General features: G+C 35.0%; 1 protein-coding gene across 1 annotated transcript; it reads left to right on the top strand.

Moving 5' to 3' along the window:
* The first annotated feature begins 19,880 nt into the window (after window positions 1-19,880).
* Window positions 19,881-67,579, top strand: LOC129146024 (secretory phospholipase A2 receptor-like). Its single transcript, XM_054696775.1, has 11 exons — window positions 19,881-19,896; window positions 20,172-20,264; window positions 20,404-20,466; window positions 21,434-21,585; window positions 22,280-22,383; window positions 22,975-23,091; window positions 46,514-46,637; window positions 49,124-49,251; window positions 62,017-62,118; window positions 62,396-62,488; window positions 67,480-67,579. Exons 1-11 carry the CDS (start codon window positions 19,890-19,892, stop codon window positions 67,577-67,579), a joined length of 1,083 nt encoding a protein of 360 aa, XP_054552750.1. The 5' UTR covers window positions 19,881-19,889.
* Window positions 67,580-72,089: the final 4,510 nt, after the last annotated feature.

The raw sequence follows: 72,089 nt of genomic DNA, 5'->3' as shown, positions 1-72,089 counted from the left end.
AAATATGCAAGATTGTGCATTATCATGCTCCTACATGAACACACACAACATTTAAGTGTTTATCTTTTAAAAAGCAGAGAGCATGACTAATAAGGAAGCATCTTCTAATTTTACCTGTTTTATTTTTTAACAATTTTTTAAAAAACTCTACACTAGAAACTGCCTATTATGATTCAGAAATCATTGCATTTTTTTTCATTCCTAATGAACAGTTCATCTGACAGTGTATGTAGTTACCATCAGACTTATATAGGAAAACCTTATGAATAAAATTATGTGTGGATATGTGCATGAATATACATACTTCACCATTATTTATTTTTACATAATAATGCCTTTAAGTTTTTCTCAGTTCATAAGTACTTTCTTATATGTAAATCAATACTAAAGAACACTACAAGCTAAATTATTTATTTTGTAAGAATTTTTAAAATTTATATTTGCATAGAAGAACTGGGGTGTAGGCCAGAAGTGCAGTGAGTGAGAGGATTCACCAGGACAGAGTGGAGAGCAAAACTGGCAGATTGACTGAAATGCACTGCTGAGGGGAGCAGTGGGCCAGACAAGAAAGGTTTGATGCGCCATGTGGGTCAGCTCCCTGGCTGGGGATCGAACTCAGGCCACTTTGCCCAGGACTGCTTGCTAGTGGTAGCACTGAACAATCTCATAGTATAGGCACTATTACCACTATTTTACAGATGATGCAACTATGACAAGAAGAATTTAAGTAAATTGTCCAGTCCATGCAGCTAGTATGTGACCTTAACTCCAGTCCTTTGCTTTCTACCTCAGTGCTGTGTTGATCACTAATTCATGCCCACATGGCATTCACATTCTGTCTCTCAAGACCTTTTTTAAAAACATTTACTCCATCATTTTCTTCTCTCATGTTCTATCTCTTTGTGTATATGTTTTAATTTATTTATTGATTTTTAATAAAACTTCAAGACAGAAGAATGTTCAACTACCCAAATGACTATCATTCCTTAATAAAGGAGCGTTGTGGAAACTAGAATGAATTTCATATCATAGTTCCCATTTCATGAGGGAGATCTCAAGTTTATTGCAATTAAGTGAACTCATGTAATATCAAACATCTGCCCAATGTTTCCTACACAAGTCTGAAATAGCAAAATCAAGCAAGCTAAAGAATTTGCAAAGGACTCAGCTTTATATTTGGTATAATGGAGGTTTTATATATAAATCATAGTAATCTTTTTCAAATTGTCCTCATTTTCCATTGTCTAATTCTTTTACAAGATAAATGTTTTCTCAAAACTTTCATTCTGGATCTCTCATTAATGTAAATAACATGTATCTTATTCTTTGCTATGCAGTAGTTCAACTAACCTCTTTATTATGTAGATTAGCATTTATTTTTTTGCTTTCTTTTGAGTTTTAAAAATATTTACTGACTACTTAAAGTGAAAATGATAGAAAAATCACAGGTCAAACATGGGCAGGGGAAAGCTGTCTTTAGATACAGGATAAGAGTGAAAAGTAATCTGAGTGAAGATGATATCCCCTTGGTGTTGGGGTTGAAGAGGCAAAGGGGGGGAATAGTCATAAATATAAAAATATGCTTGCCATTGTGATTACACATCTTTACAAATTTGATGTTTGAAATGCAATAAATGACAGTAAGATAAATTCAAGTTGGAACAAACCTACTGCTTTTGCTGATCCAACATGCAATTGATTTTAGTGATATTGCTGAAGTCATTGAAAAATAAAAATTAAAAAAAATCCAAATTTGACAAACGTTTAATCAGATGTCACAAACTGTATTCATCCTTTTCTCTAGATCATCCTGCCCTATCTTCTTCATGGAAAATCATTGCAGTGATTCTGGGGATCATTTGCCTGGCACTGCTTGCGTTTATTGGATTCTTAGTTACAAAGTGTAAGTACTAAGTAAAAAAGAAATATGTTTTCTCTACTCACATCATGGAATCTGTTGATATACATTTTTAATCCATGCTATTCCTTGACCAAGCATAACATTCTATCACAAAAAACTGAAAATTATTTCAAATTATTGTTCACTTTAAAGTATTTCATTATTCTTACTGCCTATTCTCATGTTTACTTTGTCAAAATTGTTGTCTTTTGTTCCATTTAAAATATTTTTTATGAATGTGAAAAGCTTGCTTAACAATATTATAACAGAATTTGCTTCTTCTGTGATCAATTGCTGTATGAACTTGTCATAATTATATTGTAGTTTGCTATTTATGTTTATGTCTCTATTACATTGAATTCTTTAATGCAAGTGATATTTCAATAATCACTTGTATTTTATATATAGTATAATGTTTGGCTGTCCAAATATTTTTTCATTTGAGTTAAAAAAATCATCTTTCTGAGTTCTTTTCAGTGACTCAGAACTCATTTAACGCTGAAGGACACCCACAAAATATCTCTTGCAACAAGGATACAAATAAAACAGGTAATTTTGGAAGGCTTCAATAGTTATATTGGCAGGAGAGAGAGGAAAGAATTCACTTGCTATCCACTATTTTGCTTGATATTCCAGCTGTATACATGTAAGCAGATGTGAGTGAAAGTTACCTGTAACACTAGTGCTTGTCAGTAGTCATATGAATTGATAAATACAAAATTAACATATATAAATATCTAATTGTTTTTATTATGTGACTCATGTCCTGGGCAGTGTTCTGTCTAGCAAGTAAAAAGAATCTCAAGGGCTGACACAAAATTGAAAATTTTAAAGACAAAGTGTGGGTCAATGTTACTGGCAAACGGAAAGAAAGGTTATTTCAGCAAAGCCACTTTGTATTCGAGGAAGTTCCATCATTATAGAATGATGAGATGACCTCAATAGACATCCCTGAGATGGACTGGCTCAGAATTCCCCCTTTGGCAGAGGATAAAACTGTAATTGATTAGTTATGATGTCTTGGTGGGATCTTGAATCTACAGCTCCATGGGAGCCTATGTTGTTTTTTCTTTCAGACTTTTTTTAAACAACTGTATGTTTATATTTGGGGTTTGTTTTCTGATACATTTCTAACTTTGTGATTAAAAAAAAGTCTCCCTTATGTATTGTTATGAATCTGAAAGACCAAAATATTTTCAATGAGATGAATTAGTAATGCAAGATAAATCTAACATTAAATAAAAGTGCTTACAAATGTAGTATAAAACAAATGTGTTTTGTTTGTAGAGCATAGATTTCGTATGACTTACTGATGTGACTTGCATGGAAGGAAGGGATTCATGAATATTCTATCTTTTATAATATTCTGTCTTTTATAATTCTATCTATCTTTTATAATAGTTTGGAAACACTCTACTTGTTCAACTAGCTGGTATCAGCATGGAGGAAACTGCTACTTTTTCTCAAGAATGATGCTTCCTTGGGATAAATGTCCTGGTTATTGCAGTGATTTAAATTCAGGCTTTGCTAAAGTGGATACTGAAGAAGCAATGGTAAGAATAAGATTTTGTTTCTTAAATTTTAGTGAAAAAAAATTTTTTTAATTAATTACTGTCCTAATGAGGACAGTAAATTATTTTTTTAAGATTTATTTATTTATTTATACAAGCATTGGGTACAGTCAGAAGCTCAGGAGGGTGAGAGAATTCACCAGAGCCAGAGCGGGGAACAGAACAGGCAGATGGACGAAATACACTGCTGAGGGGAGCAGCGGGCAGCAGGAGAGGTCTGCGCACCATGTGGGACCCTCGTTGGCAGCCGGGGATCGAACCAGCACTGCAGAGGCTGCGAGCATCGTCGCAGCCCAGGGCTCAACCGCTGCACCACACTGGGGAGGCCCAACTTTAGTGAATTTTTTAATGGTAAATTAAAAATGAAGCAGTCACACAAGATACATATTCCTCTAAAACAGATTTTATATGACAGTCACAGGAATCTTTGCAAAATGGCTATTGGTTTTTTTTTTTTTTTTTAATAGAGGCATGTTTTATTTTATTTATTTGTTTGTTTGTTTGTTTTGTTTATACATGCACTGGGTACAGTCAGAAGCACGGGAGGGTGAGAGAATTCACCAGAGCCAGAGAGGGGAGCAGAGCAGACAGAAGGACTGAAGTACCCTGCTGAGGGGAGCAGCGGGTGTCAGGAGAGGTCTGCGCGCCATGTGGGACCCGCCTCCGGTGGCCGGGGAGCAGCCGGGGATCGAACCGGTGCTGCAGAGGCTGCGGGCAGCTTCGCAACCCAGCGCTCAACCGCTGCGCCACCGGGGAGGCCCCCAAAATGGCTATTGGTTTTAATAAATGCTTTTAACTTTTGCCAGCACTTGGGATAAAATACAAGTAATGTATTTAAGTTAATTTTAAATCTGACTCCTACCTGTATCCCAGCCTCCTCTGCCACTAAGGACTCCCCATCACCTGCTCTAGAGCAGCCTGCCCTAAGCTGACCGCCATGCACTTCTTTACATGCATAAATGTCCCTGTGCTCCTTCATGTCTTTGTTTCTCAAATTGCTGTTTCATGTGCCTGTGACACATTTTATTTCCTACATTTCTCACTCCAAAATCTCTTCTCTTGGTTAATGCACCCCTTTTTTTAATTTAAGATTTTAGCTTAGTAGATAATCCCTTGAAAAACATCCTAGGCTCAAAACAACCAGATAAAACCTCTGCTATTTCTTCCCCTTTCATTCCCTATTCCCACTGTGACATATGTCACTACGTATTACCTAAGTTAATGAATGTTGTTCTATTTTTTGAGTGTCTAATTGAAGTGACTACACCATGAGTTATTGATCATTTTTACAACACCAAATAAAATACAGTGTAGACCAAAAAAATTCCTCAGGAATAAATAGCTGACAATCCAACTCTTGTGTAAAGAAACTAAGGTTTATCCATCCACATTCTTTGCATATAATACAGCAGATTTTAAAAGGAAGTTGAAAAATGAAATAAATGTATTTAATCAATTATACTATTCTTCCTCAGGGAAAGTTCTATTTTCAGATTTATTTTCCTCTCTCTGCAGGATTTTGTAATGCAGTTGTCTAAGTTGCAATGTGAATTGCGTCAAGAAAAATTTTTCCTCAGTTTATCCTACAAGAGCCAGCGGAAAAAATGGGTTTGGTTCGATGGCACAGATTATACTCTGAGCAAGTAAGTCTTTTGCTTTTTTAAAATTCCAGACCAGAATCCTCATATTTTCTTCCAATCCTAAATATTTACTGGGCATCTGTAAACAGAAGTTAGATTATATATAGATGTAGCCATAACAAATCAACCAAGAAAAGAAAGGATAAATGTCAAAAAATAAGTGAAAGATGATTGTACTAGGCTAAATGTTTAGCTCATAACTTATTTGAGTTACTCATCAGTTTTATGATTGAAGTTTACCATTCTTCTATGTATTATTAGGTAATTAAATAGATAATCTTGCACAAGATTTCAAGATTATATCAGAGTTGTCATTTTAACATTAATGTAGTTTTTTTTACTCCAAGACATGGACTTCCAAGGAAATTTTCTTGAAACATCTTTCTTCCTCTTGTGGTCTCATCCACTGTTCTTTGTATTTGTTGTCAAACACTGTTACTTATTTTGTCTTAAGTCACAAACTGCATGGCTTAAAGCAATGAAGTTTGTTTAGTTGAGAAGGCAGAATTCAGCACATTTATTCCTTTAGAAGTTCATTTATCTTCACGGAGTTAGCTGAAATTTTCTATGGAAATATTTGTAACTGATGTTGAACAATAATTTGCTGTACTGTATATGCTATAGAAATTATTAATCGAAATATTAACATAAAGGAAATAAAGTAAAACTCAGTGAAAATGGAAGATATTTCATGACCTGAGCCACAGAGATGCTGCCTGGTGACCCTTGGTGTCACCCAAACTTACACCTTCCATTTCATGATACATCTAGGCTGCTTCTTGCTCTGCTGATTACTTTCCTATAAGGATGATATATAAGGAATTAAGCTCAATCCAATAAGATTTCATCTCAGTCCTTACCTCAAGTACATCTACAAAGAATCTAGTTCTAGGTAACATCATATTCTGAGTCTCTGGTGGGGGACATGCATTTCAAGGAACATTATTCAACACACTACATACTTTTTCATAAATATTACTGACCATATCTCTTTTGATTTCATTAGGCTACCTAGAGTGAGAGGCAGAGAATTGTATTCTGAAAAATATTTCTCTTTTTTTTTAAGATTTATTTATTTATTTATTTATACAAGCACTAGGTATAGTCAGAAGTGCAGGAGGGTGAGAGAATTCACCAGAGCCAGAGCAGGGAACAGAACAGGCAGACTGATGAAATACACTACTGAGGGGAGCAGCGGGTGGCAGAAGAGGTCTGCACGCCCTGTGGGACCCTCGCCAGGCGGCTTTGCAACCCAGCGCTCAACCGCTGTGCCACCTGGGAGGCCCGAAATTTCTGACTTTTAGTCACAAAATTAGCCAAATAAATGGTTTGGATATTAAAAATAATATCTTACTGTGATGTCAGAAAAAAACAAAAATCCCTACCAAGCTTTTTGGAATGTGTCAACATTTGTCTACACTTAATTATGTATGAAGTTGACTATCTTATTATGAGATCATGCATGTAGTTATGGCTGAAGATTTTAATGATGCAATCACAGAATTATCCCCACCCAATATCTTAATATCAGATGCCTGTATACATACACACTCCATGTTGTGATCTATTTCAGAAAGTTCATGACTTACAATGATTTTCCTTAAGATTTTTCCTTAAGAATTTTATTATGGTCTGAAAAATCATAGCCATTTGGTAGAAACTGTGCTTTGAATTTTGATCATTTCCTGGCTGATGAGATGTGATATAATGCTCATTATGTAGGCAGCAGCCTACTAGGTCAGCTCAAGCATCAACATTCATACCCCTCAGACTCTTTTTTTTTAAATTTGTATTAATTTTTTTAAAAATATTTTATTTTATATAATTCTTACATCATTTTTTATTTCTGCACAATGTATGCATTATCATTTTGGTTATATTCCCCCCACAATTGCACCCCATCCTTATTTTGACCCTAGTAGTTCCTCTCTCCTTCCCTCCCCCCCGCAGTGTGTCTCTGGTTTATAGTTGCTTGTTGATTTTGATTTTTACTTTGTATTAATTAGTCTTTTTCCTGGTCCCTTATTGAGGTTTTCTAAATTCCTGCTTATGAGTGAGACCATTCTGTATTTTTCTTTTTCTTTCTGACTTATTTTGCTGAGCATGATCCCTTCTAGCTCCATCCATGTTGCTGCAAACTGCATGTTAATCATTTTTAGTACAGTAGTCAGCAAATTGCATGAGAAAGTCAACACTTTATATAAAATAGGCTGCGTTTGATGATTTGCAAAACTGTAGGCTAATGTAAGTGCTCTGGCTTATTTAATGGAGGTGAGGCTATGATATCATGTTTTGGAGTTAGGGGTATTAAATAGGTTTTCAACTGATAATATTTCCTATCATGAATACTTTGCTTTGGCATGAAAAGCTGAGAATGATTTGTATTGTTAATACGTTTATGAAACTTAGTGACAATTGTGCAGCAAAATAGAATTGATTTTGAATAAATAGATGCTGCTTTGATGAGTTATGTTTTTCAAGATTATGTCTCCAATCAACAACTCCAATTTACATGTTCATTTTAAACCCCTGTTGCAATGTATACATATATGCATGCCAAATATGTTACAAAAACATGTTTTTTAGCAGTCAATATAGCAGTCATTCTATCATTTACAACTGTAATTCTGATTCACTGATTCACATGATAGTTATCATTTAAAGTTCACCTTTGTGTTTAAGTTTTATGTTTTATAATTGATAGTTTCTCTTTCTAAACCCAATTTCTTTGTATGAAATTTCATATCATTTACTGAAAATACATCCATATATATATGTGATTCCTGATGTGATCAAGTAGATCACAATGTTTCTAGAGTTCAGTTCTGAGACTCTGGAAAAACTGCTGAAATATTAATACTTGCTTCCTGCCTTCACTTCCACAATTTAATGTGGTGAGTAATTGATGGTGACGGAGTTCAGATGATGGGGTTTTGTGCGTGGGTTTCTTGGGTTCCTCTGAGAAAGTACTCAACAGACATTCCAATTCTTCAGCACATGACAAATTTATGGAGGAAAGAAGAAAAAGGAAAGAGAGAGGCCTACATTGACACTGGTGGACAGTCTTAAAAGGCAATAGCTGCATTTTTCCAGGATAAAGGATGCTCTTCTATAATGTTTTTTGATGGCATGATTGTAGAAAGTATTGCTTTATGGCCATACTAGGTTGGTCTTCTAAGTTGATAATCTCTGTGCCCACCTCTGGCTGATAGTGGTTTCTGACACTACCTTAGATTCCTGGAAACTCCCATAGCCAGGTTTAGTACAAGATTCATTAATTATCCCTGCCCCACATCTCTAGTGTTTGTCCTTGTGAAACCTTTCATCCTAAAATTTTCTACTCTATGATTGTATCAATAGCCTAGGGTGAGAAGTGAAGCTATTTGGATCGATCTCTTAAATCTGCCACTTGTATGATATTAGTCTTGCCTTTTTTTTTTTTTTAAAGATTTATTTATTATCTATGCATAGAAAACTGGGGTGTAGGCCAGAGGTTGGGAGGTGAGAGGATTCACCAGAGATGGTGTGGGGAGCAGAACACGCCAATCTACTGAAATACACTGCTAAGACAGCAACCAGTAAGACAGGAAAGGTCTGCTGCAACAATATATGTATTAGCTCAATGATCAGGGATCAATCTCAGGCCATAGCAATGATAGCACAGAGACTTTACTCCTAGGCCACCAGAGAGGCTCTGATGTTAGTCTTGTTATTCAAACAATTTGTATATCAGTCTATCCGCTATCCATAAAATAAGGTGAATAAAAGAACCTACTTCAAAGAGTAGTTGCAAAAAATATCTTCAAGATATTTTTCAGCAAGTAGAAGGTGTCTGCTGCATAGACAAACTCCATGAAGATATTATCTCACATTCGTCCCTTCTTCTTCTGCCCTTATCAAATCTTAACAATGAATTAATGTCAAGTCTTCTAGTATAGAAATCTAATCAAAATATACATTATCCTATGAGATCTTATGAATATAATCTGCACATTACCTTCCAATAATCCCAAGTAAAAGGAGTGATTTTCCAACACAAATTCTGTGTTCAGTTAATACTTACGATTTACCTACAATTCTAGGTGACTGCCTCTTTATTTCTAATGCTGCACTCTCCTAGTCATCACATGATCTCCTCAGGAATTATAGTGCACTTTTCAGAAGAGAGTTAATTATTATTGATGTTTAACAATAATTTTACTGTACTATATCAATAGTGGAATGTGTTTCATATTTATCAAAGGGTTAATGGATAAAAGCCACCTGTAAATTCCAGTGAAAATAGAAGACAATGAAATTGTTGAGGTTGTGGAGATTATCTTAGAATTCAAGACATTGGCATCATACACATTTCAGAGTTAATATTAAATTTTGAAATACATAAATCATTTATTTGTTTAATTGTGAAGAACTGGGAAAATTGCTTTTTCCTCTTTATAAGGTATTAAAATACTACCAATCTTAAAAATACAAATACTATTTAAAGCAAATTCAGCACTTAATAAACATTATTTTCTCTTCTAGGCTTCTTCCTGCAGCTAAAAATGCTGATAATAAATGCATACATGTGACAAATGGCCTGATAAATGCTGTAGATTGCCGAACTGATGGCTATTGTATCTGTAAGAAGAAAATCTTTTAAGATCTGAAAAATCCATAAGAATGAAAAGAAACTGAACATTTAAGATTTCCCAAGGTGATGACTTCAACTATGTGAACTATTGATTTAGCTAAAAATCTATGTCTTTGTACATTGATTGATGTCCATGTAGTATTCCTTAATTTTACTTCATAATAATTATTATGTGATTACTATAATAAGTACATGGACTTATTATTAATAATAAGTACTTATTATTGTGATTACTATAATAAGTACACAATGCAAATAAAAATAATTCTTTTTTTAAAGATTATTTATGCATACAAGAACTGGGGTACAGGCCAGATGTGTGTGAGGATGAGAGTTTTCACCAGAGACAGAGTGGGGAACAGAACAGGCACACTGATTGAAATACACTGCTGAGGGGAGCAGCAGGTAAGACAGGAGAGGTCTGTTGCCACACCATGTGGGTATCTCCCCCAGCAGGATTGAACCTGCACTGCAGAGGCGCCGGACAGCTTCACAGCGCTGTGCTCAACCACCTGCACCACCAGGAAGGACCCAAAAATAATTCTTACAAAGAGTAGCAGTTATCATATTTGAACACAAAAATCAGTGAAATTTTCCTGGTATGGTTATATTTATGAACAGATCTGAGAAATGAATAGCAAAAGACAGCAGGGATTCAGAACAGTATTTTGAAACAAGCAACAAGAGGAAAGGCCTTGTGTTGGAGTGAAGATCACTGGACAGGATCCTGGAGTTGGGTAGAAGGGGTGAAAATAGTGTGATATAATCCTGGGGGAAGGAAAGACAGAAAATATGGAGATTAAACACTGTAAGACAGACTGACTTCTTCAAGTTACTCTCAACACTTAAAGTTCCCAAACTGACCCAGGCCAGAAAGAAGCCCCTGCTCCTCCCCCTTCATAGTCACACATGGGGCTGCCAGACACCTGGTGACCTGGGGCTACATACCATTGCTGTAAAGACTGAAGAAGCAATGGACCTCTAAAATAAATATGACAAAATAGAATTTGTTTTTATTTTTATTTTTTTTAAAGATTTATTTATTTATGCACACAAGAGCTGGGGTAAAGGCCAGAGATGTGGGGGCAGGGGGATAGAGGATTCACCAAAGACAGAGATGGGAACAGAACAGGCAGATTGACCAAAGTACACTGCTGAGGGGAGCAGCGGGCGAGACAGGAGAGGTCTGCTGCGTCATGTGGGTTGCTCTCTGGCCGGGCGGGGATCCAAGTCGTGCTGCAGAGGCTGCGGATTGCTTCATAGTGAGGTGCTCAACCCCTTGCGCCACCAAGGAGGCCCTAGAATTTTGTTTTTAGATGGAATCTTAATAGCACACATTTACAACTTCAAGCATTTAAGAAAATTAAGCCTTTACAGTTTTTCAAAGTTGTAGGCCTGATAGTAATGGGGGCAATAAGAAATGATGACTAAGATACACATGTGCACACATACATACTTATGTAAATTCCAAAATACATACAAATCATATTTAATGATATATTAGATGTAGTATGTCAGAAAAAAGGTTTCTAGTGTGACTATAGCTTTTGTTTGCTTAAGTTTTGGGTATACTTTTAGATTGAACATACCTGAAAAAGTAGCAGAAAAGATTGATGTATACATTTTACCCAGATTACTAAGTGTCAAAATTGTTAAAAACTATCATATTTTAATATCTTCCTCTATCTGTCTGTCTGTCTATCTATCTATCTTTCTATCTATCTATCAGCTACCTATCTACTACCTAGCTATCTGAATATCTATCTATCAACCTCCTTACCTGTTTGGTGATAGTATGGGAATGTGTAAATTCATTGCCCTTCAATGAATGAGACTTTAGTACAAAAGTTAGGTGAGCTCCCTAGACTGATGAATTTTTACTGAACTGAATAATAGTATCCTGTTTGGGTACCGATGTATCTTAGTAATCTTGAGATCTTTTACTCCCTGGTCTTGGCTTTATGCCTAGATTTTATCAACAGCTACTGGCAACAAACTTTGGTGGTTGACGCTGCGCTGTGAGGCTGTCCACAGCCTCTGCAGCATGAGCTAGATGCCCGGTTGGCCGGCGAGAATCCCACATGGTGCAGCAGACCTCTCCTGCCTTGCCCACTGCTCCCCTCAGTGGTGTATTTCAGTCAGTCTGCCTGTTCTGTTCCCTGCTCTGTCTCTGGTGAATCCTCTCGCCCTCTCGCATCTGGCCTGTGCCCGGATTCTTATATGTATAAATAAATAAATCTTAAAAAAACCTAAAAAACAAAATTTTACAATGTAAGGGTTTTGTCTAAAGGTCAAGAAAGAGGCTCAGTACCATTTGGGTGATAGTAAAAAAAAAAAAAACCTGAGCTTTAGAGGTCAAGTGACCAACTTGTCACCTTGGTGTGTCAGATAAGTTTGAGAACCCAAGGTGCACACACAGTTCACCCGAGAGAGACTCATTGGACTTGAGAAGTGCATGATATGGTCAGGGTACATCAGACCAGCTCCAAGATGAGGTTCTTGCTTCAGTCCAGGTGATGGGCTTATTAGTGAGAAGAGATGTACAGTAAGGGCTGACATTACAATTTTTGATACAAGACATGTTTTCTCCTTAGCTTTATATTCCTTGCCCTAGCAAACACAACTGGAGAATGCCAATTTTCATCCAAAATATATGTTACCAACTACGTCACCATTATATGGATGTTTTTCTTTCTGTGCAGACATCTCACTTTATAAAATAGCTATAAAGATATGTCAAGGATGAGAAAGATCTAAACTGACACATTGTTCTCTATCTTTCTCTGAAACAGAATTGACTGTCCCATTGGTTTTAATATTTATCTGTTTGTATTTCTTGATGGAAAGCAATTCTCTTGGTGCTTTTAACTTCATGAAAAAAGGAAACTTTCTTGTGTCTGTCTCTGTTCAATATCCCTGATTGAAATTGTAACATCCCCTTAATATTGCAATTGTAAAATGTTAGCATATTTGTTAAACAATGTAGTATCCTAAATTTGTAATATAATCTCAACTATAATTGATAACAGAGATCAAGTATAAATAATGTGTTGAAAAGGTACTGAAAATCAGCCTGTCAGCCAATGACAAATACTGCCTCATTTGTTTGGTGCTACAAGTGATCACCTCTATCCCTCAGAAGGGCAGGGGAAAACCTGCAAGCATCAATCCTGGTAAACTCTCAGAAAAGTTATTTGGGGAACTGAATGAACTTTAGAAGTTGGCTACTGGATTTATAATAACGTCAGGAGCTTTAACACTGGGACAAGGTTGTTCAGAGTCAGGCAAAATTGGAGTCATTTCCTAGAACATGCATGTTTTGGATCTTTACATTAAGGAAAAGTATTGCATTGAGCAGAGTTTCTGGTCTATTATAAAATTCTACATCAGTAAAATAGTGAAAGTCAAAATTCTTCACTGGGATTATAAAACATACACATTTAGTATAATAGAGGCTGTAACGTATGCTCAGTAATATTAAAATTCTCTTCTAAAGGACTAAATTATTAACATGAAATCTGGTAAACAAAGGAAAGGATTTAAATCATTTATCTTGTCTTTTCTTTAGCAAACAACTTCAGTGACAAAATAAATGTTGTTAATGTTTTTTCTAAAATATGAAAAAATGTGATGATAGTTACATGATTTTACATGTGATAAAATTTCTTAAACTGTAAGCATACATGTATACACTCAAGCAAATTAATGTATGTAAAACTGGTGAAATCTGAGTATACTAATATCAAATAGCATTGTGCTCCAGTTATGTAAAATATTTCTGTTGGAGAAATCGAATACATGATGCAAGGGAGCTCCCTATATGGTATTTTGGTTTTACTTTCTACAGTCTATTTTGACATCAAAATAAAGAGTGAAAGAAAAAATGGGAAGATGACAGAGACAGTGTGTTTACTCTGTGATAATGGTTCAACTTTATGCTTCAATTATTTTTCAATATGGGTCAAATATTTTATTTAAAAGGGTTAGAAGAAAGGACATGATTGTCGAATTTTTATTTATTTATTTATTTTATTATTTTTTAAAAAAGATTTATTTATTTTATACAAGAACCGGGGTACAGGCCAGATATGGGGGGAGGTGAGAGGATTCACCAGAGACAGAGTGGGGAACAGAATAGGCAGACCGACTGAAATGCACTGCTGAGGGGAGCAGCAGGAGAGACAGGAGAGGTCTGCTGCGCCATGTGGAATCCTCACCCGCCAGCTGGTATTGAACTGGTGTTACAGGGGCTGCAGGCAGTTTCACAGCGCAGCGCTCAACCGCCTGCACCACCAGGAAAGGTCCGAATTTTTTTTTTTTTTTAGGCTTTTGTATACATATGTCTGTTACATGTTTCTCACTTTCTTATTCCAAGTGCTATTTATCTTGCAAGATCATGCTAAAATTTCAGTTTTATGATGAGGTCTTTTTTCATTTCTTCCAAACATGTCCTTCCTTTCTCTGTGACGCTGTTCTGGTCCTGAGTGAATTGGAAGGAAAGTCATCTTTACTAATGAAGCAAAAATGTCCATGCAGAACTAGAATATCTGTGGTTAAAACTTTCAGGGTATTTCAGCTGTGGAGTAGAGATAAATCAACATACTTTCAGAAGAGGAAGTGATTGTTTCCTTTGGGAGACATTGAAAAGCACTTTAAAATGAATGTAAACATTTGTTTTATTCCCACTTTTAACCTTAAATTTTATTGAGGTAATATTAGTTTGCAACACTGTGTATGCTGGGTGAGTACAGTTTAACACATTTTATATACCAAATACATTTTATCACCAAAACCACCAAAGATTTCTAATAATTGGACTGCCCATTCAATTGACCCCTCCACCTAAACCTCCTACCCCCAAACTCCTGTCCCTCTGGAAACACCATGGTGTTGTCAGGGTCTAACGTTTTATTTTTATATTATTTATTTATGTATTTATATTTTATTTTAATTATTTTTTTAACATGGCTGGTTTTTATTTACAAACAGAGAAAATGTCTGCTTAACTCCACCCTTAGGTCCTCGCCACTTCCCTTTGGGGATCCTGGGATTTGTAGATCCTGGTGTCTTGATGGAGTGGGGGTGGCATCCACAAAGCCTGTATGGAATTAGCTTCACTTTTTGGCATCATTTCCATGGTGTTGAAGATCAAATGTATGGATGCTGGGGTACAGTCTCAGATGAAAATTTTTCTCAGGGTTCCCACTGGAAAGCTTGCAAAATTGTATAGTACAGAAATTGTTTCTGGAGAAAATAGGGAGTAAAGCTCTCAACAGATTCCTGTTGATGGAACTGTTGAGAGTAAAAATTTCCTACAAAGAACTGAATAGACCTGGAAATACACCTGATTTTTACTAAGTTTTCTTTGACAAAATACTGGTAATTTTTTTTTTTTTTGTATTTTGTTCTGAATCCGCGAAGTTTTCCTGTTTTGAGTGACCAGGACCTGCAGCAGTGTTGTATATTTTTTTCCAGCAAAGCTAACTTGTGTTCACATTTTCTCTCCCCTTGATACCAACATAGCATGAAAATAGTGGTAGTAATTTTTTTACTACTTATTTCAGAGTCTATTTTTGCATAACTTCCATAGGGATTTTGTCTGCTTAAACTAAAGCAATTGGACATGAGTTTCATTGTGTGGCTTTGAGTGGAATCTTTCAGGAAGTTGAAGCAGAGCTGGACCAAGAAGAGGAGAACCTGTGGCTTTGTTGGTAGGTTCCAGAGACGCCCAAGAGAGGTGGGGAAGCTGCCTCCATGGACAGGACTGGACAACCCGGAAAAAGAAAAAGCCCTCGTATCCCCGAGAAGAGGAAGCTCAGGTGGAGGCTGATGAGATCAACTTTGTTCTTGAAGCCTATGTGGACAGGATGTCAAGAGTTTGCTCTGATCCTTTATGGAGTATTCCAACAAAGCAGCTAAAATTGCTATTCAGTTATTCTGCCCTGTGATTTTATGCAAAAATAGGTAATATGGTTTAAAAGTAGATTTGGATTGCAAACTTTTGCTACGCTGTTGAAACAATTTGGGATCATGTTTGAGAGAAAACTGTGTTTGCATAAGTTGAATCAATTTTAATATTTTTCCTGTGATTTGATATCTCTTCTGTTTTGTTTTGGCTAATGCCTCCAGATTTTTTTTTTTCTGGCTTGGACTAATAAACTATTTCCCAGAATGGAGGACTTTTGCTTTCCACAGTGGACAATACCTGGAGAGACTGGTTTGCTTTCCAGTGAATGTAAACATTTAATATGACCGCTAGATATTGAAGTTTTGAACACATGTAATTCTTTCTAGTGCTCTAGACTCACACTAGAACAAGTTTTATGTAAAATGAAAATATAGAAATTTTATAAAATTCAAGTTTTTAGGAAATATATATATAGCATTTAGGAAAATTTATAATAAAATAGATCAATAATAATTATATCGGTGTAGATACCCATGTTCCTGCAAAAATGTATCAAATTGTGAATATATGTCTAATATATATGTATTCAGTGCTCTTACCCTGTGACACTGCACTTAAGAAGCTTAATAAGTTCATATTTTATTCCTTAGGTGACTAGAGAGAAATAAAAACATTATAATCTAATATTGATTTGAACATAGAGTAAAATGTCATCCATTGTTTTATTTAACAGCTACTTGGAGCTCCATGAATCTAGTAATTTTAAACATCTTTATCATTTGTTTTAAAATGATGTAGTTTTTTTTTTTTCCTGAACTATCAAATGGAACTGTCTTAGAGGTCTAAATATCTAAAATAGTCCCATCCTTTTAAGAAAGAAGATTCTGTTGTGACTTCATTCGACCTGCCCTGACACTCCAGCTACAGGAAAAGCCAGAGCTTTCCCACAGTGTTTCACTAGATTCAGGTGTCAGGAGGTGGGATCTTTAATAACTTAGGAAGGAAAACTGCTCATCACATCTCTGTTCTCAACTTTCCTTACAGGAATGCAGGTGAGGGTGATTTACATTCTATAAATGAATGGCCAAAAAAAAAAAGTTGAAAAAATATAAAAAAATGAATCACAGTATAATTTTCTTATTAAAAGAGAAAAAAATCATTTTAGAGTGCAAGATTCGATGGCTACATTTGACGGCAGGTATTTAGTTTACAAATCTAAGGTGACCTGAGTTGCAGGAGCAAAAGTGAATACATGAATCTTTGTGTCTCTGAGCTGCAGGGTTGGAATTCATTTTGTTAATTGACTCTCTTTATAGCAGGGCTTTATAAACTTCCTCCCAGCATTTGACAGGGTCACATTTACTCAACACCTGGTGATGGAGGTGCTATTTTCCTTTCTATAATGTGTTAAGTGTCTGAGCGTTTTTGTGGGTGTTTTTTCTCTGCGTTTAACCTTAGATATGACGTCAGTCATCCACATTTCATAGTGAAGTCAAGCTCCGGATGTGAAATGTGAGAGAAAGAAAGAAAACAGAATAATAATTATTCTTCTCCATCCAGTTTACCCCACTTGGCCCAAGGGATGAAAGTGTCTGTGTGTCCATACAGATGTGATGTGAGTGTGCACACACACACACACACACACTCTCTCTCTCTCTCTCTCCCTCCCCTTTTTTCACATTATCATCATCAGTCTCACAATGTAGGGAAAGGGGATGGTTTAAAATGAAAGCCTTTATATTTAAAGAAACTTTCCACTTCACAGTTTTCTTAGGGAGAATTCAAGTCCATTCTGACAAAAAAGGAACCACTTACATTGAAACACCTCAGCATCATTTCTCACCTCCCTAATCTTATTGTAAAAGGTATTATATAAATTTTAAACCAAAATATTATTTTTTATATAATTTAAGTCTCTGCTTGAAGCATAAATATAAAAAAAATTATAAAACACCTGATTTGAATGTATTTTATAAACCAATTTGAGCCTCTCATTTTGAAGTCATGGATCACAGTGATTGCTTCCAGATTTTGCCAAAAGAAAACTTACTGCACCTGAGAGGAGAGAGCATGCACTGTACAAAAAGGAAGAATGATGTAATATATGTATATATAATAAAATTATAAGAAAGAAGTAATTCCCTCTTCATTAATAGAAATAAGGCAAAAAGTATCATTAAAAATAAAATGATGTGGGGACTAGACTCCGGACTTTTTTTTCTTTGATGTTCTTGCTCCTACTACAGGAGCTTTTGCTCTTTTTTCACTGATCAACCCAGAGAGAACACCTTTCCTAAATGTCATTTGTTTCATATGTTATAAAACTCTTAATGATAAAGTCACTAACATTTCTTAGTAAACTTGGGCTGGTGATTTTATTTTGATCCTAATTGTATGTTACAAGCACTAAGAATACAGATAGGCTGCACATGATTTGGTTTCACATTTTCACCAAACAATGTGCGCATGTAAAGAAAACTTCATTTCTTTCTTAAGGTATTAGGACAATATGTGTCAAACTAAAATGATTTTATTTTTCAATAAGGTGAGAATTAGGAGTAGCAACACTATTTATATGATGATAGATGCAGATTGCAAAATGCTATCTTTCAAAATATGTAAGTGTGTTATATGAATTAGTCTTTTGGGGGATTTATGCTATTTGCTCAAAAGTCTATTTTGTTTCCAAAGCTAAACTTGCATATTCATTAAAAATTCACAGTATAAAAGAGGTTGGCAGTAAAATCAATGATTCTTCTTCTGTTTGTTCTTTGCTACTTTACTAAGGAGCTACTGATACTATTCCTGATTTCTATATTTATTGTTTTTTGCTGTAAAGGTATAAAGAGGTGTTATTATTTTCCGGCCCAGGATGAAATCTTGGAAGTCCTTTATCTCAGGAATTCAAGGTTCCAAAATCTTTTTCACCTCATCATTTGGTCCATCAGATTATTTAATTAGCTTAGTATTATTATTATTGATCTGTCTTCCTGTATGAACTATAGCCACTTTCAAAGCCCTGAAGGGAAGGGAACACTGGGGAGACAACTGTTGAAGGAAGGTTTGAAGGTCAGTGTGAATGAAACACTGAGTGTTGGCTCAGGCCAGCTGAGGCTGTGCTAGAGCACATGTCTGTGTCTGTGTGTGTGTGCATGGAGCAATAGCGGGAGATCACAGTGTTTATAAATTGTTTTATCCCTTACGTCCCCAGTTGAGTTACAGAGACAGGGATCACAGCACAGAATAAGACATGGAAATGCCAAACACTCTGTGCTAAGAAAATGAAAATTCACAAAATATACAAATGTGGAGAAAGGCTTGATTTAAAATTAACTGCATGAGTTCATGGAGATTTACTACCAAGTTTCAAGTTAAGTCTTTTTGACAATTTTCATAGTTTTTCATGTCTTTGGTTTTTCACCAATAATGAGTTTATTTATATATCTTCATTATTAAGTCAGTTTCAGAAATAAATCTAAACTATGTTTAAGTGCTTTAACCATGTAAGAAATGACTGTTTCTTATTAAATAAGGAAATTTTTATGATGTGGAACTTTATTACACTAATTACGTATTTAGATTTCCCTATGTTTCTCCTGTTACCCAAATATTTTTTTAAGACTTATTTATTGATGCATACAAGAACTGGGGTACAGGCCAGAGGTGTAGGAGTGAGAGGATTCACCATGGACAGAGTGGGGAGCAGAACAGGCAGATAGACAGAAATACACTGCTGAGGGGAGCAGCGGGTTAGACAGGAGAGGTTTCCTGTGCCCTGTGGGTAGCTCCATGGCTGGCCAGGGCTCACACTTGTGCTGCAGAGGCTGGAGATAGCTTCTCTGTGCAGTACTTAACTACTTGCATCACCAGGGTGGCCCCAAAATATTTTTTAAACATTATTTTGATCTTTGGTCATTAAAAAAAAGAAACTGATGCTGAGCTTTTACCATAAACAAAGGGAGGCGTTGGCAGTTACAGTGACAGCTTCCTGTATTGTGGTGCCAGAACATTCAGATGCTCGTGATTTTGCTGCGTCTGGTTCACACTGTCCGTCCATTCTCACCAGTACATAGTTATATAAGAACATTGTTTGAATGCACAATTTCTCTTTTTCTTTTACATTTTTCCTTCACAAACTCAAGATTGCTCAGCCTCCAGATCAGTCCATGACGTGACCCGGATCTTCTGGAACAAGCACATGTGAGTCTTCCCTGCATGGAGTGGGGCATCTCTCCTCATGGCAGGTATGTGTAATACAAAATAAAAAATAATAATTGGTAAATCATATTAATGACATGCATTTGGCAAAAAGAAAGTGTGTATACTCTCACAGAAGAATAGATTTTTGTTTTCAGTTTCCTATGCATTGTCTTCATATTTCTAGTGTTTCATTGGGAAGATGATGGGGTTTCCAAACTAAAACCTTTTTTTCAATTCGCTTGTGCTAGTTTCTGTCTTTGAGATCTTCGACTCCTATGTCTTTCCTTGAAGTCATTACCCTACCTCTCTTTCTTTATAGGTTTTTGTACCACTCCATGGAGGTGGATTTCTGGGATTTTAGCAGTATTGTGTCTTATGTTGATGGCTATTTTGGGAATTGTGTTGAAAAACTGTAAGTTTTCCTGGTCAAGTTTATAAAAAGTTCAGAGCACTGATGAAATCATTTAATAAAGCTTTCATTTACTAATGTGAAGTTTTTTATTGTTTCACAAACTTGTGTCTAATAGTTAATTTCTTATCATTTCTGATAGCTTTTCATAAATTAGATATTGAACCAACACTCTCTCCAGGAACCACCCTCATATCCCAGGAAGGTAAATTCCATATTTTGTAAATTGGGGTTGGTAGAGGATGAAATATGCAGTTTCCTGTTTTTCTCACACAGAATCATGATGGAATATTGTGATCTAGTTTTGCAAGTTGATATATTAATTGCAGGATAGTCTTATTTCCTTGTCTTCCATTGTAAGAATTATTAAATTACTTGAAGATGCATCATTTGTGTATTTAAATAAGGAAAATATTAAGGTGAAATAACCTAGTTTTTCCTACATGAGCAATCATACTCAAGTAATAAATAAATAATAAGTTCTATTGTATATCCCAGCTAATTCTAATCGCCTAATTGTGTTTGCTCATAACCGATGAATTTATATCTATACCTTTGCTTCTGCATCTCCCTTGACTCAGAATGTAGTACACAAATTTCAGCAGTTCAATGCACAATTTTTAATGTATTTTACCTAGTGAGATTTCAAAGTTGTCTCAATATCATCTGTGATTATTTCTCACTTTATTTTATTCTTTTTTTCCTTCAATTTGTTTCTACTTGGGGATATAATTGAAACAGAACATTATGTACATTTAAGACTCAACAGAAAAAACTTTTTAACTACCTCTTGACCATCCAAGTTTATGTTCTGATTGATGTTCAAAGAATTTCCTCTTTTTTTTTTTAACAACAGTTTATTTAGGGACTTCTTGGGGCTGAAGTGGGCAATGAGGGGATACCTTAAGAATGGTATTACAATTATGTACTTCTAGAATTTGTAAAATGTTTCTAATTGTGTCGGATCAATTGAAATGTTTAAAATTGATGAATTTGTGCACTTACACTTGACATTATGAAGCATCAAGATAAATATTATAATGGTTGTTCAACACTGAATTTACTTTTCTAGAAAATTTTAGGAAAAAGCACAATATTTTTATAGGAGTAGAGAGTATTAAAGAATCAGAATCTCCAATATCAAGAGTTATGCTTTTTTTTTTTTTTCTTAGACTCTGACTGCTGTTCTTGCCAGGAAAGATGGATCCTGTACAGCTGCAACTGTTACTTCATTTCCAGTGAAAAAAAAACTTGGAATGAAATTCTCAGTTTCTGTGTTTCTCAGAACTCCACACTTCTTCAGATGCACAGCAGAAATGAATTGGCATGTATTCAATTCTGGTTTCCTACGTATTTTTTGACCTAGGAATGTATACTAGTTAAGTAAGCTGAATTAGATTCAGTCTTTAATCAGATAATGAAGAATTCAAAGAGAATCTAATATATGAGTATTTTTCTAAAAAACTAAATAGCTGAATCTCAGTGCTTTCATTAATTTTATAATTTATTTTGTCATTCTGTATTTTTTTCATCATTATGGGATATGCAATGAAAATGAAATGTATGATCATAAAAATTACCCAGTTCTTAAGAAAAGTGAAATGTTTCTCTAGCTGTATGCAGAATCTGTACTGAATATAGATTGAGAAGATTTTACCCACAAAATCTATTCCCTAAGCCTCTGATGTAGAGTCAAATTTGGATGTTGGATTCCTGTGAAGTAAAATTCTAACTCCCTTTATAATATACTATATAATACATAGTAATATTTTGATAAAGTCTTCATTCTGTGAAGACCTGAGATTTTTATGTTATTTTCCCCCATAGGTAGATAGGCTTGATATTTGAGGAAAAATATACTTGTGACCACTACCTAAACAAGCATTAAAAATGTTTTTATGTGTGTATGATGGAAGGGCTGAATCAATGTTGGATACTAAGTTTTTTAAAAAATATATTATTCCAAAGTAGATTTAAATTATGCTAATTGTCTTTTTTTTTTTCCTGTCTCTGAGCAGCACTTTATGAAATTCAGTAGAAAATTTTTCTGGATTGGAGCCACCTACAGTGAAAAACAACAAACCTGGGTGTGGCTGAATGGCTCTGCTCTCTCTCAAGATCTGTAAGTTTCATTGGGGGTTGGTGGGAAGGGGTGAGGAACAACTAGGGTCCAAATAAAGGGGAGTGCAATTGTATGGGGAATATAACCAAAATGATAATGCATACATTGTGCAAAAACAAAAAATGATGTAAGAATTATATAAAATAAAATATTAATCAAAAAAAAAGATCTGTAAGTTTCTATCAGTCCAGAGTTTTTCTGTTCTTTGTGAACTTATTTCATCTTTCCAGAGACAGTAGCTAAGATAGTTTCCCTAAAGTATGAGGATACAGAAAAAATTGATTCAACAGAATAATAATTTTGGTGCAATTGGAAAACCCAGTCAATTAACATGGAATTTGTGTACTTGTGGCCATGAAAGAACTTGTGAGATAGGCTTTTTTGCTTTGATGGGTGTGGGTGGAGGCACAAATGTTATATTCACTGGAACGATCCAGTGAAAATAGTGTCCATGATAACTTTTTATTTTGCTGGCTGTCAATAGGCTTAGCCTACACTCTCCTTTGAAAAGTTCTATTATTTAATAAAAACCCATCAATGAACATTCTCATTTCCATTTCCCATATGTTAATATTTTATTTTTCATTATAGATCACCATCCCATAAAATTTCAAGTTCAAAGAACTGCATAGTATACAATCCAAACCTTGGTATTCAGGATCAAACTTGCATATGGATAAACTTATATATCTGTAAGCAAGAACTTATGTAGGTGTTTCTTGGGGAAGAAGTGGACTATGAAGGTTCATCTTAAGAATGGTATTCCAATTATGTACTTCTAAAATCTGTAAAATTTTTCTAATTGTGTCTGATTGTATGTATGATTTTGACATATTTGAAATGTTTTAAAATTGATAAATTTGTGCTCTTATACTTGAAATTATAAAGCATCAAGATTAATATTGTAATGGATATTTCCATAAATGCATGTTAAACATTGAATTGAGTATGATTTATGCATATAATTTTGTACAATCTCCCTGTAGAAATTTAAATAAAACAAAGATTCACATTAAATGATATATGTCGCCATCACCAGTCTTTTGTATCCATACAAAATTTGGAAGAGACATTTTGTTTCATATTTCTTGAAATGAGGTCTTTCTGGATTTCTGTATATTTATGTTGATAATTGACAATTTTTTATTATGTGTCTTGGTGTATGACCTTTGCATTTAGATTGCTAGGTATTCTATTGTTTTCATGAAATTGTGTAGTCAGTTCTTTCTTAGTTGTTATAGGAATGGTAGGAGTCAAGTGAGCCTGTGATTGCAATGCTAAATGAACTTCACCCGCTAACATCTTTATAGACTACACACCCATCTCCAAGCCACTGAGATCAGACACTTAGGACTACAACTCCCAGCATTCCTTGAATCTGGCTTCCTTTACAGTGTCCACCAGGAACTTGGGGAGAGTTAAACAGCCATATTTGCCTTAAAACCTAAACAAATACATGCTGTCACTCTTTTGCTTTTCCAGATTTGACTTGCACCCTGGCGTCTCACCTCAGTTGATACTTTTGGTAGGAAATATCCAGTTGATCTCTCTCTCTCCCTCTCCCTTTTCCTATCCCCTTGTAAACAAAACATTTTAAAATTTATCTGTGGTTTCTGCTTTTCAGTCTCATCCCATGTCCTAAAACATAAGGGTGAAGACACATGCAGGTCATCCCCATAGCCCTGGGGTTGTCCACCTCTAACAACTTGGTGCTCAATAGTAGGGACATCATACATGGCACAGTAGAGCCCCTCCTTGTGTTGGTCATCATAAGTTCATTAGGATTGTGTGACTTGCAGTGAAATTTTTCTGTCTCTGATTTGAAGAACTTGTTTTTATTTCAGTAAATTTCTCTCTGTGTTGATCTAGAGGTGGGTTCAATCATTAGTTTAAGCAATTCTTCATACTTCTCCTTAAATATTGATGTATGTAATCTTGTCAGGTTTGGTACACAGAAGAATATTTTGGTTTTGTGGAAAGTCCTGTGGGCATATGTTGGGACTGAGTTTCAAACTTCAGTTAGGATTCAATACTTCATTTTCAAAGTCCTTGGATATTGAATTTAAAGAAGGACTTTTGATTCTTGATAAAATAACCAAGGATTTAATTCACAGATTGCAGGACATGTAATCCTTTTCTATTCTTCCTAATATTTAGCTCTTAGTTTCTCTTTTAATGTGATATAACTTTTATAATAAAGATAGTTATTTTGCAGATGGACTGAGAGTTCATGCTTATATCCGGAGATGCTTCAATATCAGTTTTTGGCTGTTGGCAAAAATAAGGACAGTGACCTAAGTAACTAAGAAGTTGTGGTCAGTTGATTACAGTTCAAAATTCCAAGTGGTACCTAGGGACAATTTAATATTTGAATGTCAGCTTGCAATTTAGAGAGTTATTTCTGTGCCTGTTTCTGTTTGATGGGACTCTGGATGAAACTTCTCATGGAGGGCCTCCCCCTTGGCGCGCTGGGCTGCGAAGCTGCCCACAGCCTCTGCAGTGCCAGTTCGATCCCTGGCCGCCAGGCGAAGGTCCCACAGGGCGCGCAGACCTCTAATGCCACGCCCGCTGTTTCTCTCAGTGTGCTTCGTCGGTCTGCCTGTTCTGCTCCCTGCTCTGGCTCTGGTAAATTCTCTCACCCTCCCACGCTTCTGACTGTACCCAGTGCTTTTATAAATAAATAAACCTTTAAAAAGAAAAAAATAAATAAACTTAAAAAAAAAATAGGGAACTTTTCATTGAGCTCTCCTGAAACCACTTTTAGGACACAAATAGCAGCTTCACCAGAGTTGAAAATAAATAAATACATACATACATACATAATAACAATACATAATACATATATATATATATACATATTTCACCAGAGTTGACATATACATATCTATGTCTCCATGTACATATGAATGTTGGGGAGCTCGTTCCTGGAGGTTTCATGGCTCCGACTGCTAAAATGAATTCTCTTTCTCCTGCTGGCTCATATTATTTGCCTTTATTTAAACACATTTTTTGCCTTTATTTAAACACATTATTACTTGAAATAATCTTTGGAAACGTACAGTTTCATTCCATTACATAAATTTGGAAATCATTTTAATATTTAAATACCCTTTTTAATTTCATAATTTTTTTACCTTTTGAACTTTGAAAATATAAATTTTAGTGAGTATTTGGAAATCTCTCTGTAAAGAAAGTAGATAGAAATTTTTTTCTACCTTTGGGTCAATCTGTTTAAACTCTTTAGCTCTGGCATTGTAATTAAAAAGAAATCTTGGATATAGATAAATGGTTTGTTTTACAAATAACTTATTTACAAAAACAGATGTGACACAAATTTGGGAACTTTCTGGTTTCTTCTGCTGTGGATTTCTACTTTCATGCCATTGGATAAAAAAGAAAAAAAATTACTTGTTTGATATCAGTATCTTTAATGTGTTAAGAGTAGTTTTGGGACTCCCTGGTGGCGCATGCCGTTGAGCACCGCACTTTGAAGCTGTTTACATCCTCTGCAGTGTGGGGTCTATGCTGGGCCACTGGCTAGAATCCCACATGGCGCGGTAGAGTGATCCTGTTTTTCCTGCTGCTCCCCTCAGTAGGGTATTTTGTCAGTCTGCCTGTTCTGTTCCCCCGCTCTCTCTCTGGTGAATCCTCTCACCCTCCCCGCGCATCTGGCCTGTACCCCGGTTCTTGTACAAAATAAATAAATCTTCAAAAAAAAGAGTAGTTTTATTACATATCTTACCTTCAATCTAAAAATTTAAAAAATCAAAGAAAACCACACAAATCCTGTTCTCTCAGTATCTCTAGAGATACAGCTGTAACAACACACAAATCATATGCAAGACATAATACATGAAAAACCTTATTTGCAATGGTGAAAAACTGAAGTGTTTGGAAATATACTTAAAAAGGCTGTTCATAATGTATATGAAAAATATGTGAAAGATTTCAGAAAGACAAAACAGTTGAAGTTAGAAAGGTAAACACATCTGTTTTTGGATAAGACCTTGCTTAAGTGAATTTGAAGTGATCCCAACAAACATCCAATGACTGATGGGACTGAACAAATTGACACTGAAGTTCATGTGAAAGACAGTCAATGGACTATGTAGACTACACAAGCTGAGCTCTGAGGAATGACTTTGTCTACTAATATTAAAACAAATTTCAAATTTCCCCATTTATAACACTTTGCTGGCTAGTAACAAAGAATACACAGACTAACAGAATAGAATGAAAAGGCCAAAAGTAGTCTCAACTACATAAAGAAACTCATACATGAAAAGACACTACTGTCAAACATGGGCTTCTTATTAGATGTTCTGTCACACATCTGTATAGTCATTTGTAAAGGTTAAAATTGGATATATTCCTCATATGTAGGAAATAACTTCAAATGGCTCATGGATCTTATAATATTAAAGGAATATGCATATATATGTGAAGAAAATTGCAATCATTACTTTCTGGAGAAAGAATTCTTAAATTATCCTAAAAAAATAAATATAATGACTGTAAAGATAGGAAGATCTGGCATAGCAGAAAACACCTAAAGCAAGGTCAAAATATGCATGAAAACTTGGAAAAATATCTTCAACATACATTACAGATAAGATGAAAGAATGATTAAAACTTGAGGGGAAAAAAATCAAAATTCTTTTTAAAAATGGTCAAATCCCTGTAGAAAGTTAATTTGAAAAGTAAAATGGCAATGAAATTCCAATTCTCATCTCTCAGTTAGGCAAACATTTATAAAGCTGATGAAGTTTGAGGAGAAAACACATTTTTATATGTTGCAGGAGGGAATGCTAATGGTACACCGTCATGGAGGGAATTTTCTTCCATCTCCTTCCTTTCCCTGCCCTCCCATGCCCACTGCTCCCTGACTCGTATTTTCTCTTCTCTTCTACTAGATTCCTTTTGCCTGGCCTCCCTGGTGGTGCAAGGGTTAAGGACACAGTGCTATCATTTTTTTTTTTTTGCTTTAGGCCAATGAGGTAACTCTTGAAAAAGGACAGCTCTTGATGTAATTGCAACTTAAATCTACATTTATGAGAAATATTTTATGAATAACAGTGCTGACATTTGTGTCCATTTAGATATCATTTTCTGTGCAATAGATATTAAGTCTTTAATGATTTTTAAAAAAATAAATATAGTGACAATACGTATGTATACACAAATATACACAAATACATATACACACACAAACATAAATACACACACATATTGACTTAATCCATATATATAACCAAAAGCTGAAATTTGGAACTGTCATATAAAAAGAATTACTAAGGCATTTGATGAAGGAAGTAAAATTTAGTACTACAGGGCACAGGTTTAATAAGTTAAAAATTAATTCTGTGTCACAAATTGATAGTCTAAAATGTATCACTATTTTGGCTATCTGCAGTGGTGAACTGGAAAAATTGAATGGTAATAGGTCATTAGCTAGCAACATATAGCATATGATTGCTGAAAACACAGGAAGAAAACATGAACACAATAATAAGCACTGAAATTGTTAGAAAAAGAATTAGAGTTCTAACGATAAAAGGTCCATGTAATATTTCATATGGACTTTATTTAAATTATAAGAAAAATTTGCTGCTATCCAATTCAAATATTGTAGAACCTCTAAAAAGAAGTGATGTCTCCAATTTATTTTGTGCAAATCACAAATATTTACCAACAATTGATAATTAGAGGGCCTCCAATTGCAAGTTGATCCATTTGTGAATGAAAATGCAAAAGAGACTATCAGAAAATCCTCTCAAAAGTTCTTTGATAAAATTTGGCAAACATATATAAAATAGTAAGAGTTAACGCCTGCCTCTTTCCAGGATATTATATACACTCTCCCAAAAGATCAGATATTTTTTTCTAAATTTCAGGTAATTATAATTTCCCAGATATTTATTCTATGTCTCAATATCTTTTTTTTTATAATTTTGAGGGAAATGAGATTGAAGGAAACTAAAGGCATATACATTTGAAGACAGAAGATTTAAATGTGTGGGATATATATATATATATATATATAGCTACAAATTATACATTTGCATATAGAACTTTCAAGATCTATACCTATAATTTATGTCTATCCTTGAAAAGAGAGTAAAATATGACTTACAGATAGGGAAAGAGGACATAGAGAAAACGACAAGAGAAAAATATTTAAAAGGAGATGATAGCAGGCAAATTAAGTGTGCGTGAGCTTAAGAAGCTATTTTGGATATTTTTAAAATTAATTTTATTATTATTTTACTGTATTTTCAATTTTTTAAGTTTTTTAAACTAGAATTGCCTGTAATGTATTAAAATTTGAGAAAATTAATACTAATGAACAGTTCAATTTACCAATGTATGTAGTTACCATTAGATTTTTGTGGAAAAATTTTATACTTATAAAATTTTATACTAATAACTAAGAAAACTAATAAAATTTTAACTAATAAAATTTTATATTAATAACTAAGAAAACAGAAGAATCTCAAAGGAACAAAATTTTATATTTGCTGTAGTGGGGAGTGAACATTCCTTTTCCAGAGGCATCTTGTCTCCATCACAATCCTCAAATCAGGAATTTCTGGCTTCTATGGATTTGATGTTTATTCCTCAAACATCACCATATGTCACTTTTACCTTAACTATCAGGTCACATGTGGTCCCCAGCTATCCACGGTACACCCACAAATGATGGCAGTCCCTTAGAAGAACTGTGCCACAGAAGGGGGTCTCCTAGTTCTTCTGAAATTTTCTCCTCTTTCCATGAGTACCCAGTAGAAATCAACATATTCTGTTGGAAAGAGAATGGACTCACCTTGCTCTACAGATAAAGGGATTCTAATCTTAAAATAACTTGCTCACCCCTCAGAGACTTTGTTAAAATTCTCCAGTGCTTCATGGCTGCCTCCTTTTCTCCTCTGATTTGAGAAGTGTAGTAGAGTCTGTGTTCTGTCACTCCATGGGCACAGGTGATGTCTCTTTAGAATTCAGTTCAACGTAGTGCTCTTGAATTGTGCTTTCTCACTCAAAATGAATAATGACTTTGCAAACTACCTTGCTTTTCCCTCTTTTAGGTGTGAGCTGTATTGCACACCTAAAAAAGAAGCTGAACTCAGGGAATTTTAGACTTGATGTCACAGGCTTATTTACTTCTTTTCTAGATCTTTCTACTTCATCTTCTTCATGGAAAGTCCTTGCAGTGATTCTGAGATCATTTGCCTGGCGCTGCTTGTGTCTGCTGGATTCTTAGCTATGAAGTGTAAGTCACTGTGTAAAATAGAAATACACTTCTTTTCTACTCATATTGAAAAATCTCTTGACAATAATGCATTTTTGATCCACTCTATTCCTTGACCATATAAAATAATCTCTATAGAGACTGAATATGATCTTACAAATAGATAGAATTGTTCAATTTAAAATATATCATGAACTTTACTGAATGCCTATCAGTTGGCATATTTGCTTTACAAGAAAAATTCCTTCTTTTTCTTTGGAAAATTATTTTATCTCACTGTGAGAAGCTTGCTCAGACTGTTACATGAATAGAATTTCTGTCTTCTGCACAATTGCTGTATGGACTTGTCATAATATAGTTTGATTCTTATGTTTATGTCAGTATTACACTGGTTTCTTCAATGCAAAACATTAATCACTTTTGTTTTTTCTACGTAAATATAATGTTTGGCAAAAAAGGATTTTTTGATTAATTTTCTCTTTGAGGTTAAAAAGGATCTTTCTCATTTCCCTTAGTGATACAGAATTCATATAATGCAAAAAAATATGCAGGCAATATCTCCTGCAACAAGGATGGAAATAAAAAAGGTAATATTAGAAATGTCTGAGTCATACTTTTATTTGTAGGAGAGATTTGAGAATTCACTTGTTATCATCTATTTTCTTGATATGTACACATGTAGCAATGTAAGCAGACAGAGTGAAATCTACTTGTGGAACCAAATATTTCTCATACAGTCAAATGTATTATTAAAAAATATAATGAATAAATACAAATTTCTAATTGGATTCTTATATGATTCTTCAAATGTACTTCATCCTGACTAGCACACAGAAAGGATATGCAGGGCTTACACATCATGGAGGGATTTTAAAGACAGAAATAGGATGGCACAAGATGATTGGCAAAAGTATAAAAAGATTGTTTCAGGCAAAGTCATTTTCCATTAGGGAAGTTAGAGGGGCCTCATCATGCACATGCCCTAAATACAAGTGATGTATTGAAATTTCACTCCATTTATTGCAAACACATCCTTTTGTGATTCTCTTTTTTTTTTTTTTTTTTTTTTTTAAATATTAAATTTTATTTTTATATTCCCCCATACAATTGCAAACGCCCCATTCTGACCCCAATCCTTCCCCTCCCGCCCCCCCACCCCCCAAAAAGTGTCTCTGGTTCATAGTTTTTTGTTGATTTTGATTTTCACTTTCTTATATTCATTTTCCTGGTCCCTTATTTAAGTTTTCTAGATTCCTGCTATGAGTGAGACCATCCGGTATTTTTCTTTTTCTTTTGGCTTATTTCGCTGAGCATGATCCCTTCCAGTGCCATCCATGTTGCTGCAAATTGCATGTGTTTATCTTTTTTGAATGCTGAGTAATATTCCATGGTATATATGTACCACATCTTCTTGATCCAGTCATCTATTTTTGGGCATTTGGGTTGTTTCCAAAGCTTAGCTATTGTAAACAGTGCTGCTATAAACATAGGAGTGCAGGTGCTCTTTGGAATTGATGTTTCTGTGTCCTTTGGGTAAATACCTAGGAGTGGAATTGCTGGATCATATGGAAGCTCTATGTTTAGTAGGTCCAGAAATCTCCACACAGCTCTCCATAGTGGTTGGACCAGTTTGCACTCCCACCAACAGTGCAGGAGAGTTCCTTTTTCTCCACATCCTCGCCAACATTTGTTGTTGCTAGTTTTTTTAATATGTGCCATTCTCACTGGTGTGAGATGGTATCTCATGGTAGTTTTGATTTGCATTTCCCTGATTACAAGTGATGTTGAACATTTTTTCATATGTCTGTTGGCCATTTGCATTTCCTCTTCAGAGAAGTTTCTTTTTAGCTCTTCTGCCCATTTTTTGACTGGATTATTTTCTTTGTTGTTGCTGAGTCTCATCAGCTCTTTGCAGATTTTTGTGATCAGTCCTTTATCATTAGTGTTGGGTGCAAAAATGTTCTCCCAGTTGGTGGGGTTTCTCTTTGTTTTTGTTATTGTCTCTTTTGCTGTGCAGAAGCTCTTTAATTTGATGTAGTCCCAGCTGTTTATCTTTCTCTTCACTATCACTGCTTTGGGTGATGTGTCTGTAAAGATGTCTTTGATGTGCAAATCCCGTAGTGTTTCGCCTATATTTCCTTCTATGTATTTTATGGTTTCAGGTCTTATGTCTAGTTCTTTAATCCATTTTGAGTTGATTTTTGTGTATGGTGTGAGGTAGTGGTCAAGCTTCATTCTTTTGCATGTAGCGACCCAGTTTTCCCAGCACCATTTATTGAACAAACTTTCTTTGCTCCAATGCATAATCTTTGCTCCTTTGTCAAAGATTAGTTGACCATAAATCTGTGGGTTTATTTCTGGATTTTCTATTCGATTCCATTGGTCTGTATGTCTGTTCTTGTGCCAATACCATGCAGTTTTGATGATTATGGCTTTGTAGTATAGTTTGAAGTCTGGGAGTGTGATGCCTCCATTTCCTTCTTTTTTTTTCAGTAGAGCTTTGGCTATTCGGGGTTTTTGGTGATTCCATATGAATTTCATCAATAATTGTTCTATTTCTTTGAAGAATGCCATTGAGATTTTGATTGGAATAGCATTGAATCTGTATATTGCTTTTGGTAGGATGGCCATTTTAATAATGTTTATTCTTCCAATCCATGAGCAGGGGATGTCTTTCCATTTCTTTGTGTCTTCTTCTATTTCTTTTAACAGTGTTTTATAGTTTTCTTTGTATAGGTCCTTTACCTCTTTTGTTAGATTTATTCCCAAATATTTGATTTTTTTTGTTTCGATAATAAAAGGGGTGGTTTTTTTGATTTCTTCTTCTTCAGATTTATTGTTTGTGTATAGGAAGGCCACTGACTTTTGCGTGTTGATTTTGTATCCTGCCACTTTACTGAATTGATTGATGAGTTGAATTAGTTTTTCTGTGGAGATTTTGGGGTTCTCTATGTATATTATCATATCATCTGCAAATAGTGATAGTTTGACTTCTTCTTTTCCTATTTGGATTCCTTGGATGTCTTTCTCTTGTCTTATTGCTCTGGCTAGGACTTCCAGTATTATATTGAAAAGCAGTGGTGAGAGTGGACATCCTTGTCTTGTTCCAGATCTTAATGGAATTGCTTTCAGCTTTTCACCATTGAGAATGATACTGGCTGTTGGCTTGTCATAGATGGCCTTTATGATGTTGAGGTATGTTCCTTGTATCCCAAGAATTTCAAGGGCTTTTATCATGAATGGGTGTTGCACTTTGTCGAAAGCTTTCTCAGCATCTATTGATATTATCATATGGTTTTTATATTTCTTTTTGTTGATGTGTTGGATAACGTTGATTGATTTTCGGATGTTAAACCATCCTTGTGCCCCTGGAATGAATCCAACTTGGTCGTGGTGAATTATCTTATGGATACATTGTTGGATTCTGATAGCTAAAATTTTATTGAGGATTTTTGCATCAGTGTTCATTAGGGAGATTGGCCTATAGTTTTCCTTTTTTGTGTTGTCCTTATTCGGTTTTGGTATTAGTGTAATATTGGCTTCATAGAACGTGTTTGGTATTGTCCCTTCCTTCTCAATTTTTTGGAAGAGTTTGTGAAGGATAGGCACTAATTCGTCTCTGAATGTTTGGTAGAATTCATTTGTAAATCCATCAGGTCCTGGGCTTTTGTTTTGGGGAGGTTTTTAATTACCATTTCAATTTCGCTGCTTGTAATTGGTCTGTTTAGGTGTTCTATTTCTTCTTTATCTAGCTTTGGGTGATTGTAGAGTTGTAGGAATTTGTCCATCTCCTCTAGATTGTTGAACTTGTTTCCATATAACTGTTCATAGTAGTTACTGATTATTCTTTTGATTTCTGCTGTGTCCGTTGTGATTTCTCCTCTTTCATTTATGATTCTGTGTATTTGTGCTTTCTCCCTTTTTTCCTTTGTGAGCCTGGCTAGGGGTTTGTCTATTTTATTTATTTTTTCAAAGAACCAGCTCTTGGTTTCATTGATCTTTTGGATTGTTTTTTTAGTTTCAATTTCATTTATTTCTGCTTTGGTTTTTATTATTTCTTTTCTTCTACTGGTTCTGGGGTTTTTTTGTTGTTCTTTTTCTAGATCTTTGAGCTTCGAGATTAGGTTGTTTCTTTGAGTTCTTTCTTGTTTTTTGATGTGAGCTTCTATTGCTATATATTTTCCTCTTATTACTGCTTTTGCTGCATCCCATACATTTAGGATATTGGTGTCCTCCTTGTCATTCAATTCAAAGAATTTTTTAATTTCTTCTTTGATCTCCTCGTTAGTCCAGTGGTCTTCCAGTAGTGTGGCTTTTAATCTCCATGAGGTAGGATAGTTCCTTGCCTTCTTTTTATGATTTATTTCTAGTTTGATGCCTTCGTGGTCAGAAAAGATGGTTGGTATGATTTCAATCTTGGTGTATCTGTTGATGTTTGTCTTGTGCCCCAGTATGTGATCGATCCTGGAGAATGATCCGTGTGCGCTTGAGAAAAATGTGTACTCCGTTTTTTTTGGGTTTAGTGTTCTATAGATGTCTGTTAAGCCCAAATGCTCTAGGTCCTTATTTAGAGCTTTAGTTTCTTTACTTATTTTTTGTCTTGTTGATCTATCCATTGTTGATAGTGGTGTGTTGAAGTCTCCCACTACATATGTGTTTTCTCTGATGTCTGTTTTCAGAGAGGACAACAGTTGTCTGATATATTTTGGTGCTCTTTCGTTTGGTGAGTATATGTTAATGAGTGTTATTTCTTCTTGAAGTATTGTCCCCTTAATCATAATGTAGTGACCATTGGGGTCTCTTTTTATTTTTTTGAGTTTGAAGTCTGTTTTATCTGATATAAGTATAGCTGTTCCTGCTTTCTTTTTTGGCCCATTTGCTTGTAGGATTGTTTTCCATCCTTTGACTTTGAGCCTATTTTTATCTTTTGTAGCTAAATGTGTTTCCTGGAGACAGCAAAAGGTTGGGTTTTGTTTCTTAATCCAGGCTGCAACTCTGTGTCTTTTTATTGAAGAGTTTAGTCCATTTACATTTAGAGTTAATATTGATATGTTAGCATCTGTATTTGCCATTATGTTTGTCTTTCCTTTGATTTTATTTATTTATTCTTTTAATAACTTTTTTTTTTTTTGGTCTTCTTTCGTTGTTATTCGTCCCTCTGAGGTTCTGGCTTTAGGATTCCTTGTAGTATTTTTTGGAGTGGGGGTTTAGTCGCAATGAAATTCCGGAGTTTCTCTTTGTCTGGGAAGGTCCATATTCTTTCTTCATGGAGGAAAGAGAGCTTTGCGGGATAGAGTATTCTTGGTTGGCATCTGTTTTCTTGGAGTCTGTTGACTATGTCCCTCCACTCTCTCCTTGCCCGTAGTGTTTCTTCAGAGAAGTCTGATGTCAGCCTGATTGGTTTTCCTTTGAATGTTATCTGTTTCTTCCCTCTTGTCAGCTTCATTATTTTTTCCTTGTCCTGGATTCTTGGGAGCTTTACTATTATGTGTCTTGCTGTGTTTTTCCTTTCGTCGTGGAAGTTTGGTGTTCTTCTTGCTTCTTGTATATCAATTTTCAGCTCCTTCTTCTCATTTGGGAAGTTCTCTTCAATTATATCCATGAATATTTTCTCTGTTCCTACATCTCTCTCCTCTCCTTCTGGAATTCCTATAACTCTTATATTTCCTTTCCTCATGGAGTCAGATAGTTCCCGAAGTCTTTCTTCATTCTTTTTCCTTCGTACTTCTCTTTCCTTTTCTGTTTTGGTTCTTTTTATTTCTGTGTCTTCAAGATTACTTATTCGTTCTTCCATTTCATCTATTCTGCTTTCATTGCTTTTCCCAGAGTTCTTTAGTTCCTCCATTAATTCTTTGATCTCCTGCATTTCTCTTACTTCCCTCTTTAGGGACTCAATTTCCTTCTTCTGATCTATCACTTTTTTAATCATGGCAATTTTAAATTCTCTTTCTGGAAGGCTCAGAAGTTCTTCCAAGTTGCTGTCGTTGCAATCTGGGGAGTGGTTTTCTTTTTGTGGTGTGCTTCTTTCCTGAGGAGTTTTTAGGTTGCGTGTGGTTCTTCTACTCCCTACTGTCTGTTTTCTAATTTGTCGTATGCGTTGGGACACTGTGTTGCTCGGACTGACTGACATCTTGGGTGAACTTCTCCGCTCCCCTCTGGCTCTTCCAGGAGCCATCTCTGTCTTCTGGGGGAGCTTTCTGCTGGTTTTAGGCAGTTTTTACTGAAGAAATGTCCCTGTTCTCAAATGGCGAAGCGGGATGCAGTCCCTGCGCCTCCGGTTTCAGGCACACTCTTCTGCGCACCCGGTCTGCCCCGGACGTGGGTGCCTGCTCCCTCTGTGGGCTCAGACTGCTGGTCGGAAGGGGCCTGGCGTGGAATAACTTCCCGGCTGGCCACTGGGCCCTCCAGAAACCTTCTGCCCTTTTCAAGCAGTCTTAAGAAATGTCCTGTTTTATAGGGTGTTAGTGACTTTTTTTTTTCTGGTCGCTAGGTGGCGCCAGAGATCTCTCCTATTGTCCTTGGGGGGCTGTTTTTCGCCTCCCCCCACCCCGTGGGACAGAGAACAGAGCGGGAATGGTAGGGTACACCTCAACAGCTTTGGGGTGCTGTGTCTGCCTTGTGCCCCACCGTCGTGAGAAACCACGCCCCGAATTTTCGTGCCCCGGGTCTCAGTTCAAAGCCCTCAGTTCCAGGACGCGGGCTGTAGCCCAGTTCAGTGGTGCGGGAATGGTGCCTTTTGCACCGCTCCCGTGCCTGGGCGCCTGGATCCTGCTTACTCAGGGAGGGACCTTCACCTCAGTGAGGACCTCCGCGCGTCTCCCCGCAAGCCTAGGTAGTCTCCCCGCAAGCCTAGGTCGCAGGCGCGGGGACCTGGGCAGCCGCGATCCAGGTCTGCACTTGCTTTTCAAGCGCGCCGAGCACTCCGCGTTTCCGCGCCAGCTTACCGGCAGCCCGGGCTGTGTGCGCGTCTCCGGGGGTCTTTGTTCTTCTCTAATGGCGCCCGGAGCCGTTCGCTCACCGCCGCGGCGGATCCTGCAGGGTTCGCCTCAGCTCCCGTTCACGGGGTGTGGTGGCTGCAATAGTTCCTTTCCGCTCACAGTCCCGCTTGCTGCCTAGTTTGTTCTTCCTTTTGTGATTCTCAATGATATCAAGTAGATCACAATGTCTGTAGAGGTCAGTTTAATGAGACTCTGGGAAATGCTGAAATAGTAACACTCTGGCTTCCTGTCTTCATTTCCACAGTTTAATGTGGTGAGTAATTGGCAACACAGGGTGTGAAGATGAACTGTCTGGATTGAGGGTTTGTCTCTGCCACTTGGATGATGTCAGTCTTGTTAGTCAAACAATTTATGTTACAGTTTCTATCCATCTTCTATAAAAATACGTGAATAAGAGAAACCACCTCACAGGGTAGTTGCAAAAAAGACCTTGATAAGTTTCAGCATGTAGAAGGTGTGTGCTACATAGACAAACTCCATGAAGATAATTATCTCACATTTTTCCTTTTTCCTTTTTCTCTACTGATGTTAACAACAAATTAATGACAAATAAATCTTCAAGTATATAAGTATAATTAAAACATATGATTTATCCTATGAGATCTAATGAGTATGAAATGTATATTATCGTCTGATAATCCCCAGTAAAAGGAAGTGATTTTGCAACACAAGGTCTGTGCTCAATTAATACTTCATATTTAGCTACAATTCTAAGTGTCTGCACTTCATTTTTTTTAAAGATTTGTTTATTTATTTATACAAGACCGCGGTACAGGCCAGATTTGCGGGAGGGTGAGAGGAATCACCAGAGACAGAGTGGGAAGCAGAACAGACAGACTGATGAAGTACACTGCTGAGAGGAGCAGCGGGTGAGACGTCTGCCCGCCATGTGGGACCCTCTCTGGCTGGCTGGGATTGAACCCGTGCTGCACTTCATTTCTAATGCACTTTCATATAGTGGTGACATGCACTCCTTCAGGAATTACAGTGTATTTTTCAGAAGAGAGTCAATTATTGGTTGTTTCCTTTGGGAGCCTTTGAAAAATACTTCAAAATGAATGTAAATATTTAATTAGACATATGTTCAAGTTTTAAACACATATGTAAATCTTTCTAGGGCTCTAGGCTCATTATAGATCAAGTTTTATATAATATGAAAATACAGAAATTTTATAAAATTCAAGTTTTTAGGAAGTATTGATAGCATTTAGGAAAATTTATAATAAAATAGATCAAGAAGAATTATATCAGTATAAAGAGCCATGTTTCTGCAAAAAATGAATCAAATTGTTGAATACATGACTAATATGCATGTATTCAGTGTGCTTACCCTGTGATATTTCACTTAAGAAGCTTAATAAGTTCATATTTTGTTCCTTAGGCCACTAGAGAGAAATAAAAACATCATAATCTAATATTGATTTGAACATAGAGTAAAATGTCATCCATTGTTTTATTTAACAGCTACTTGGAGCTCCACCAAGCTAGTAATTTTAAGTCATTTTATCGATGGCTACATCTGATGGCAGGAATTTAGTTTACTCAAAACAAAAGGTGCCTTGAGTTGCAGCAGCAAAAATGAATATGTGAATCTTTGTGTCTCTGGGCTGCAGGGTTGGGATTCATTTCATTTAATTAACTCTCCTTCAACCAGGGCTTTATAAACTTCCTCCCAGCTTTTGACTGGGTCAGATCCACTCAGCACCTGCTGATGGAGGTGCTATTTTCCTTTCTATATTGTGTTAAGTGTCTGAGCATTTTTGTGGGTGTTTTTCTTTGAGTTTAACCTTAAATATGAGGTCAGTCATTCACATTTCATAGTGAAGTCAAGCTCCAGATGTGAAATGTGATAGAAGGAAAGAATTCTGTGAGAGATAATAAATGTTAGGTCAAATTTTCAAATATTGGTCTAATAGATTCAATACCTAAACAGCCTGCTGTTTCTATTTAAACAATATTTGTAAATATGACTAATTAAATAGTTGCATCTTATAAATAGTTGCATCTTATTATAGTTAGGGTTTTCTTTCTTTTTTTAAATTGAGGTAACATTGGTTACAACACTGCATGTGGTTCAGAGGACTTTTTTCCATTTTAAAATGTTAATGACTTTGATTTTTAGCAGTTAACGTCTGTAAATTTTGTGTTTTCTGTCTTCTGGTGTAAAGTAGCCTCAGAATTTCAAGAAATATTTTATAATTATTTATATCTATCAATTACATATATAATTACTACAGTTTATTTTCAATGTGAAATTAAAAATTAAATAGGACGTTAAATATTTGAGGTAAAAAATGCTTTTTCCTTTGAAATTTATTCCATCTCATTTGTTCACAAAATTCTCATACTTCCTTACATTTAAGGATACTTTGTTAGAATTATCCTTTTCCCTAAATTTATTATGTAGTTCAAAATGGTTATTGACCTTTTGTCCATATTATTTATTTATGTGAATATCTTTTCTATTAACTTAGTAGCAGAAATATGATTATTTTCCTGCAGCTGATGAAGAAATGACCCAGATTTGTTAGCTGAAATCTTTCAAGATGTTAAAGGAAAAGGTAAAATGAATACAATTTTAAACTAACATAAACTAAAGAATGGTAGAATGGTAAAAATGCTTGAAATGTTTTCTATCACACAAATGATAAAATAATTTTGAAATATTGTATTTGATATGAATGTGAGAAATGCATTGAGTAGTATTTTTCTGTTAGTTGGTTGTGCATGTTGCTAGGACTGTTTCTTGGGGAGTGATGTCCACTAATAGAAATGCTGAGGGGACTGAGACAGGCAGCACATGTACCTAGTGATGACATGCAGCACCTGCCTAGTCTGAAAGGTTCATCAAGAGACATCACAAAAGTGCTGGAAAGAATATATGTAGACTATTTATGTTTTCTACATGTTCTTTATGAAAATTATATTACAAATTATTACAAATTAGAATGTAATAAAGTACATTGAAATTAATAAACATATCTGAAGCTACTAATCACTGATATTCAGTTATTTCCTTGACAATGCAAAGATTGAGTGAAGGCGATTGATGATTATGCAAATATGTTAGGTATCCTGTATACCTCAGACTGAAGAAAGGCCCAATCTAGAGATGATACTGAGCTAAATTGAGCAGCAGTAAGTTTCCTGTGTGGTTGCATCCAGAGCTCTCTTACTCTTGAGCTCTGTTCTCACCTATCAGAGTGTCTCATAGGAGAGTCAAAGGCATTATTAGCCTGTGCATTTTATTTCTCTTCTTATCTTCTGTTCTGGTCTCTAATTCCATACTATGGACTCTCCAAAATTTTAAATTCCTACTTTTTTAATAAGAGTTTGCATCTGCTTCTTCCCAGGATAGAGAGACGCACTCTACAAAAGATCAGACATTTTCTTCTAAACATCAGGTAATTATAATTTCTCAGATATTCATTCTATTTCTCAACATGAGTTTGTTCAGAATTTTGAGGAAAATGAGACTGAAAGAAATTGAAGGTCTATAGTCAAAGACAGATTGCTTATTCAATGTTCATATATATCCTCTATATATTGTCTCACAGTAATACTTTGGTACATTGAATTTTTAAGCATATATATGTTTTTTTTTTAATGTATGTGTATGTGTCATTAGGAAGAAAAAGAAAGAAATGTATGGTTCAGAGAGTAGGAAAGGTCATGAGAAAAGATTGGTTAAAAAGAGAGGTGCCAGGAAGGAAATTGTGTTTAAGAGACTTTGAAGAATCTATTTTAGATATTATTTATTTTAACACTGTATTATTATCACTTATTTTTTGCTGTAGCATTTTATAACATTTAGTAATTTTTAAGTTGTATGGAATATGGATTTAAAGAAACAAATAAGGAAATTCAAAATTCAATAGGATAAATCATAATTAATCAAAATTCAATAGGCTGTGTCTTGATTATAGGAACTTGGTTTTATTATCTTCTAGTAGAGAATAAAAAAAGTCTCACATCTATTGATTTCAAATTTTCTAAAATGTTGTAATGAGGAAAAATTTTTTCCAGATTTCATCATAGCTAGACTTTATTTAGTATATATTATCTTTTAAGGTAAATTATAACTTCATGCCACATAAAGAAATCATCAATTATGACATAACAAAGATAAGCAAAATAGATCAGGGACTTTATAACATAATGGGGAGAACTTACTAACAAAATGAGAGAAGATATTTGATAGAATGATGACATTTAAAAGATAAAGAGAAAAATTGGAACAGGTTTGTGCTAAACGATCAGCAACTTTTATTATAGGTGGTGGAATTTTATTTATAAATCAAATACACTAAACTTATAATGAACAAAAATAGGAGGAAAACACACTTGATAAAGAAGAATTGGAATAAAATATACAGGTTGGAGAAATACTTATGTTATATTGACAAAGAAGAAGTGTATCACTGGAATTATGGGAAAATGGAGGAAGGTAAAAGTAAAGGGGATACTGAGAAGGAGGCAGGAGCAGGGAAGGTGAGGAGGGACCTGGATGCAGGCTGTGCAGACAAACTGCTTCCGTGGATGTCAGCACAGAAACATCACCTGTTACATTTTCGTTTATCAGTGAGTGACATGTTTGTCATTTATAAAGTAAAGATTTATAATTTTCTATGTTATACTTGTGAATAGATAACATTAAAGAGCCTAGCAATGATGTATCATAGCAAGTTATAAATTGAAAAAAAAAAAATTTCCTTCCATAAATATTTTCATGTGTAAGATTATAACTAAATTCGTAGGTCTTTGAATTCATTCCTAATAGTTTTATTCAACACCAATTTTACTTACAATTTCACAACCATAACTGATTGAGAATATATTTTTTTCTGTTCATTTTATCATCTTTCTACATTTCAGTAATGAGTGAAGTAACTTATTCAGATTTGCGATTCCAACATCCATCTAAGCAACAGAACAAACAAGATCTTGAAACATCTAAAAAAAATGCTCCATCAGACTGTATGAATGAAGGTATTTTTGTTTTCTACATGTTCTTTCTGAAAATTATATTAAAAATACACAAGATTGTGCATTATCATGCTCCTACACATGCACACACACACACAATTTAAATGTTTCTTTTAAAAAGCAGAGAACATGACTAATAAGGCAAGAACAATATCTTCTAATTTTACTTACTATAGTCTTAACAATTTTTTAAAACTTCTGCACTAGAAACTACCTATAATGATTCAGAAATGATTGCATTTTTTTCATTCCTAATGAACAGTTCATCTGTCAGCATATGTAGTTACCAACAGACTTATATAGGAAAACTTTCTTAATGAAATTATTTGGTGTGGGTATGTGCATGAACACACATATTTTCACCATTATTTATTTTTGCATAATAATACCTTTAAGTTTTTCTCAATTTATAAGTACTTTCTTATATGTAAATCATACTAAAAGAACACTACAGGCTAAATTATTTATTTAGTTTCAGTTTTTTGTAAGATTTTTTTAAAATTTATTTTTGCATATAAGAACTGGGGTTTAGGCCTGAGGTATGGGCATGAGAGGATCCACCAGAAACAGAGTGGGGAACAGAACAGGTACATTTACTGAAATATACTGCTGAGGGGAGCAGTGGGTGAGAAAGATGAGGTCTGCTGTGCCATGTGGGCCAGCTCCCTGGCCTGGAGTTGAACTCAGGCCACGCTGCTCAGGGCTGCCAGCTAAGTGGTAGCGCTGAGACTTGGGGCCACCAAGGAGGCCCCAAGCTAAATTATTTTTATACTTAATGTACAAATATAGAGACCTGATGGTTAAAATAGCATGTTTGAAACTTAAAGTCTGTAATTGTTGAATAAAGTCTGTAATGGTTGAAGTCTGTAATTGGGAAGCCTAAAGCCTTTTCTCCTCTAGAGACCAGTGGCTCTCAACTAATGTAACAAGGAGCTCTGTGTTTTTTTTGCCTTTTCTAATTATAACTTTAAATACATTCCTTGATGTGTTGCTTACTAGACACTTTTGCTCTCAATCTGCATCAGCAAATCCTGCCAGCTTTTATTTCAAAATATCAGAATTTCTCCATCAACACTTGCTCCAAGCTGCCAATTTCTCTTGTGTATTACTCCAGTAGCTGCTTACCTTGTGTCCTTCATCCTGTCCTTGTACCCCTTTCTACATCCACATCTGTTCAGTACCCTATGTCCGTAGCAGCAAAAGTGATCAGGGTTCATTTATTGAAATAAAGCCAGATGGTCATTCCCAGTTCAATCAGAGAAAAAGCAAAACTCGGGCCTCCCTGGTGGTGCAAGGGGTTAACACAGCACTGTGAAGCTAAACCCAGCCTCTGCAGCATGAACTTGATTCCTGGGCAGCCAGGGAGATGACCAACATAGCTCGGCAGACCTCTCCTGACTTGCCTGCTGCTATCCTCAGCAGTGTATTTCAGTCAATCTGCCTGTTCTGTTCCCCACTCTGTCTCTGGTGAATCCTCTCACCCTCCCTCCCCTGCACCTCTGGCCTATTCCCCAGTTCTTGTGTGCATAAATAAATAAATCTTAAAAAAAAAAGAAAAATCCAAACTTCCTACTCCCACATCCAAGTCTCAAGCTCCTGCTCATATAGAGCATTTACATTACATGCTTCATTGTTCATTTACTGTAAACTAGGGCTCTTGTAAGCTTTTAAAATTATGTGTTTAACTCTCTGAACAATTTCATAGTTTAGGCACTATTATCACAATTTTACAGATTATGCACCTATGACAAGGCGAATTTAAGTAAATTGTCCAGTCCATGCAGCTAGTAAGTGGCCTCAACTCCAGTCCCTTGCTTTCAACCTCAATGCAGTGCTGATGGCTAATTCATGCCCCCATGCCACGCACAGTCTGTCTCAAAACCCTGTTTAAAAATATCTACTCCATCATTTTCTTCTCTCATATTCTGTCTCTTTGTGTATATGTTTTAATTTATTTATTGATTTTTAATAGAGCTTCAAGATAGAAGAATGTTTGCCCAAATGACTATCATTCCTTAATAAAGGAGCATTGTAGAAGCTAGAAAGAATTTAATGTCATAGTTCCCATTTCATGAGGAAGATCTCAAGTTTATTGCAATTAAGTAACTCATGTAATATCAAACAACTGCCCAATGTTGCCCACACATGTCTAAAATAGGAAAATGAAGCAAGCTAAAGAATTTGCTAAGGACTCAATTTTATGTTTGGTAGAGTGGAGGGTTTATATATGTCATAGTAATCTTTTCACAATTGTCTTCATTTTCCATTGTCCAATTCTTTTACAAGATAAATGTTTTCTGAAAACCTTCATTCCGGATCTCTTACTAATTTAAATAATGTATTCCTTATTCTTTACTACCCAGTAGTTCAACTAACATCTTTATTATGTAGATTAGAATTTATTTTTTGGTTTCTTTTGACTTTTTAAAAATATTCACTGATTACTTAAAACAAAAATTATAGAAAAGCCACAAGTCAGACATGGGAGGGGGAAAGCTGTCTTTAAATATAGGATAAGAGTGAACAGTAATCTGAGTGAAGATGATGTCCTCTTGGTATTGGGGTTGAAGAGGCAAAGGGAGGGAATGGTCACAAATATAAGTATGCTTGCCATGGTGATTACACATCTTTTACAAATTTGATGTTTGAAATGCAATAAATGACATTTAGTAAGATAAATTCAAGTTGGAACGAACCAACTACCTTTTCTGATCCTACTCTGCAATTGATTTTAGTGATAATGTTGGAGTCATTGGAAAATGAAAATTCAAGAAATTCAAGTTTGACATTTAGCCTGATGTCACAAGATGTATTCATCCTTTTCTCTAGACTGTCCTGCTCCAACTTCTTCATGGAAAATCATTGCAGTGATTCTGGGGATCATTTGCCTGGCACTGCTTGCATTTATTGGTTTCTTAGTTATAAAGTGTAAGTACTAACTAAAAAAGAAATATGCTTTCTCTACTCACATTGTGAAATCTGTTGATTATGTTTTTAATTCACTCTATTCCTTGACCAAGCATAAGATTCTGTGACAAAAAACTGAAGATGATTTCAAATAAAGTATATCATGACTCTTACTGTCTATTCTCACATTTACTTTGTCAAAAGTGTTGTCTTTTGTTCCATTTAAAATATTTTTATGAATGTGATCAGCTTACTTAACAATGTTGTAACATAATTTGCTTCTTCTGTGATCAATTGCTGTATGATCTTATCATAATTATATTGCAGTTTGCTATTTATGTTTATGTATCTATTACATTGAATTCTTTAATGCAAGTGATATCTCAATAATTACTTTTGTATTTTCTATATAGCATAGTGTCTGGCTATCCAATTATTTTTTTCACTTGAGTTAAAAAAATCATTTTTTTGAATTCTCTTCAGTGAAGCAGAACTCAGTTAATGCCAAAGGACAGCCAGGAAATTTCTCTTGTAACTTGGGAAGAAATATAACAGGTAATTTTGGAAATGTCTCAGTTCCTAATTTTATTTGCAGGAGAGAGAATTCACGTTGACTTGCTATCTTGCGTGATACATACAAGTGTATATACATAAGCAGATGTGAGTGAATCCTACTTCTAGGGTCAAGCATTTCTCAGTCATACATATTATTTAAAAATTAACAAATGTTGATATCTGATTGGTTTTCTTACATGATTCAAAAATTGGGCAGTGTCATGTCTAGCAAGCAGGAAGGGTGTGTAGATCTGCAGGGGCTTACCCACAATGATGGTTTTTAATGATGGAAAGAGGGTAAGAAAAAGATTATTGACAAAAGTAAAGAAATGATTTCAGGCAAAGCATTCTTTTATTAGGAGACTATATTGGAGTCTCATCAGGATAACCTCAATGTAAGTGATATTTCATTAATCATTTTCTAAATTTCAAAATATATTGCAGTATTTGGCACACAGGATTTGTCCTTTTACTTTTCTCTTTGAGTTTAAATAGATCTTTCTGAATTCTCTTCAGTGAATCAGAACTCATTTAATGCAGAAGGACACCCACAAAATATCTCTTGCAACAAGGAAGCAAATAAAACAGGTAATTTTGGAAGGCTTTAGTAATTATATTGGGAGGAGAGAGAGGAAAGAATTCACTTGTTATCAGCTATTGTGTTTGATATTTTAGCTGTATACATGTAAGCATATTTGAGTGAAATTTACCTGTAACACTAGTGCTTGTCAGTAGTCACATGAATTGTTAAAATACAAAATTAACATGTATAAATATCTAATTGGTTTTATTATATGATTCATGTACTGGGCAGTGTCCTGTCTAGCAAGTGAAAAGAATCTGCAAGGGCTGACACAAAATTGAAAATTTTAAAGACAAATAAAGGGTGGGCCAATGTTATTGGTGAAAGGAAAGAAAGATTATTTCAGCAAGCCACCTTCCATTTGAGGAAATTCCATTATTATAAAATGATGAGATGACCTCAGTAGAGGACCCTGAGATGGATTGGCTTAGAATTCCACTTTTGGGAGAGGATAAAACTGTAATTGGTTAGTTATGATATCTTGGATGAATAGCACCATGGAAGCCCATGTTGCTTTTTCTTTTAAACTTTTTTTTTAACAACTGTATGTTAATATTTGGGTTTTTTTCCTGATACATTTCTAATTTTGTAATTTAAGAAATTGTCTCCCTTATGCATTGTTATCAATCTGAAAGACCAAAATATTTTCAATGAGATGAATTATTAATGTGAGAAAAATCTAACACTTTAAGTGCTTACACTTTAAGTGCTTACAAATGTAGTATAAAACAAATGTATTCTGTCTGTAGAGAATAGATTTGGTGTAACTTACTGATGTGACTTGCACTGAAGGGAGGGATTCATGAGTATTCTATCTTTTATAATAGCTTGGAAATATTCTACTTGTTCAACTAGCTGGTATCAGCATGGAGGAAACTGCTACTTTTTCTCAAGAAAGATGCTTCTTTGGAGTAAATGTTTTGGTTATTGCGCTGACTTACATTCAAGCTTTGTTAAAGTGGATACTGAAGAAGCAATGGTAAGAATAAGATTTTGTTTCTTAAATTTTAGTGACTTTTTTATGGAAAATTAAAAATGACTGCAGTCACAGAAGTTTCATATTCCTCTAAAACAGCTTTTATATGACAGTCACAGGAATCTTTGCAAAATGGCAGTTAGTTTTAACAAATGCTTATGGCTTTTGTCAGCACTTAGGAGAAAGTACAAGTAATGTATTTAAGTTAATTTTGAATCTGACTCTTACCTGTTTCCCGGCCTCCTCTGCCACAAAGGACCCCCCCCCAGCACCTGTTCTAGAGCAGCCTGCCCTGGGCTCATGGTCATGCACTTCTTTACATGCATAAAGGACCCTGTGATCCTTCATGTCTTTCTCAAATTGTTGTTTCATCCTAAATAAGGTACCAGGAAAAAGACTAATTATAATAAAGTAAAAATCAAAATCAACAAGCAACTATAAACCAGAGACACACTATGGGATGGGGATAGGGTGGGGATTAGGGTCAAAATAAAGGGGGTTGGAATTTATGGGGACTATAACCAAGATGAAAATGCATACATTGTGCAAAAATGAAAAATGATGTAAAAATATATAAAATAAAAGAATATTTAAAAATAGTGAAGAATAATCCTTTATTTGTCTAGTAATAAGGAAGTGGTAATCTACAGCGTATTTATAAAGCAACATTCTGAAGCTATCACAATTGTGTATGTTAACTTTTTAATGACATAAAAATGTATGTGATTGCCCAGTTAGGTTGCTATAAAACAAGCCACCCAAAACCTACTCCTTTAAAACAAGTTTTTATGTCTCACAGTTCTATGGGCTAAATTTGACTGGAGTCCTGGGACAATTTGGAGGGGTCAAAGTGTTTTCTTTCATGTTCCTGAGTTTTGGTTCTCTTCCACATGGGTTTCTTAATGCAGTTTTTTATACTTCTTCAAAGAATGGGGACTGGAATCCAAGAAGAAATGTTCTAAGTAATAAATGTAGTAGCTATAGATATCTTAAGACTTGGCCTCAGAAGTTAAATTCACTTCATCTGCATTTTACTGGTCAAAACAAATTCCAGGGCTAATCTCCAATTCAAGGGAAAGGAAACAGATTGCATCTCTCAGTGAGAGAGGTGACAAAGAATCTATGACCATTGTAATCCACAAGAGTAATATGTCATCGAATTAGTAAAAAAAAAAAGATATATGTTCATATGTAAATATACATATATGCATATATATCTACCAATGTAGGCTCAATTATGATATGTAAGAGCCATATATTTATGTTTTATAAATAAAAGCACATTCAATACATAAATTTATATTTTATATATTAATAGAAAGACTAGAGGGAAGACTATCAACAAGGATTATATCCAAATAATGGCAGGAGCATGATTGAAGTTTTCTTCTTTAAAGTGTTCTTTTCCCATAGCTACAGGAGTGTATTCCTGGAACATACAAGCTATTTTGAAATATTTTATTTTGAAATATTTTATTCTTATTTAGAAAAACTTAATGTAATTTCTTACAAAAGGTTAGAACACACTAATGTAAATTGAATCAGAAGTACAGGAAACCAACGTCAAATTCAAAAGCAAAAAAAAAAAAGAAAAGAAAACCTAAATGAATCTTTTCTTGACCTTGCACTTTACAAAATATTGAGCTATTTGGATCAGCAAACATTTCTTAGCAGGTTCCTGACCATACTGAATAAATGTGTAAATGATTTTCATCTTTTATTGTACTTATATTGCATATTAAATATTTTTTCACCTCTAAAACAAAGAAAGTAAGCTTTCCTGCTTTCTGTATATGGATCTAAGCCAACATAAAATAGAGGGAGTAGAAGTCTTGAAGCAAAAACTATTAAAACTTGAAAATTTTAGCATATGTATTATGTCCATATATGTATTAACATATGTATTAACAAAACCAATAAATAAAATACACATTCAAAAAATGAAAAAAAAAATTGTTTCATTCGCCTGTGACAAATTTTATCTACTCCATTACCTACTCCAAAATCTCTTCTCTTGGTTAATGCACGCTCTTTTTTAAGATTTTAGTTTAGTAGACAATCCCTTGCAAAACATCCTGGGCTCAGTACAACCAGATAAAACCCCTGCTATTTCTTCTCCTTTCATTACCTATTTCCACTGTGACATGTGTCACTATGTATTGCCTAAGCTAATGAATGTTGTTCTATTTTTTAAGTGTTCTAATTTAAGTGACTATACTTATGAGGTTTATTGATCATTTTTAAAACACCAAGTAAATGACTAAAATATAATGTAGGCCAAAAAAAATTCCTCATGAATAAAGGAGATATATAAATAGTTGACAATCCAACTCTTGTGTAAAGAAACTAAGGCTTATCCATCCACATTTTTTGCATATAATACAACAGATTTTAAAGGGAAGTTGAAAAATTAAAAAAGGTATTTAAGCAATTATGCTCCTCTTCCTCAGGGAAAGTTCTATTTTCATATTCATTTCCTCTCTCTGCAGGATTTTGTAATGCAGTTGTCAAAGTTGCAGTGTGAAATGCGTAAAGAAAAGTTTTTCCTCAGTTTATCCTACAACAGCCAATGGAAAAAATGGGTTTGGTTCGATGCTACAGATTATACCCTGAGCAAGTAAGTCTTTTGCTGTTTTAAAATTCCAGACCAGAAGCTCATATTTTCTTCCAATCCTAAATATTTACTGGGCATCTGTAAACAGAAGTTAGATTATATCCAGATGTAGCCATAACAAATCAACCAAGAAAAGAAAGGATAAAAGTTAAAAAATAAGTGAAAGATAACAGTACTAGGCTAAACTTTTAGCTCATAACTTATTTGAGTTACTCATCAGTGTCACGATTGAAGTTTACCATTCTTCTATGTATTATTAGGTAATTAAATAGATAATCTTGCACAAGATTTCAAGATTATACATCAGAGTTGTCATTTTACCATTAATGTAGCTTTTTACTCCAAAAACATGGACTTCCAAGGAAATTTTCTTGAAACATTTTTCTTCCTCTTGTGATCTCACCCAGTGTTCTTTATATTTGTTGTCCAAAACTATTACTTGTTTTTGTCTTAAGCCACAAACTGCCTGGCTGAAAGCAATGAAGTTTGTTTAGTTGGGAAGGTAGAAGTCAGTACATTTGTTCCTTTAAAAGTTCATTTGTCTTGACGGAGTTAGCTGAAATTTTCTAGGGAAATATTTGTAATTGATGTTGAACAACAATTTGCTGTACTGTATGTGCTATAGAAATTATTAATCAAAATATCAACATAGGGCCTCGCCTGGTGGCGCAGAGGTTGAGCGCTGGGCTGCGAAGCTTCCGGCAGCCTCTGCAGCGCCGGTTAGATCCCCCGCTGCTCCCCGGCCACTGGAGGAGGGTCCCACATGTGCGCAGACCTCTCCTGCCGCCCGCTGCTCCCCTCAGCAGTGTACTTCGGTCCTTCTGCCTGCTCTGCTCCCCGCTCTGGCTCTGGTGAATTCTCTCATCCTCCCGCGCTTCTGACTGTACCCAGTGCTTGTATAAATAAATAAATAAATAAATCTTTAAAAAAAATCAACATAAAGGAAATAAAGTAAACCTCAGTGAAAATGGAAGATATTACATGACCTGAGCCACAGAGATCTTGCCTGGTGACCCTTGGTGTCACCCAAACTTACAGCTTCCACTTCATGATGCTTTTAGTTTGCTTCTTGCTATGCCCATTTCTCTCCTATAAGGATGATATATAAGGAATTAAGCTCAATCCAACAAAATTTCATCTCAGTCCTTACCTCAATTACATCTACAAAGATCTATTTCTAGGTCACATCATATTCTAAGTCTCTGGGGCGGGGGGCACGCATTTTCAGGGGACATTATTCAACCCACTACATACTTTTTCAAAAATATTACTGACCTCATCTCTTTTGATTTCATTAGGCTACCTAGAGTGAGAGGCATAGAATTGCATTCTAAAAAATATTTCTATAGGGCCTCCCTGGTGGCGCAGTGTTAAGCATAGCACTATGGAGCTATCTGCAGCCTCTGCAGCAGGAGCTCCATCTCCAGCCTGCCAGGGAGCTACCCACATGGAACAGCAGACCTCTCTCTGTCTCACCCGCTGCTCCCCTTAGCAGTGTATTTCAGTCAATATACCTGTTCTGTTCCCCACTCTGTCTCTGGTGAATCCTCTCACCCCCCTGGACCTCTGGCCTGTACCCCAGTTCTTGCATGCATAAATAAATAAATCTTTAAAAAATATTTCTATAAATTATAAAATATACTAGAGTTTGGAATCCATTGCACAATGATGATATAGCTCAAATCCATATGTTAATATTCTCACCATAGATACTTCCATGGACTTCCTCATACATTTGAAGTCAGACCATTATTAATTGCATGTGGTGGTGGTGCAGAAGAAATTTCTGACTGTTAGTGATAAAATTAGCCAAATAATTGATTTGAATATTAAAAATAATAATATCTTACTGTGATGTTGGAAAAGAGAAAAACAAAAAATCCCTAACAAGCTTTTTGGAATGTGTCAACATTTGTCTACAGTTAATTATGTATGAAGTTGACTATCTTATTATGAGACCATGCATGTAGTTGTGGCAGAAGATTTTAATGAAGCAATCACGGAATTATCCCCAGTCAATATCTCAATATCAGATGCCCGTATACATACACATTCCATGTTATGATCTATTTCAGACAGTTCATGACTTACAATGATTTTCCTTAAGATTTTCCTTAAGAATTTTATTATGATGCAAAAATCATAGGCATTTGGTAGAAACTGTGCTTTGAATTTTAATCATTTCCTGGCTGATGAGATGTGATATAATACTCATTATGCAGGCAGCAGACGCCAGGTCAGCTCAAGCATCAACATTCATACCCCTCAGACTCAATCATTTTCAGTACAGTAGTCAGCAAATTGCATGCGAAAGTCAACACTTTTTAAAATAGGCTGTGTTGGATGATTTGCAAAACTGTAGGCTAATGTAAGTGCTCTGGCTTATTTAAGGGAGGTGAGGCTAAGATTCCATGTTTAGGAGGTAAGTGGTATTAAATAGGTTTTCAACTGATGATATTTCCTATCCTATCTATTTCCTATTGCTTTGGTGTGAAAAGCTGAGAATGATTTGTATTGTTAATACATTTATGAAACTTAGTGATAATTATGCAGCAAAATAGAATTGATTATGAAGAAATAGATGCTGCTTTGATGAGTTATGTTTTAAGATTATGTCTCCAATAAACAACAAGTCCAATTTACACCTTCATTTCAAACCCCTGTTGCAATGTATACATAAACACATGCCAAATATGTTACAAAAACATGTTCGTAGCAGTCAATATAAAATGAAACTTTCCATTCTATCGTTTATATCTGAAATTCTGATTCACTGTAGTTATCATTTGTGTATGTTTTATGTTTTATGCATGATGCTTTTTCTAAATCCAATTTCTTTGTATGAAATTTCATATCATTTACTGCAAAATATATCACAATATTTCTAAAGTTCAGTTAGTAAGACTCTGGGAAACTGCTGATATATTAATATTCTGGCTTCCTCTCTTCACTTCCACAATTTAATGTGGTGAGTAATTGATAGTGAGTTCAAATGATGGGATTTTGTGAGTGGGTTTCTTGGGTTCCCCTGAGATAGTATTCAACAGACATTCCAATTCTTCAACACATGACGAGTTTATGGAGGAAAGAAGAACAAGGAAAGAGAGAGGCCTACATAGACATTGATGGACAGTCTTAAAAGGCAATAGCTGCATTTTGCCAGGGCAAGGGATGTTCTTCTATAATGTTCTTTGATGGCATTATTGTGGAAAGTAATCCTTTATGGTCAGACTGGGTTGGTCTTCTAAGATGATAATCTTCTCTGTGCCCACCTCTGGCTGATAGTGGTTTCTGACCCTACCTTAGATTCCTGGAAACTCCCACAGCCAGGTTTAGTACAAGATTCATTAATTATCCCTGCCCCCCATCTCTAGTGTTTGTCCTTGTGAGACCTTCCATCCTAGACTTTTCTACTCAATGATTGCATCAATAGCATAGGGTGAGAAGCTAAACTATCTGGATCCATCTCTTGAGTCTGCCACTTTTATGATATTAGTCTTGCCTTAAAAAATTATTTATTATCTATGCATAGAAAACTGGGGTGTAGGCCAGAGGTTGGGGGTGAGAGGATTCACCAGAGACAGAGTGGGGAGCAGAACAGGCCGATCTACTGAAATACACTGCTAAGGGCAGTAACTGATGAGACAGGAAATGTCTGCTGCAACAATATGTGTATTAGCTCCCTGATCGGGCATCAAACTCAGACCAAAGCAGTGATAGCACTGAGACTTATCTCCTATGCCACCAGAGAGGCCCAGATGTTAGTCTTGTTATTCAAACAATTTGTATTTCAGTCTCTCTGTCATCTATAAAATAAGGTGAATAAAAGAACCTACTTCAAAAAGTACTTGCCAAAAAAACACCCTAATGATAAATTTCAGCAAGTAGAAGGTGTCTGCTACGTAGACAAACTCCATGAAGATACTGTCTCACATTTATCCCTTCTTCCTCTTCCCTTACCAAATCTTAACAATGCATTAATGTCAAATCTTCTAGTATAGAAATCTAACCAAAATATGATTTATCCTCTGAGATCTTATGAATATAATCTGCACAGTACCTTCCAATAATCCCAAGTAAAAGGAGTGATTTTCCAACATAAGGTCACAATTAATACTGCAGATTTACTTACAACTCTAGGTGACTGCCTCTCATTTCTAATGGTGCCCTCTCATAGTCATCACATGCCCTCCTCAGGAATTATAGTGCATTTTTCAGAAGAGAGTTAATTATTATTGATGTTTAACAATAATTTTACTGTACTATATTAATAGTAGAATGAGTTTCATATTTATCAAAGGGTTAATGGATAAAAGCCATCTGTAAATCCCAGTGAAAATAGAAGACACTGAAATTGTTGAGGTCGTGGAGATTATCTTAGAATTAAAGACATTGGCATACAAATTACAGGGTTAATATTAAATTTTAAAATACATTAATTACTTGTTTAATTGTGAAGAACTGGGAAAGTTACATTTTTCCTCTTTATAAGACATTAAAATAATACCAATCTTAAAAATAAAAATGCTATTTAAAGCAAATTCAGTACTTAATGGAAATTATTTTCTTTTCTAGGCGTCTTCCTACACTTCAAAATGCTGATAATAAATGCATACATGTGACAAATGGCCGGATAAATGCTGTAGATCGCCAAACTGATGGCTATTGCATCTGTAAGAAGAAAATCTTTTAAGATCTAAAAAATTCATAAGAATGAAAAGAAACTGAACATTTAAGATTTCCCATGGTGATGACTTCAACTATGTGAACTACTGATTTAGCTAAAAATCTATGTTATTAATACATATATTGATGTCCATGTAGTATTCTTTAATTTTACTTCATAATAATTTAACTGTATAGATACAATACCAGATTAGTAACATAAGAACTAATAAAAATAATAAAATGTGAAAGAACATCATTGGGACTAAATGTTATATGAAACCCTCTATGTTGGGACAGAGGTATTTAGTAATTTTAAGATGGTCTAACACTTTCAAAGTAAACCTTGTCAGTGTTGTCACATACATTTTTGAGAAGACCAGGTAATGGTTAAATATGTCTAGAGGGCCATTAGTCATATGGTTACAAAGAGATTGAAAATGAATAGTGTACAGTGCAGTGGAAGAAATGAATAAAATTCACTTCATTCATCAGAAGGATTTTTCCTGCCATTGGTCACAGACTGAGCTTTAAGTCTTGTGACCCACATTTGTATAAATCAAAGAGCTGTGTCTGCTTCTACAGGGCTTGCACACTAGAGGGAGGATTGACAGTAATCACAATAATAAGTACACAATGCAAATAAGAATAATTCTTAAAAAGAGGAAGAATTATCAGATTCAAACAAAAGAATTAGTGAAAATTTCCTGGTATGGTTATATTTATGAAGAGATCTGAGAAATGAATAGCAAAAGACAGCAGGGATTCAGAACAGTATTTTGAAACAAGCAGCAAGAGGAAAGGCCTTATGTTGAAGTGAAGATTGGATCCTGGAGTTCGGTAGTAGGGGTGAAAATAGTCTGATATAATCTTGGGTGAAGGGAAGACAGTAAATATGGAGATTAAACACTGTAAGAAAGACTCTGACATCTTCAAGTTACTCTCAACACTTAAAGTTCCCAAACTGACCCAGGCCAGAAAGAAGCCTAGTGCTCCACCCCATTCACAGTCACACATGGGGCTGCCAGACACTTGGTGATTTGTGCCAGACACAGACCACTGCTGTAGACTTTGAAGATGCAAATAACCTCTAAAATAAATAAGGCAAAATAGAATTTGATTTTAGATGGGAACTTAATAGCACACATTTACAACTTTAAGCATTTAAGAAAATCAAGCTTTTACAGTTTTTCAAAATTGCGGGCCTGATAGTAATGGCAGCAATAAGAAATGACTAAGATACACACATGCACATTTACATATTTATGTAAATTCTAAAATATATACAAATCATATTTAATGATGTATTAGATGTAGTATGTCAGAAAAAAGGTTTCAAGTGTGACTATAGCTTTTGTTTGCTTGTTAAGTTTTTGGTATACTTTCAAATTTGAACATGCCTGAAAAAAGTAGCAGAAAAGATTGATGTATACATTTTACCCAGATTACTAAATGTCAAAATTGTTAAAATACTATCATATTGTAATATCTTCCTCTGTCTGTCCATTTGTCTATCTATCTATCTGTCTGTCTGTCTGTCTGTCTGTCTATCTACCTACCTATCTATCTGAATATCTATTTATCAACCTTCTTACCTGTTTGGTGACAGTATGGGAATGTGTAAATTCATTGCCCCTCAATTATTGAGACGTTAGTACAAAAGTTAGGTGAGGGCCACCCTGGTGGTGCAAGAGGTTAAGCACCGTACTATGAAGCAATCCGCAGCCTCTGCAGCACAAGTTTGAGCCCCGGTCGGCCAGGGAGCTACCCACATGGTGCAGCAGACCTCTCCTTTCTTGCCTGCTTCTCCCCTCAGAAGTGTATTTCAGTCAACCCACCTGTTATGTTCCCCACTCTGTCTCTGGTGAATCCTCTCACCCCCCGCACCTCTGGCTTATACCCCATAAATAAAGCACAAGTTATGTGATGATAGTTACATGATTTTACATGTTATAAAATTTCTTAAACTGTAAGCACACATGTATACACCCAAGCAAATTAATGTATGTAAAACTGGTGAAATCTGAATATACTAATATCAAAGAGCATTGTGCTCCAGTTATGTAAGATATTTCTATTGGAGAAATCAAATACATGATGCAAGGGAGCTCCCTGTATGGTATTATTGTTACTTTCTACTATCTATTTTAACATCAAAATAAAAAGTGAATGAAAAATGGGAAGATGACAGAGACACTGTATTTATTCTGTGATAATGGTTCAACTTTATGCTTCAATTATTTTTCAATATGGGTCATATATTTTATTTAAAAAGGTTAGAAGAAAGGACATGATTGTTGATACTTTTTTTTATTTAGGCTTTTGTATACATATGTCTGTTACATGTTTCTCACTTTCTTATTCCAAGTGCTATTTATCTTGCAAAATCACACTCAAATTTCAGTTTTATAATGAGGTTTTTTTTTCATTTCTTCCAAACATGTCCTTATTTTCTCTGTGACACTGTTCTGGTCCTGAGTGAATTGGGAGGACAGTCATCTTTTACCTCTTTACTAGAAGCAAAAATATCCATGCAGAGCTAGAGTATCTGTAATTTAAATTTTCAGGGTATTTCAGCTGTTGAATAGAGATAAATCAACATACTTTCACAAGAGGTATTGATTGTTTCCTTTGGGAGACATTGAAAAATACTTCAAAAGGAATGTAAACATTTATTTATTTTTTCCACTTTTAACCTTAAATTTTATTGAGGTAATATTAGTTTATAACACTGTGTATGCTGGGTGAGTATAGTTTAACACCTCCGCAAATACATTTTACACACCAAAACCACCAAAGAATTCTAATAAATGGACTGGGCCAATCAATTGACCCCTCCACCTAAACCTCCTACCCCCAAACTCCTGTCCCTCTGGAAAACACAATGGTGTTGTCAGGGTCTAATGTTTTATTTTTATATTATTTATTTATGTATTTATTTGTATTTTATTTATTTTTTTTAACATGGCTGATTTTTATTTACAAACAGAGAAAATGGCTGCTTAACTCACCCTTAGGTCCTCACCACTTCCCTTTGGGATTTGTAGATCCTGGTGTCTTGATGGAGTGGGGGTGGCATCCACAAAGCCTGTATGGAATTAGCTTCACTTTTTGCCATCATTTCCATGGTGTTGAAGATCAAATGTATGGATGCTGGGGTACAGTCTCAGATGAAAATTTTTCTCAGGGTTCCCATTGGAAAGCTTGCAAAATTATATAGTACAGAAATTGTTTCTGGAAAAAATAGGGAGAAAAGGCCTCAACAGATTCCTATTGATGGAACTGTTGAGAGTAAAAATTTCCTACAAAGAATGAATAGACCTGGAAATATACCTGATTTTTACTAAGTTTTCTTTGACATAATACTGATAATTTTTTTTTTTTGCATTTTGTTCTGAATCCACAAAGTTTTCTTGTTTTGAGTGACCAGGATCTACAACAATGTTTTTTTGTTTTGTTTTGTTTTTCCAGCAAAGCTAACCTGTGTTCACATTTTCTCTCCCCTTGATACCAACACAGCATGAAAATAGTGATAGTAATTTTTTTACTACTTATTTCAGAATCTATTTTTGCATAACTTCCATAGGGATTTTGTTTGCTTAAACTAAAACAATTGGACATGAGTGTCATTGTGTGGCTTTGAGTGGAATCTTCCAAGAAGTTGAAACAGAGCTGGACCAAGAAGAGGAGAACCTGTTGCTTTGTCCATAGGTTCCAGAGACCCCCTAAGGGAGGTGAGGAAGCTGCCTCCATGGGCAGGACTGGACAACCCGGAAAAAGAAAAAACCCTGGTATCCCCGAGAAGAGGAAGCCCAGGTGGAGTCTGATGAGACCAACTTTGTTCTTGAAGCCTACATGCACTGTATGTCAAGAGTTTGGTCTGATACTTTATTGAGTATTCCAACAAAGCAGCTAAAATTGCTGTTTAGTTATTCTGCCCTGTGATTTTATGCAAAAATGGGTAATATGGTTTAAAAGTAGATTTGGATTGCAAACTTTTGCTATGCTGTTGAGACAATTTGGGATCAAGATTGAGAGAAACTGTTTTTGCATAAGTTGAATCAGTTTTAATATTTTTCCTGTGATTGGTTATCTTTCCTGTTTTTTTTGGCTAATGACTCCAGATGTTTTTTTTGTTTTGTTTTGTTTTTTGTTTTTGCCTTGGACCGATAAACTATTTCGCAGGAATGGAGGACTTCTGCTTTCCACAGTGAACTATACCTGTAGAGACTGGTTTGCTTTCCAGTGAATGTAAACATTAAATATGACTGCTAGATATTGAAGTTTTGAACACATGTAAATCTTTCCAGTGCTCTAGACTCATACTAGAACAAGCTTTATATAATATGAAAACATAGAAATTTTATAAAATTCAAGTTTTTAGGAAATATATATAGCATTTAGGAAAATTTATAATAAAATAGATCAATAATAATTATATCGGTGTAGATACCCATGTTCCTGCAAAAATGTATCAAATTGTGAATATATGTCTAATATATATGTATTCAGTGCTCTTACCCTGTGATATTGCACTTAAGAGGCTTAATAAGTTCATATTTTATTCCTTAGGTGACTAGAGAGAAATAAAAACATCATAATATAACATTGATTTGAACATAGAGTAAAATGTCATACATTGTTTTATTTAATAGCTACTTGGAGCTCATCAAACTAGTAATTTTAAACATCTTTATCATTTGTTTTAAAATGATGCAGTGTTTTTTTTTTTTTCCCTGAAGTAGCAAATGGAACTGTCTTAGAGGTCTAAGTATCCAAAATAGTCCCACCCTTTTAAGAAAGAAGATCCTGTTATGGCTTCATTTAACCTGCCCTGACACTCTAGCTACAGGACAAGCCAGAGCTTTCCCACAGTGTTACACTGGATTCAGGTGTCAGGAGATGGGATCTTTAATAACTTAGGAAGGAAACACTGCTCATCACATCTCTGTTCTCAACTTTCCTTAGACAAAGGCAGGTGAGGGTGATTTACATTCTATAAATGAATGGCCAAAAAAAAAAGTTGAAAAAACATAAAAAAGATGAATCACAGGATAATTTTCTTATTAAAAGAGAACAATCACTCTAGAGTGCAACCTCAATGGCTACATTTGATGGCAGGTATTTAGTTTACAAAATCTAAGGTGCCCTGAGTTGCAGGAGCAAAAGTGAATATATGAATCTTTGTGTCTCTGAGCTGCAGGGTTCGGATTCAATTGTTTAATTGGTTCTCTTTCTACCAGGGCTTTATAAACTTCCTCTCAGTTTTTGACAGGGTCACATTTACTCAACACCTGGTGATGGAGGTGCTATTTTCCTTTCTATAATGTGTTAAGTGTCTGAGCGTTTTTGTGGGTGTTTTTCCTTTGCATTTAACTTTAGATATGACGTCAGTCATTCACATTTCATAGTGAAGCCAAGCTCCGGATGTGAAATGTGAGAGAAGGAAAGAAAGAAAACAGAATAATAATTATTCTTCTCCATCCAGTTTACCCCAGTTGGCCCAAGGGATGAAAGTGTCTGTGTGTCCACACAGATGTGATCCATGCACACGCGCACACATGCGCACATACACACACACATACACACACTCTCTCTCCTTTTTTCACATTATCATCATCAGTCTCACAATGTAGGGAAAGGGGAAGGATGTAAAATGAAAGCCATTATATTTATAACAGTTTTCTTAGGGAGAGTTCAGGGCTATTTTGAGAAAAAAGGAACCACTTACATTTAAACACCTCAGCATCATTTCCCACCTCTCTAACACAATGAATTGTATCAATGTGTATTTTATCTTATTGTAATAGGTATTATATAAATTTTAAACTGAAATATTGTATTTTATATAATTTAAGTCTCTGCTTGAAGCATAAATATAAAAAATTATAAAACACCTGATTTGAATGTATTTTATAAAACAATTTGAGCCTCTCACTTTGAAGTCATGGATCACAGTGATTGCTTCCAGATTTTGCCAAAAGAAAACTTACTTAAGATGTGGGGACTGCACCTGAGAGGAGAGAGCATGCATGTACAAAAAGGAAGAATGATGTAATATATATATATATATATAATAAAATTATAAAAAAGAAGTAATTCCATCTACATTAATAGAAATAAAGCAAAAAGTATCATTCAAAATAAAATGATGTGGGGACTAGACTCAGGACTTTTTTTTTTACTTTGATGTTCTTGCTCCTACTACAGGAGCTTTTGCTCTTTTTCCACTGATCAACCCAGAGAGAACACCTTTCCTAAATGTCATGTGTCATATGCTATAAAACTTTTATGATAAAGTCACTAACATTTCTTAGTAAACTTGGGCTGGTGATTTTATTTTGATCCTAATTGTATGTTACAAGCACTAAGAATACAGATAGGCTGCACATGATTTGGTTTCACATTTTCACCAAAAATGTGCTCATGTGGAGTAAAGAAAACTTCGTTTCTTTCTTAAGGTATAAGGACAATATGTATCAAACTAAAACAATTTTATTTTTCAGTAAGGTGAAAATTAGGAGTAGCAACATTATTCATATGATGATAGATGCAGATTACAAAATACCATTTTTCAAAATATGTATGTTACATGAATTATTCTTTTGGGGGATTTATGCTTTTTTGGTCAAAAGTCTATTTTGTTTCCAAAGCTAAACTTGAATATTCATTAAAAATTCACATTATAAAAGAGGTTGGCAGTAAAATCAATGATTCTTCTTCTGTTTGTTCTTTGCTACTTTACTAAGGAGCTACTGATACTATTTCTGATTTCTATATGTTTATTGTTTTCTGCTGTAAAGGTATAAAGAGGTGTTATTATTTTCCAGCCCAGCATGAATCTTGGAAGTCATTTATCTCAGGAATTCAAGGTTCCGAAATCTTTTTCACCTCATCATTTGGGTTCCATTAGATTATTTAATTAGCTTAATAATATTATTATTGATCTGTCTTCCTGTATGGACTATAGCCACTTTCAAAGCCCTGAAGGGAAGGGAACACTGGGGAGGCAAGTGTTGAAAGAAGGTTTGAAGGTCAATGTGAATGAGACACTGAGTGTCGGCTCAGGCCAGCTGAGGCTGTGCTAGAGCACATGCGTGTGTGTGTGTGTGTGTGTGTGTGCATGGAGCAATAGCGGGAGATCACAGTACTTCTAAATTTTTTTATCCCTGACTTCCCTAGCTGAGTTACAGAGGCAGGGATCACAGCACAGAATAAGACATGGAAATGCCAAACACTCTGTGCTAAGAAAATGAATATTCACAAAATATACAAATGTGGCAAAAAGGCTTGATTTAAAATTAATTGCATGTGTTTATGGAGATACACTACCAACTTTCAAATGTAAGTCTTCTTGACAATTTTTCATGCCTTTGGTTTTTCACCAATAATGAGTTTATTTATATATCTTCATTATTAAGTCAGTTTCAGAAATAAATCTAAACTATGTTTAAGTGCTTTAGCCATGTAAGAAATGACTGTTTCTTATTAAGGAAATTTTTATGATGTGGAACTTTATTACATTAATTACATATTTAGATTTCCCCATGTTTCTCCTGTTTCCCAAATATTTTTTAAGACTTATTTATTTATGCATACAAGAACTGGGGTACAGGCCAGAGGTGTAGGAGGTGAACGGATTCACCATGGACAGAGTGGGGAGCAGAATAGGCAGATAGACTGAAACACACTGCTGAGGGGAGCAGCGGGTGAAACAGGAGAGGTTTCCTGTGCCCTGTGGGTATCTCCTTGGCTGGCCAAGGCTCGCACTTGTGCTGCAGAGGCTGGAGATAGCTTCTCTGTGCAGTACTTAACTACTTGCGTCACCAGGGTGGCCCCAAAATATTTTTTAAAAATTATTTTGATCTTTAGTCATTAAAACAAAGAAACTGATGCTGACCTTTTACCATAAACAAAGGAAGGCGTTGGCAGTTACAGTGACAACTTCCTGTATTGTGGTGCCAGAACATTCAGATGCTCGTGATTTTGCTGCTTCTGGTTCAGACTGTCCATCCATTCTCACCAGTACATAGGTGATATAAGAACATTGTTTGAATGCACAGTTTCCCTTTTTCTTTTACATTTTTCCTTCACAAACTCAAGATTGCTCAGCCTCGAGCTCAGTCCATGGCATGACCTCGATCTTCTGGAACAAGCACATGTGAGTCTTCCCTGCATGGAGTGGGGCATCTCTCCTCATGGCAGGTATGTTTAATCCAAAACAAAAAATAATAATTGGTAAATCATATTAATGGCATGCATTTGGCAAAAAGAAAGTGTGTATACTCTCACAGAAGAATAGATTTTTGTTTTCAGTTTCCTATGCATTGTCTTCATATTTTTAATGTTTCATTGGGAAGATGATGGGGTTTCCAAACCAAACCCTTTTTTTTTCAATTCTCTTGTGCTAGTTTCTGTCTTTGAGATCCTTGGCTCCTATTTCTTTCCTTGAAGTCATTACCCTACCTCTCTTTCTTTATAGGTTTTTGTACCACTCCATGGAGGTGGATTTCTGGGATCTTAGCAGTATTGTGTCTTTTGTTGATGGCTATTCTGGGAATTGTGTTGAAAAACTGTAAGTTTTCCTGGTCAAGTTTATATAAAATTCAGAGCACTGATGAATTCATTTAATAAAGCTTTCATTTACTAATGTGAAGTATTTTATTGTTTCACAAACTTGTATCTAATAGTTAATTTCTTATCATTTCTGATAGTATTTCCTAAAGCAGTTATTGAACCAACACGTTCTCCAGGAACCACCCCCATATCCCAGGAAGGTAAATTACATACTTTGTAAATTGGGGTTGATAGAGGATGAAATATGTAGTTTCCTGTTTTTCTCACACAGAATCATGATGGAAAATTGCGATCTTGTTATGCAAGTTGAGATATTAATTGCAGGATTGTCTCATTTCCTTGTCTTCCATTGTAAGAATTATTAAATTACTTGAATATGCATCATTTGTGTATTTAAATAAGGAAAATATTAAGGTGAAATAACCTAGTTTTTCCTACATGAGCAATCATACTCAAGCAATAAATAAATAATAAGTTCTATTATATATCCCAGTTAATTCTAATTGCTTAATTGTGTTTGCTCATAACCCATGAATTTATATCTATACCTTTGCTTCTGCTTCTCCCATGACTCAGAATGTAGTACACAGATTTCAGCATTTCAATGCACAATTTTTAATGTATTTTACCTAGTGAGCTTTCAAAGTTGTCTCAATATCTTCTGTGATTATTTCTCACTTTATTTTATTCTTTTTTCCTTCAATTTGTTTCTACTTGGGGATATAATTGAAACAGAATATTGTGTACATTTAAGACTCAACAGAAAAAACTTTTTAACTGCCTCTTGACCATCCAAGTTTATGTTCAGATAGATGTTCAAAGAATTTCCTCTTCTTTTTTCTTTTTTTTTTTTTAGCAACAATTTATTTAGGTACTTCTTGGGGCTGAAGTGGGCAATAGGTGTCCCCCTTAAGAATGGTATTACAAGTATGTACTTCTAGAATTTGTAAAATGTTTCTAATTGTGTCGGATCACAAGAATTTCATATATTTGAAATGTTTAAAATTTATGAATTTGTGCACTTACACTTGACATTATGAAGCATCAAGATAAATATTATAATGGATGTTCAACACTGAATTTAGTTTTTTAGAAAATTTTAGGGAAAAAACAATATTTTTATAGAAGTAAAGAGTATTAAAAAATCAGAATCTCCAATAACAAGAGTTATGCTATATATTTTTTTCTTAGACTCCTACTGGTGTTCTTGCCAGGAAAGATGGATCCTGTACAGCTGCAACTGTTACTTCATTTCCAGTGAAAAGAAAACTTGGCAAGAAAGCAGGGATTTCTGTGTTTCTAAGAACTCCATACTTCTTCAGATGTACAGCAGAAATGAATTGGCATGTATTTAATTCTGGTTTCCTACATATTTTTTGACCTAGGAATGTGTGCTATTTAAGTAAGCTGAATTGGATTCAATCTTTAATCAGATAATGAAGAATTTTTTTTGAACTAATGACTTCTTAACAGTCTTTAACTTAATCATTATAAAACCTATACAATTTTATCAAGGGATTTGATAAATCAGAGTTTTACTGTGAAAAAACTGGAAGAGAAATGTCAGATAAAGTACAAGAGATATTTTAGAGAGAATTCAAAGAGAATCTAATATATGAGTATTTTTCTAAAAAACTAAATAGCTGAATCTCAGTGCTTTCATTAATTGTATAATTTATTTCGTCATTCTGTGTATTTTGTCATCATTATGGGATATGCAATGAAAATGAAATGTATGCTCATAAAAATTACCCGGTTCTAAAGAAAAAGTGAAATGTTTCTCTAGCTGTATGCAGAATTTGTACTGAATATAGGTTCAGAAGATTTTACCCACAAAATCTATTCCCTAAGCTTCTGATGTAGAGTCAAATTTGCATGACGGACTCCTGTGAAGTAAAATTCTAACTCCCTTTATAATATGCTATATAATACATAGTAATATATATGATAGTCTTCATTCTGTGAAGACCTGAGTTTTTTATGTTATTTTCCCCCATAAGTAGATAGGGTTGATATTTGAGGAAAAATAGGCTTGTGATCACCCCCTAAACTAAGCATTAAAAACGTTTTTATGTGTGTATGATTGAAGGGCTGAAATCGATGTTGGACACTAAGTTTAAAAAACTAAGTTAAAAAACTAAGTTTAAAACACTAAGTTAAAAAAAAAAATTCTTCCAGAGTAGATTTAAATTATGCTAATTGTTATTTTTTTTCTGTCTCTAAGCACCACTTTATGAAATTCAGTAGAAAATTCTTCTGGATTGGAGCCACCTACAGTGAAAAACAACAAACCTGGGTGTGGCTGAATGGCTCTGCTCTCTCTCAAGATCTGTAAGTTTCACTGGGTGGGGGGGGTAAGGGGAGAGGGAACAACTAGGGTCAAAATAAGGGGGGGGGTTGCAATTTTATGGGGAAATAACCAAAATGATAATGCATACATTGTGCAAAAATGAAAAACGATTTAAGAATTGTATAAAATAGGGCCTCTCCGGTGGCGCAGTGGTTGAGCGCTGGGTTGCGAGGCTGCCCGCAGCCTTTGCAGCGCCGGTTCGATCCCTGGCTGGAGGATCGAACTAAAAAACTTAGTTTTTTAACTTAGTTCGATCCCCGGAGGAGGGTCCCACGTGGCGCGCAGACCTCTCCTGCCACCCGCTGCTCCCCTCAGCAGTGTACTTCGGTCCTTCTGCCTGGTCTGCTCCCCGCTCTGGCTCTGGTGAATTCTCTCACCCTCCCGCGCTTCTGACTGTACCCAGTCAATTAACATGGAAAACCCAGTCAATTAACATGAAATTTGTGTACTTGTGGCCATGAAAGAACTTGTGAGATAGGCTTTTTTGCTTTGATGGGTGTGGGTGGAGGCACAAATGTTATATTCACTGGAACCATCCAGTGAAAACAATGTCCATGATAACATTTTTTTGCTGGTGGTCAATAGGCTTAGCCTACATCCCCCTTTGAAAAGTTCTATTATTTAATAAAAACCCATCAATGAACATTCTCATTTCATTTTCCCATATGTTAATATTTTATTTGTCATTACAGATTGTCATCCCATAAAATTTCAAGTTCAAAGAACTGCATAGTATACAACCCAAATCTTGGTATTCAGGATCAATCTTGCATATGGACAAACTTCTGTATCTGTAAGCAAGAACTTATGTAGGTGTTTCTTGGGACAGAAGTGGACTATGAAGTTTCATCTTAAGAATGGTATTACAATTATGTACTTCTAAAATCTGTAAAATGTTTCTAATTGGGTCTGATTGTATGTATGAGTTTGACATATTTGAAATGTTTTAAAATTGATAAATTTGTGCTCCTATACTTAAAATTATAAAGCATCAAGATTAATATTGTAATGGATATTTCGATAAATGCATGTTCAACATTGAATTGAGTATGCTTTATTATATAATTTTATACAATCTCTCCGTAGAAATTTAAATAAAAAAGATTCACATTAAATGATATATATCAACATCACTTCAGTCTTTTGTATGCATACTAAATTTGGAAGAGACATTTTGTTTCCTGTTTCTTGAAATTAGGTCTTTCTGGATATCTGTATATTTATGTTTGATAATTGACAATTTTCTATTATGTGCCTTGGTGTATGACCTTTGCATTTAGATTGCTAGGTATTCTATTATTTTCATGAAATTGTATAGTTAGTTCTTGCTTAGTCGTTGTGATTGCAATGCTAAATGAACTTCACCCGCTGACATCTTTACAGACTACACACCCATCTCCAAGCTACTGAGCTCAGACACTTAGGACTACAACTCCCAGCATTCCTTGAATCTGGCTTCCTTTACAGGGTCCACTTGGAACTTGGGGAGAGTTAAGCAGACATATTTGCCTTAAAACCTAAGCAAACATGGGCCTCCCTGGTGGCGCAGGTTGAGCGCTGGGCTGCGAAGCTGCCTGCAGCCTCTGCAAGGCCAGTTTGATCCCTGGCCATTGGCGAGGGTCCCACATGGCGCGCAGACCTCAGGAGTGTACCTCTGTCCTTCTGCCTGTTCTACTCCCTGCTCTGGCTCCGGTGAATTCTCTCACCCTCCCGCTCTTCTGACTGTACGCAGTGCTTCTATAAATAATAAATTAATTAATAAAAAAAAAAACACTGAAAATGCGAGCTGTCACTCTTTTGCTTTTCCAGATTTGACTTACACCCTGGCGTCTCACCTCAGTTGATACTTTTGGTAGGAAATATCGGCGGGGGGGGGAGGGGGGCAGGGATTGGGGTCAAAATAAAGGGGTTGCAATTGTTTGGGGAATATAAAAACAAAATAAAATAAAAAAGAAATATCCAGTTGATCTCTCTCCCTCTCCCTATCCCTTTTTCTATCCCCTTGTAAATAAAACATTTTAAACGTTCTCTGTGGTTTCTGCTTTTCAGTCTCATCCCATGTCCTAAAACATAAGGGTGAAGACATACGCAGGTCACCCACATAGCCCTGGGGTTGTCCACCTCTAACAACTTGGTGCCCAATAGTAGGGATATCATACATCACACATAGGGCCCCTCCTTGTGTTGGTCACTGCAAGTTCATTAAGATTGTGTGACTTGCAGTGGAATTTTTCTGTCTCTGATTTGAAGAACTTGTTTTTACTTCAGTAAATTTCTCTCTGTGTTGATCTAGATAGGGGTTCAATCATTAGTTTAAGCAGTTCTTCATACTTTTCTTTAAATATTGATGTATGTAATCTTGTAAGGTCTGGTACATGGAAGAATATTTTGGTGTTGTGGAAAGTCCTGTGGGCATATGTTGGGACTGAGTTTCAAACTTCAGTTAGGATTCAATACTTCATTTTCAAAGTCCTTGGATATTGAATTTAAAGAAGGACTTTTGATTCTTGATAAAATAACCAAGGATTTAATTCACAGATTGCAGGACAAGTAATCCTTTTCTATTCTTCCTAATATTTAGCTCTTAGTTTCTTTTTTAATGTGATAAAACTTTTATAATAAAGATAGTTATTTTGCAGATGGACTGAGAGTTCACGCTTATATCCAGAAATGCTTCAAGGTCAGTTTTTGGCTGTTGGCAAAAATAAGGACAGTGAACTAACTAAGAAGATGTGGTAACTTGATTACAGTTCAAAATTCCTTGTGGTACCTAGGGACAATTTAATATTTGAATGTCAGCTTGCAATTTAGACAGTTATTTCTGTGCCTGTTTCTGTTTGATGGGACTCTGGATGAAACTTCTCATTGAGGGCCTCCCCTGTGGCGCGCTGGGCTGTGAAGCTGCCCGCAACCTCTGCAGTACAGGTTGGATCCCCGGCAACCAGGCGAAGGTCCCACAGGGCGCGCAGACCTCTCCTGCCATGCCCACTGTTTCCCTCAGTGTACTTCCTCAGTCTGCCTGTTCTGCTCCCTGCTCTGGCTCTGGTGAATTCTCTCACCCTCCCGCACTTCTGACTGTGCCCAGTGCTTGTATAAATAAATAAATCTTTAAAAAGAAAAAAATAAAGTTTTAAAAAAATTAGAAACTTTTCATTGAGCTCTCCTGAAACCACTTTCAGGACACAAATATCAGCAGCTTAACCAGAGTTGAAAATAAATAAATAAATAAATACATAATACATACATATATATTTTTCACCAGAGTTGACATATATATATATATATATATATATATATATATATATATATATATGTCTCCATGTAAATATGAATGTCGGGGAGCTTGTTCCTGGAGGTTTCATGGCTCCCACTGCTAAAATGAATTCTCTTTCTCCTGCTGGCTCATTTTATTTGCCTTTATTTAAACACAGGTTACTTGAAATAATCTTTGGAAACTTACAGTTTCATTCCATTTCATAAATTGGAAATCATTTTAATATTTAAATACACTTTCTAATTTCATAATTTTTTATACCTTTTGAACTTTGAAAATATAAATTCTAGTACTTGGAAATCTCTCTTTAAAGAAAGTAGATAGAAATTTTTTTTCAAACTTTTGGGTCAATCTGTTGAACTCTTCAGCTCTGGCACTATTATTAAAAAGTAGACTTAGATAATAGATGAATGGTTTGTTTTACAAATAACTTATTTACAAAAACAGATGTGACACAAATTTGGGAACTTTCTGGTTTCTTCTGCTATGGATTTCTACTTTCATGCCATTGGATAAAAAAAGAAATAAAGTTACTTGTTTGATATCAGTATCTTTAATGTGTTAATAATAGTTTTGGGACTCCCTGGTGGCGCAGGCTGTTGAGCACCACACCGTGAAGCTGTTTATAGCCTCTGCAGTGTGGGGCTTATCCCTGCTGGCTGGCGACAATCCCACACGGTGCGGTAGACCTCTCTTGTTTTGCCCGCTGCTCCCCTCAGCAATGTATTTTGTCAGTCTGCCTGTTCTGTTCCCCGTGCTCTCTCTGGTGAATCCTTTCACCCTTCCACACATCTGGCCTGTACCCTGGTTCTTGTATAAAAATAAATAAATCTTCAAAAAAAAAAGAGTAGTTTTATTACATATCTTACCTTCAATCTAAAAATTAAAAAATCAAATAAAACCACACAAATCCTGCTCTCTCAGTATCTCTAGAGATACAGCTGCCTCAACCTTCAAATCATATGCAGGACATAATACATGAAAAACCTTATTTGCAATGGTGAAAAACTGATGAAGTATTTGGAAATATACTTAACAAAGGCTGTTCATAATGTTTATGAAAAATATGTGAAAGGTTTCAGAAAGATAAAACAGTTGAGTTTAGAAAGGTAAAGACATCTGTTTTTGGATGAGACCATAGCTTAAGTTAATTTATATCTGTGAAGTGATCCCAATAAACATCCAATGACTGATGGGACTGAACTAATTGACATTGAAGTTCATGTGAAAGCAGTCAATGGACTATGTAGATTACACAAGCTGAGCTCTGAGGAATGACTGTCTACTAATATTGAATCAAATTTCAAATTTCCCCATTTATAACACTTTTCTGGCTAGTAACAAGAAATAGACAGACTAATGGAATAGAATTAAAAGGCCAAAAGTAGTCTCAACTACATAAAGAAATTCTATATGAAAAGACACTACTGTCAAACATGGGCTTCTTAATAGATATTCTGTCACACATCTGTATAGTCACTTGTAAAGGTTAAAATTGGATATATTCCTCATATGTAGGAAATAACTTCAAATGGCTCATGGATCTTATAATATTAAAGGAATATGCATAGATATGTGAAGAAAATCACAATCATTACTTTCTGGAGAAAGAATTCTTAAATTATCCTAAAAAATAAATATAATGACTGTAAAGATAGGAAGATCTGGCATAGCAGAAAACACCTAAAGCAAGGTCAAAATACACATGAAAACTTGGAAAAATATCTTCAACATACATTACAGATAAGATGAAAGAATGATTAAAACCTGAGGGGAAAAAAATCAAAATTCTTTTTAAAAATGGTCAAATCCCTGTGGAAAGTTAATTTGAAAAGTAAAATGGCAATGAAATTCCAATTCTCATCTCTCAGTTAGGCAAACATTTATAAAGCTGATGAAGTTTGAGGAGAAAACACATTTTTATATGTTGCAGGGGGGAATGCTAAATGGTACACCATCATGGAGGGAATTTTCTTCCATCTCCTTCCTTTCCCTGCCCTCCCATGCCCACTGCTCCCTGACTCGTATTTTCTCTTCTCTTCTACTAGATTCCTTTCGCCTGGCCTCCCTGGTGTGCAAGGGTTAAGGACACAGTGCTATCATTTTTTTTTTTTTTGCTTTATGCCAATGAGGTAACTCTTGAAAAAGGACAGCTCTTGATGTAATTGCAACTTAAATCTGCATTTATGAGAAATATTTTATGAAAAATGGTGCTGACATTTGTGTCCATTTAGATATCATTTTCTGTGCAATAGCTATTAAGTCTTTAATGATTTTTAAAAAAATAAATATAGTGACAATACACATGTATACACAAATATATACAAATACATATACACACACAAACATAAATACACACACATATTGACTTAATCCATATATATAACCAAAAGCTGAAATTTGGAACTGTCATATAAAAAGAATTACTAAGGCATTTGATGAAGGAAGTAAAATTTAGTACTACAGGGCACAGGTTTAATAAGTTAAAAATTAACTCTGTGTCACAAATTGATAGTCTAAAATGTATCACTATTTTGGCTATCTGCAGTGGTGAATTGGAAAAATTGAATGGTAATAGGTCATTAGCTAGCAACATATAGCATATGATTGCTGAAAACAAAGGAAGAAAACATGAACACAATAATAAGCATTGAAATTGTTAGAAAAAGAATTAGAATTCTAATGATAAAATAAAAGGTCCATGTAATATTTCATATGGACTTTATTTAAATTATAAGAAAAATTTGCTGCTATCCAATTCAAATATTGTAGAACCTCTAAATAGAGGTGATGTCTCCAATTTATTTTGTGCAAATCACAAATATTTACCAACAATTGATAATTAGAGGGCCTCCAATTGCAAGTTGATCCATTTGTGAATGAAAATGCAAAAGAGACTATCAGAAAATCCTCTCAAAATTTCTTTGATAAAATTTGGCAAACATATATAAAATAGTAAGAGTTAACGCTTGCCTCTTTCCAGGATATTATATATACTCTCCCAAAAGATCAGATATTTTCTTCAAAATTTCAGGTAATTATAATTTCCCAGATATTTATTCTATGTCTCAATATCTTTTTTTTTAAATAATTTTGAGGGAAATGAGATTGAAGGAAACTAAAGGCATATACATTTGAAGACAGAAGATTTAAATGTGTGGGATATATATATATAGCTACAAATTATACATTTGCATATAGAACTTTCAAGATCTATACCTATAATTTATGTCTCTCCTTGAAAAGACAGTAAAATATGACTTACAGATAGGGAAAGAGGACATAGAGAAAACGACAAGAGAAAAATATTTAAAAGGAGATGATAGGAGGCAAATTAAGTGTGCGTGAGCTTAAGAAGCTATTTTGGATATTTTTAAAATTAATTGTATTATTATTTTACTGTATTTTCAATTTTTTAAGTTTTTTAAACTAGAATTGCCTGTAATGTATTAAAATTTAAGAAAATTAATACTAATGAACAGTTCAATTTTCCAATGTATGTAGTTACCATTAGATTTTTGTGGAAAAATTTTATACTAATAACTAAGCAAACAGAAGAATCTCAAAGGAACAAAATTTTATATTTGCTGTAGTGGGGAGTGAACATTCCTTCTCCAGAGGCATCTTGTCTCCATCACAGTCCTCAAATCAGGAATTTCTGGCTTCTATGGATTTGATGTTTGTTCCTCAAACATCACTATTTGTCACTTTTACCTTAACTATCAGGTCACGTGTGGTCCCCAGCTATCCACGCTACACCCACAAATCATGGCAGTCCCTTAGAAGAACTGTGCCACAGAAGGGGGTCTCCTAGTTCTTCTGAAATTTTCTCCTCTTTCCATGAGTACCCAGTAGAAATCAACATATTCTGTTGGAAAGAGAATGGACTCACCTTGCTCTACAGATAAAGGGATTCTAATCTTAAAATAACTTGCTCACCCCTCAGAGACTTTGTTAAAATTCTCCAGTGCTTCA

Source organism: Talpa occidentalis, unplaced genomic scaffold (assembly GCF_014898055.3).
Source record: "Talpa occidentalis isolate TD23 unplaced genomic scaffold, MPIMG_talOcc4v2.1 talOcc4.16, whole genome shotgun sequence".
NCBI classification, from domain to species: Eukaryota; Metazoa; Chordata; class Mammalia; order Eulipotyphla; family Talpidae; genus Talpa; species Talpa occidentalis.
The sequence above is the reverse complement of the archived record's forward strand: the minus strand, read 5'-3'. Positions and strand labels throughout refer to the sequence as shown.

Excerpts from the sequence above, each read along its gene's own strand:
- LOC129146024 (XM_054696775.1), top strand. Across the intron at positions 49,252-62,016 it reads ACAGATTATACCCTGAGCAA|ATTGCTCAGCCTCGAGCTCA; the intron begins GTAAGTCTTTTG and ends CACAAACTCAAG. Across the intron at positions 62,119-62,395 it reads GGCATCTCTCCTCATGGCAG|GTTTTTGTACCACTCCATGG; the intron begins GTATGTTTAATC and ends CTTTCTTTATAG.